General features: G+C 37.0%; 2 pseudogenes; one reads left to right on the top strand and one right to left on the bottom strand.

The window, feature by feature from the left end:
• Positions 1 to 26288: 26288 nt before the first annotated feature.
• Positions 26289 to 26962, bottom strand: LOC143672526 (peroxiredoxin-like 2A pseudogene; annotated as a pseudogene).
• Positions 26963 to 32388: 5426 nt separating this feature from the next.
• LOC143672525 (U2 small nuclear ribonucleoprotein auxiliary factor 35 kDa subunit-related protein 1-like) lies at positions 32389 to 48422 on the top strand (annotated as a pseudogene).
• The last annotated feature ends 22315 nt before the right edge of the window (positions 48423 to 70737 follow it).

The raw sequence follows: 70737 nt of genomic DNA, 5'->3' as shown, positions 1-70737 counted from the left end.
AACTCAGGTTACACTTCTGTTCACTTGACCTAGAACTCTTTTGTTCATACAGCTCAAGCAAGAATTTAGTAGACTGCCCTTCCATTGTATTTCTAGGTACTCCATGGTTTAGTAGCCAATGCCACAAATCCCTGTGAGCCATATAATTTTGATACCTGCTATGAGTTTGCTGTCTATTATAATAGCCATGTCTACCTTGTCTTTGGCAATTAAGTGCTGCCACCTGGCTTCTGCCAACTTGGGATCCCATCATCCCTACTGTGTTTCAGGATTCCAGCTCAGTGACAGCAGTTCCTACAGTACTATCTGGTCTATAGAGAAGTGCAAACACGGAGCTCTTCAGCGATGATGGTGTTAGTCTCACCAATTTATTTCTCACTGTCCTGGTAAAAGGTGCATCATCTGGACATTCCTGGGGTGTAAGAGTAGGCTTTGCATGATAAGTCCACTCTAAGATTCCAATCTCTCTAAGCCTCTGGATCCCTAATCTACATTATACCAGGGGAGTTCTGGCATTTCAACCTCAGGTAATGTCAGCCATCTTTTGATCCATGTTTCAACCAACCGTCCAAACAAACTGTTAATACATTGTCTAACTGCTCGAGCTATAACATTGAATGCAGAATCTCTGCTTAGTGGGCCCATATCAACATATTCAGCCTGACCCAGCCTTATATTCCTCCCACCATTATCCCACACCCTTAAAATCCATTGCCACATATATTCCCCTGAATTCGGTCTATATAAATTGGAAAACTCACACAGTTCTTTTGGAGTATAATGTACTTCCTGCCATGTGATATTTCATAGCTCACCTCTAGCAGCCTGTTGGGACTTTAGTCTAGTTATAGGTCTAGAAGAAATGAGGGGTGGTGGGGTGGGTCATGAAAAGTATTAGAAATCTCTTCCAAGCCATTTGCTTCAGGGCCTTCATTTGCAGTTTCATCTGGTGAAACAGAATTAATCACTCTAGGGCTAATCCCTTCAGGAGGAAGTCTCATGGCTCACTCCTCAAGGCAGGCTGGAGGTGGGGCGGTTATGTCCTCAGGACAAACTATTACAGGGTTATCTAGAGAAGACTCAGCATGACCTATGATTTCAACCTCACGCCCGACATCATTATCAATCCATGTGTCACCACCCCATTTTTCAGGGCCCCACTCCTTTCCAACCAATGCCCTCACTTTAATGGCAGACACCATGCAACATTGAGATTTCAGCTTACATTGTAAAATTGCTACTCTAACAATAAGGTTCTGAGTCTGATTTTTAGAGATCTCAAGTCTACCACTGTAAGAAATAAGATCTTCCTTCAGGGTACTCATATAAGCATCTACATGCGTCAGATGGCACTTAAACTTCTCGTTTGAAGGCTTAAGTCCATCTTTTTCAATCCATAATGTAGCCAGTGTATCTAACAACAACCAGCCAACATCACTGTACCTCTTATTTCCACAAAACTCTGTGAAGTCATCAAAACATTATCTGGCTTCATACAAGCGAAGCATTAGGAGAATTGAATGGTGATATTTTGACTATCTCTTTTGCCAACTCACTCCATGGATTGGGAAGTGTCATTCTTATTATGGGAATCAGAGTCCTTAGTACCTTTGCGTCCAGACACAGTAGAAAACTACTCATTAAAACCCATTTTTAAGATTCTGTTTCTTAAGAACCACTCCTGGTACCAAGATGTATTAGGGTTTTCTAGAGAAAAAGAATCATCAGGGAACACTCACAAATACAAAATTCATAAAAGTGTCTCTCATGACCACGGGAATGCAGAGTCCAAAATCCATAGGGCAGGCTGTGAAGCCAATGATTCCAATGGAGGTTCTGTATGGACTCCACAGGAGAGGCTCACCAGCCAAAGCCAGTAGAGAGACTGTTTCTTCTGAATCCCCCTTTAAAAGCTTCCAGTGATTAGATTAAGCATCACTCATTGTAGAAGACCCTCCTCTTTGGCTGATTACAAATGAAATGAGTTGTGGATGTAGCTGACATGATCATGATTTAATTCTATCAAATGTCCTCATTGCAACAGAGAGGCCAGCAATTACCCAACCAGACAAAAAGGTACCACCACCAGGCCAAGTTGACACATGAACCTGACCATGACAGTACACCAGCATTTTAGGGGGTTAATAGTTGCATGGTCTATTATTTTCCATCCATCCACTTTCCTTGTACTTGTGTTTTTGAATTTGAGTGATTCTGACTTATAGAACGATTATGCTTTTGAATTTATTTGCCGTTATCTGCCTTTCAAGTGGAGACTTCAATCTACTTACATTTTAAGTGATTACTGATTACTCAGGATATTCTTTTGTTATTTTGTAAAATTTCATTGTTTTGGCTCTTTAGTCTCCCTTAATGCCTATTTGTATATTTATTTACCCTTTTGTTTTGTATCAATTTGGAATACTTCACATTTCTTTAACATTACATTTTTCATTCATCTTCTTTGTAGTTAAATTGACTTTAAAATTCAACATCTTTAATCTATTAGAACAGAGTTTGCTTTGCTCACAACTTCTTTTGCAGTAATATGCACAGATAATGTTTCTATGGCCCCATCTCATCTTGTACGTGTAACAAACTATGTCTTGGCATATTCAAATCCTTCAATTTATTAAAAATTTTTATACGCTTGCATTTTAGCACCTATATTAAGCAAAAAGTGAAATAATACAACAAAAAATACAGCAATAATAATGGCCATGTATAATTATTCATTTGCTTACCATTATAGAGGTCTTTATTTCTTTATGCTGCTCTAATCCACTGCCTAGTGTTACCTTCTTTCAATTTCAAAAACTCCCTTTAGAATTGCTTGTGGGGCAGATCTAGTGTCAACAAATTGTCTCAAGTTTTTCTTATCTGAGAAAGACATAATTGCTCCCTCATTTTTTGATATAAATTTCTTTGTTGACAACAGTCTTCATTGTTCAGTACTTTATTTTATACCACTTCCCTCTTCATCCATTATTTCTGATGAGAACTGACACTCCATAGTATGTAATTCTTTCCCTTCCTCTTACACCTTTCAGAAATCTCTCCTTGTACATGGCATTGAACAATCTGTTTATTATCTGTCTGGACATTCCTCTTTTTTAGCTTCTACTGTTTGGGGTTCATTGGGTTTCTCAAATGTGCACATTCACGACTTTCATCAAATTTGGAAAGTTTTCTATCATTATTTTCTATCAATACTTTTTATATTCCTTCAGCCCCTTTCTCCCTTGCTTCTCCTTCTGGGACTACCATAATGTAGATATTGCCATGCTTGATGATATCATTTGTTCTCTTTCATTATGTTTTTCTTTTTTCTTTTTCATTCTTTCATCTTTCTACTCCTCTGCCTGGATCATTTCAGATATCATGTCTTTGAGTTCAATGGATCATTCTTTTGGCACCTCCAATTGGCTATTGAAACCATGTGGGGAATTCATTGTCATTGTTGAATTATTCCACTCCAGTATTTCCCCATGGATGTTCCCCATGTTGTTCATTCACTATTTTGTTCATATCCTTTTGTTCTTTCTCTATGCTTTTCTTGATCTCCATGAGCATACTGGTAAAAATCATGCTGGTAATTCTGTACCTGAAAAGTCCAAAATCGGGTCCTTTTTGTTGATGAATCATGGATTTTTATCTTGTCCTTTGGATGGGTCATCATTTGATTGTCTTATGAATTTTATTCTTTCTTTCTTTTTTTTTTTTTGCACACTAAGCATTTTAATATTTTAAAGTGTTACCCCTGAGATTCATTTCCAAGGCTGAATCATATGTTTACATCAGCCAGTGATATGACAGAGATTTCTTGACTCTTAAGAGCTAACAAAAACAAACAAAACAAGGCAAAAAGAAGGGAGCCAAGATCGTGGCTTAATGAGGTGTTGGATTTAGTTTGTCCTCCAGAGCACCTAATAATTAGCCAGAAACAGTAAAGAACAACTGCTGAGCCACATCAGTGACCAGACACACAGCTTACACCAGTCTGAAAAATCTGAACCAGCTGCAGTCCCATCCAGAATTGTGACTGCCCCAAGCCATGATGGCCAGTGCCCCTCTTCCATAGGCTGGCTTCCAGAGGGGAAAGGAAAGAGACTTAACTAACAGCAAGAGGCTGAGCTCCACCAGACTCCAATTGGTGGGATTAATTAACAAATACTTACTACTAAAAATCAGCCCCCACATCACTGCTGAAACTCAAATAAGAGCAGAGGTTACTGGGTTTTGCCCTGGTGCACAAGGCAGGGCTGATGGAAAAAGAAAAAAAAAAAGGTTTTTTTTTGTGGATTGGACAGCACAGAATACTTGAAATGGTCAGGGCCCTGAAAGAAAGGAGGGGGCACATAGGACTTGGAGATACACAGGACAATGTATAACTTAAGATCTTGATTGACAAACCCAAGGAAGGGGGATCCTGTTCAGAAAAGGATTTTTATATTCCTATCTTTTTTTTTGCGGCTATGTTTCTATAGTTTGACTGCCTTTTGCTAACAACTTCAAGGCTTCTCAGGCGCCAACTGCCCCAGAAAGGGTAGAATTAAGTTTCTCTGAGAGCTTCTCTGGAGGCTATGCCTTCCCCAGGAGAGGGGTTTGCCTCAGCTAAGGTGGAATCCCTCCATCAAGGAATTCAGATCCAAGGGTCTAGAAAACTGAAGTAATTAAGGTGAACATGCAACCTCTTTCCTGTATCAACCACATCCCCAGCAGGGAGAGTCTGCTGAAGTTACAGGTACCACATCCCCTTATGCTGGTGGGACCCACAGGCAGACAAGTGTCACATGCCAGGCAGAATAGGAAAAACACAGAGTCCAGAGGCTTCACAGGAAAGTCTTTCAATCTGCTGAGTCTTGCCCTCAAGAAAAACTGACACTGGTGACATTTTCTCCCTGAGAGGTGGCCATTTTGGTCTGGGAAAATATGGCTGGGTTCTATAATATCTAAGTAGACCTTACGAAGGGGAAAAAAGAGGAACCATATAGTTAGGGCAAGAAACAAGAAAACAAGAACTGAAAATTCTGGTCTGCTAAATAAAAGCTAAGATACAGATCTAGAATAAGCTGAACTGAATGTCAAAGGAAAGATAGACAACAAAGTCATCCAGCAAGGAAATCCTAGGTAAAAATACTGAAAACAGCATACAGAATAAACTAATTAAGGAATTAAATGCCTACAAAGCAGCAAAAAATAACAAATCTTTCTAGGAAAATTGAAGATATGGCCCAGTCAAAGGAATAAACCAACAATTCAAATGAGATGCAGGATTTGAATGAACTTATTCAGAATGTCTGAACAGACATGGAAAACAATGAATTGAGGGAGAATATAGAGAAGGCAAAGGACGAGCAAAAAGTGGAAACTGAATACCTCAAAAAACAAATCACAGTATTTATGGACATGAAAGGCACAGTAGAAGACAAGAAAAAAAAACAATGGAAGCTTACAATGTTAAATATGAAGAGGAAGAAGATAGGATTAGTGAACTGGAGGATGGGACATCTGAAATACAACAAGTGAAAGAAAATATAGGGAAAAGAATGGGAAAATATGAGAAGGGACTCAGGGAATTGAATGAGAACATGAAGACCATGAATACACATATTGTGAGTGTCCCAGAAGGAGAAGAGAAGTGAAAAGGAGGAGAAAATCTGACAGAGGAAATTATCACTGAAATCTCCCAATTCTTATGAAAGACTTAAAATTACAGATCCAAGAGGTGCAGCATACCCCAAACAAAATAGATCCAAATACACATAGTCCAAGATACTTACTAATCAGAATATCAGATGTCAAAGAGAAGGAGAAAATTTTGAGAGCAGCATGAGAACAACAATCTATCACATACAGGGAAGCATAGTAAAACTATGCACAGATTTCTCAGCAGAAGCCATAGAGGCGCAAAGACAGTGTTATGGTATATTTAAGATATTAAAAGAGGAAATCTGCCAACCAAGGATTATATATCCATTAAAACTGTGCTTCAAAAATGAAGGAGAAATTAAAACATTTTCAGACAAAAAAAGCCATTGAGGAAATTTGTAACCAAGAGACTGGCTCTGCAAGAAACACTAAAGGAAGCACTAGAGACAGATAGGAAAAGACAAGGGAGAGAGGTGTGGAGAAGAATGCAGAGATGAAGACTATCAGAAAGGTAAAAAGAAGAAAAATTAGATATGACAAATAAAATCCAAAAGGCAAAATGGTAGAAGAAAAGCACTGTTCTTACAGTAATAACACTAAATATTATACAGATTAAAATCCCCAATCAAAATGCATGGTCTGGCAGAATGGATGAAAACAATAGGACCCATCTATATGCTGTCTACAGGAGACACATTTTAGACCCAAAGATAAACATAGATTGAAAGCAAAAAGATGGTAAAACCTATTTACTGCAAACAATCAAATAGGAGTGGGAGTAGCTACACTAATATCCAACAATTTAGACTTCAAATATAAAACAATTAAAACAAAAAACAACACTATGTGTTAATAAAAAGAACAATTCAACAAGAAGAATTAGCAATCACAAATATTAATGCACAAAGCCACAGTGCCCCAAAATACATGAGGTACACACAGAAAACAATGAAAAGAGATATAGACACATCTACCATAATAGGTGGAGACTTTAATTCCCCCCTGTCATGGTTCGGTTCATGTGTCAACTTGGCCAAGTGGTGGTAACTGTTTGTCGGTTGGGCAACTGCTGGCCTGTCTGTTGCGATGAGGACATTTCATAGAATTAAATCATGATCATGTCAGGTACATCCACAGATGATTACATTTGTAATCAGCCAAAGGGGAGGGTTTTCTGTGATGAGTAATGCTTAATCTGATCACTGGAAGCCTTTTAAGGAGAACTCAGAAGAGACAGGCTCTTCCTGTTTTGGCTCGTAAGCCCCTCCTGTGAAGTTCATCCAGACCCTGCACCGGAATCGTTGGCTTCACAGCTTGCCCTGAGGATTTTGGGCTCTGCATTCCCATAGTCACATGAGACACTTTCATAAATTTTATATTTGTGGGAGTGTTCCCTGACGATTCTGTTTCCCTGAGAACCCTAACTAATATATCTTGGTACCAGGAGTGGTTCTTAAAAAACAGAATCTTAAAAATGGGGTTTATGAAGGTTTTCTACTCTGACTGGATTCAAAGACACTAAAGTCTCTGACTCCCATAATCAGAATGACACTCCCAATCCATGGAGTGAGCTGGCAAAAGAGACAGTCAAAATATCACCATTCAATTCTCCTAATGCTTCGCTTGTATGAAACTAGGCTCTGAGGGATAATGTTTTGACAACTTAACAGAGTTTTGTGGAAATAGGAGATATAGAGATGTTGGCTGGTTGTTGTTAGATGCACTGGCTACATTAAGGAGAGAAAAAGATGGGCTTAAGCCTTCAAACAAGATTAAGTGCCATCTGACAGATGTAGATGTTTCTACGAGTATGTTGAAGGAAAATGTTGTTTCTTGCAGCCGTAGACTTGAGATCTCTGAAAATCAGACTAGGGCCTTATTGTTAGAGTAGCAATTTTACAATGTAAACTGAAATCTCAATGTTGCTTGGTGTCTGCCATTGGGGTGAGGGCATTGGTTCGAAAGGAGTGGGACCCTGAAAAATGGGATGGTGACATAAAGATTGATAATGATGCTGGGGGTGAGGTTGAAACCCTAGCTCATACTGAGTCTTCTCTAGATAACCCTGAAATAGTTTGACCTAAGGACATAACTGCCCACCTCAACCCACCCATGAGGAGGCAGCCACAAAATCTCCTTCTGAAGGGATTAGCCCTAGAGTGATTAATCCTGTTTCACCAGATGAAACTGCAAATGAAGGCCCTGAAGCAAATGGCTGGGAAGATATTTCTAATTCTTTTCATGACCCACCCCCACCACCCCTCATTTCTTCTTGACCTATAACTAGACTAAAGTCCCAACTGGCTGCTAAAGGTGAGCCATGAAATATCACATGGAAGGAAGTACATTATACTCCAAAAGAACTGTGTGAGTTTTCCAATTTATATAGACCAAATTCAGGGGAATATATGTGGCAATGGATTTTAAGGGTGTGGGATGATGGTGGGAGGAATATAAGGCTGGATCAGGCTGAATATGTTGATATGGGCCCACTAGGCAGAGATTCTGCATTCAATGTTATAGCTCGAGCAGTTAGACAATGTATTAACAGTTTGTTTGGATGGTTGGTTGAAACATGGATCAAAATGACGGCTGACATTACCAGAGGCTTAGAGAGATTGGAATCTTAGAGTGGATTTATCATGCAAAGCCTACTCTCACACCCCAAGAAGTCCGGATGATGCACCTTTTACCAGGACAGTGAGAAATCAATTTGTGAGACTAGCACCATCATTGCTGAAGAGCTCCGTGTTTGCAGTTCTCTATAGGTCAGATATTACTGTAGAAACTACTGTCACTGAGCTGGAATCCTGAAACACAGTGGGGATGACAGGATCCCGAGTTGGCAGAAGCCATGTGGCAGCACTTAATCACCAAAGGCAGGGTAGACGTGTCTTTTGTAATAGACAGCAGATTCATAGCAGGTGTCAAAATTGTATGACTCACAGAGATTTGTGGCATTGGCTACTAAATCATGGAGTACCTAGAAATACAATAGAAGGGTAGTCTACTAAACTCTTGCTTGAGCTGTATGAACAAAAGAGTTCTAGGTCAAGTGAACAGAAGTGTAACCTGAATTACAAAAACACAGAGGCATGGCCCCTTACTCAATTTCAAGATTTGAGACAGTTTACAGACCCAGAGCCCCTTGAATGAAGGAGAGCAACCCGTTACACTGCCACAAATTGATGCTGTTATTCTTACTGCAAGCCATCACTTGAAGACCGATGACCTTTTTACCAGGGTAATGGTGCATTGGGGAAAAGGAAATGATCAGATATTTGGGGGATTGTTAGACACTGGTGCAGAAGTGACATTAATTCCAGGGGACCCAAAACATCACTCTGGTCCACCAGTCAGAGTGGGGGCTTATGGAGGTCAGATGATCAATGGAGTTAAGCTCAGATGCATCTCACAGTGGTTCCAGTGGGGCCTGAGGCCCATTCTATAGTTATTTCCTCAGTTTTAGAAGGTCTAATTGGTATAGAACTACTGAGCAACCACAAGAACCCCTACATTGGCTCTCTAATTCATGCAGGGAGGGCTATAATAGTGGGAAAGACCAAGTGGAAGCCACTAGAACTGCCCCTACCAAGAAAAATAGTAAATCAGAAGCAATACCGGATTCTTGGAGGGATTGCAGAGATTGCTGCCGCTCTTAAGGACTTGAAGGATGCAGGGGTGGTGGTTCCCACCACATTCCCATTCAACTCTCCTATTTGGCAGAAAACAGATGGGCCTTGGGTAGTGACAGTGGATTATTGCAAGCTCAACCAGGTGGTAACTCTAATTGCAGCTGCTATTCCAGATGTGGTATCGTTACTTGATACCACATCAATACATCCCCTGGTACCTGGTATGCAGCTATTGATCTGGTAAATGCTTTTTTCTCAATAGCTACTAGTAAGGTCCACCAGAAACAGTTTGCCTTCTGCTGGCAGGGTCAGCAATATACTTTCACCATCCTATCTCAGGGGTATATCAACTCTCCAGCCCTATGTCATAATTTGGTCTGCATTATTTCTTCCTCCCACAAGACATCACACTGGTCCATTATATTGATGATATCATGTTGATTAGACCTAGTGAGCAAGAAGTATCAACTACTCCAGACTTTCTGATAAGGCATTTGCATGTCAGAGGATGAGAGATAAATTCAACAAAAATACAGGAGTCTTCCACCTCAGTGAAATTTCTAGATGTCCAGTGGTGTGGGGTATGTAGAGATATCCCTTCTATGATGAAGGATAAATTGCTGCATCTGGCCTGTCCTATGACCATAAAAGAGGCAGAATGCCTAGTTGGCCTCTTTGGATTTTGGCAAAATATATTCCTCATTTGGGTGTGCTACTCCAGCCCATTTATTGAGTGACCAGAAAAGCTGCTAATTTTGAGAGGAGACCTGAAGAAGATAAGGCACTGTGACAGGTCAAAGCTGCAATACAAGATGCTCTGCCACTTGGACCATATGATTCAGCAGATCCAATAGTGCAGGAAGTGTCAGTGGCTAATAGTGATGCAGTTTGCAGCCTTTGGAAGGCCCCTATTGGAGAATCACAACTCAGACCCTTAGGATTTTGGAGCAAAGCCTTCCCGTCGCCTGTAGATAGCTACTCTCCTTTTGAGAAATAGCTCTTGGCCTGCTACTGGGCCTTAGTAGAGACTGAACACTTAACCATGGGCCACCATGTTACCATGGGATCTGAGTTGCCTATCATGAGCTGGGTGTTGTCTGACCCAACAAGCCATAAAGCTGGACATATGCAGCAGCATTCTATCAAAAAATAGAAATTGTATATACAAGGACAAGAGCAGGTCCTGAAGACAAAAGTAAGTTACATGAATAAAAGGCCTAAATGTCCATGGTCTCCACTCCTGCCACATTACCTTCTTTTTCCCAGACAAGAGCAATGGCCTCTTGGGGAGTTCCTTACAGTGAATTGACTGAAGAAGAGAAAACTCAGGCCTGGTTTACAGATGGTTCAGCATGATATGCAGGTACCTCCTGAAAGTGGACAACTGCAGCACTACAGCCCCTCTCTGGGGTGTCCTTGAAGGCTAGTGGTGAGGGGAAATCCTCCAAGAGGGTGGAACTTTGAGTAGTGCACCTGGTTGTTCATTTTGCTTGGAAGAAAAACTGGCTAGAGGTGTGTTTGTATACTGACTCATGGGCTGCTGCTAATGGTCAGGGACTTGGAAAGACCACAGTTGGAAAAACTGGTGACCAAGAGGTCTGGGGAAGTAGTATATGGATAGAGTTTTCTGAGTGGGCTAAAAACATGAACATATTTGTGTCCCATGTGAATGCACACCAGAGAGTGACTTCAGCAGAGGAAGGTTTTAATAATCAAGTGGATAAGATGACCCATTCTGTGGATACTAGTCGGCCTCTTTCTCCAGTAACTCCTGTCATTGCCTGATGCACTCATGAACAAAGTACTCATGGTGGTAGGGATGGAAATTATGCATGAGCTTACCAATATTGGCTCCCATTCACCAAGGCTAACTTGGCTACAGCTACTGTTGAGTGCGCAATCTGCCAGTAACAAAGACCCACACTCAGCCCCCATATGGCACCATTCCCTAAAGTGACCAGCCAGCTACATGGTGGTAGATTGATTACATTGGACCACTCCCTTCATGGAAGGGACAGTGCTTTGTTCTAACTGGAATAGACACATAGTCTGGATATGGGTTTTCTTTCCCTTCATGCCATGCTTCTGCCAAAACTACCATCCATGGGCTTACAGGACTCCTTATCCATCATCATGGTATTCCACATAGCACTACTTCTGGTCAAGGAACACACTGCATAGCAAATGAAGTGCAGAAATGGGCTTACGCTTATGGAATTGTCTTGTCTTACCATGTTCCCCATCATCCAGAAATTGCTGGATTGATAGAACGGGGGAATAGCTTTTTGAAAACTCAATTGCAGTGCCAACTTAGGTGGCAACGCCTTGAAAGGCTGGGGTAATGTTCTACAGCAAGCTGTATATGCTCTGAATCAGCATCCGCTGTATGGTGCTGTTTCTCCCATAGCCAGGACCCATGGGTTCAGGAACCAAGGGTGGAAATAGGAGTGGTACCACTCACTATTACCCCTAGTGATACACCAAGAAAATATTTCCTTCCTGTCCCTGCAACCCTGAGCTCTGCTGGTCTACAGGTTTTAGTTCTGAAGTGAATAGTGCTTCCTCCAGGAGAAAAAACAATGATTCCATTGAACTGGAAGTTAAGACTGCCACCTGGTCACTTTGGGCTACTTATGCCACTGGATCAACAAGTCAAGAAGGAGATTATATTGTTGTCTGGGGTCATTGTTCTTGAATATCAGGGGGAAGTAGGACTGCATTACATAATGGGGGTAAAGAAGAGTTTTCTTTGAATATAGGAGATCCCCTAGGGCGTCTTTTTGTACTAACCTGCCTTCTGACTAGAATCAATGGAAAACTGCAACAACCCAACTCAGGCAGGACTACTAATGGCTCTGAAACTTCAGGAATGAAGGCCTGGGTCACCCCACGGCCAGCTGTAGTGCTTGCTGAGGGTAAAGGGAACATGGAATGGGTAGCAGAAGAAGGTAGTGATACATATGAACTTTGACCACGTGATCAGTTCCAGAAACAAGGGCTGTAATGCTGTTTTGTTCATGTTATACTATTTCCGTTGTAGGATATCAAGTTTAAGAATGAATATTCCCAAAGGATTTGCACCCTATTCTGGAGAGATTTAATGTGCTTCCAGTTATATGCGGGATAGTTGAGTATTGTTAGGTGAAAGGAAAAATGTGTGTTTTATCTCTTTTTTATTTAGAAATCAAGTATGGTATCTTTTTTTCATTTAAAAATTAGGTATGGACTGTCATTGTTAGGTTCATGTATCAGCTTGGCCAACTGGTTGGTACCTCTTTGCCTGGTTGGGCAAGTGCTGGTCTGTCTGTTGTGATGAGGACATTACATAGAATTAAATCATGATCATGTCAACTACATTCACAGCTGGCTACATTTGTAATCAGTCAAATGGGAGTGTCCTCTGTGATGAGTAATGCCTAATCTCATCACTGGAAGCCTTTTAAGGAGGATTCAAAAGAGACAGGCTCTTACTGTTTCAGCTGGTGAGCCTTTCCTGTGGTGTTCATCCAGACCCTCTATTGGAACTGTCAGGTTCTCAGCCTGCCTTGTGGGTTTTGGACTCTGCATTCCCACGGTCACGTGAGACACTTTCATAATTTTTTATGTGTAAGTATTCCCTGTTGATTCTGTTTCTCTAGAGAACCCTAACTAATATACCTACTTTTGTCAATGGACTAAACATCTAGACAGAGGATCAATAAAGAAACTGAGAATTTGAACAATACAATAAATGAGCTAGACTTAACAGACATTTATAGATCATTGTACCCCATAACAACAGAACACACATTTTTCCCAAGTGCTCATGGAGCATCCTCAAAGATAGACTGTATGCTCAGTCACAAAACAAGTCTCAATAAATTTAAAAAGATTGAAATCATACACAACACTTTTTCTCAGATCATAAAGGAATGAAGTTGAAATCAGCAACAGGCAAGGGGCCAGAAAATTCATAAATATATGCAGCATCAACAGCACACTCTTAAACAACCAGTTTGTCAAGGAAGAAATGACAAGAGAAATCAGTAAATACCTTGAGGCAAATGAAATTGAATACACACCATATCAAAATTTATGGGATGCAGCAAAGGCAGTGCTAAGAAGGAAATTTATTGTCTTAAATGCCTATACCAAAAAAGAAGAAAGAGCAAAAATCAAGGAATTAACTGTTCACTTGGAAGAACTAAAGAAAGAACAACAAACTAACCCAAGACCAAGAAAAAGGAAATAAATAACAAAGATTAGAGGAGAAATAAATGAAATTGAGAACATGAAAACAAACAAGAAAATAAACAAACCAGAAATTGGTTCTATGAGAAAATCGATAAGGTTGATGGACCCTTAGGGAGGTTGACAAAAAGAAGAGAGAGGATGCAAATAAATAAAATCAGAAATGGAAGAGGAGACATAATCACTGACCCCACAGAAATAAAGAAGGTAATGAGAGGATACTATGAACAACTTCATGCTAATAAACTAGACAATGTAGATGAAATGGAGAACTTCCTAGAAAGGTATGAACAACCAATATCGACTTGAGAAGACACAGACAACCTCAACAAACCAATTACAGGTAAAGAAATTGAATTAGTCATTGAGAAGCTCCAAAAGAGTAAAGTCCAGGACCAGATGGCTTCATGTGTGAATTCTACCAAACATTCAAGAAAGAATTAGTACCAATCCTTCTCAAACTCTCCAAAAAAATTGAAGAGGAGGGAAGCCTTAACTCATTCTATGAAGCCAACATCACCCTAATACCAAAGCCAGACAAAGAAAAGAAAATTACAGAACAGTATCTAATCAATAGAGATGCAAAAATCCTCATTAAAATTCTTGCAAATCGAATCCAGCATCACATTAATAGAATTATACACCATGACCAAGGAGAACTCATCCCAGATATGCAAGGATAGTTCAACATTAGAAAATCAATTGCTGCAATACACCATATCAACAAATCAAAGCAGAAAACCTCATGATCATTTCGACTGAGGCAGAAAAGGTATTCGACAAAATTCAACAACACTTCTTGCTGAAAACACTTCAAAGAATAGGAATGGAAGGGAACTTTCACAACATTATAAAAGGAATATATGAAAAGTCCATGGCTAACATCATCCTCAATGTGGAATAACTGAAAATGTTCCTTCCAAGACCAGGAACAAGACAATGATGTCCACTATCACCATTGTTATTCAACCTTGTGTTGGAAGTTCTAGCCAGAGCAACTACACAAGAAAAAGAAATTCAAGGCATCAAAGATGGAAAGGAAGACATAAAACTCTCACCATTTGCAGATGATATGATTCTATATGTAGAAAACCCCTCCAAACCCACAGCAAAACTACTAGAGCTAATAAATGAGTACAGTAAAGTGACAGGTTACAAGATCAACACTCAAAAATCTGTAGTAATGAACAATCTGAGAGAGAAATCAAGAAAAAAATTCCATTTACAATTGCAATCAAAAGAGTAAAATATTTTGGAATAAATTTTCATAAGGATGCAAAAGGTCTATGCAAAGAAAACTGCAGGAAATTGCTAAAAGAAATCACAGAAGATCTAAATAAATGGGAGGGCACACCATGTTCATGTGTTGGAAGACTAAATGTAGTTTAGATGTGAATTCTACCTAAATTGATTTACAGATTCAATGCAATACCAATTAAAATCCCAAAAACTTACTTTTCAGAAAAAGAAAAACCAATAACCAAATTTATCTGAAAGACAAGGTGCCCTGAATACCTAAAAATATCCTGAGAGACAGAAATGAAGTTGGAGGTCTCACATGACCTGACTTTAAGGCATATTACAAAGCTGCAGTGGTCAAAACAGCATGGTACTGGCATAAAGATGGATACACTGACCAATGGAATGAAATAGAGCATTCAAATATAGACCCTCTCATCTATGGACAACTGATCTTTGATAAGGCAGTCCTGCTAGTGCACCGGGGACAGAACTGTCTCTTCCATAATTGATGCCTAGAGAACTGAATACCACATGCAAAGGAATGAAAGAGGGTCCATATCTCACACTCTAAACAAAAATTAACTCAAAATGGGTCAAACACCTAAACGTTAGATCTAAGGCCATAAAACTTTTAGAGGAAGATGTAGGGAAATATTTTACAAATCTTCCAATAGGAGCTGGTTTCCTGGCTCTTACACCAAAAGCATGAGCATTGAAGAAAGAAATATATAAATGGGAAATCCTCAAAATTAAACAATTTTGCACATCAACAAACTTTGTCAAGAATGTAAAAAGACTTTGTCAAGAATGTAAAAAGACAGTCTACACAATAGGAGATGATATTTGGAAACGATGCATCAGATAAACACCTATTATCTAGAATATATAAAGAAATTGTTTGACTCAACAACAAAAAGACAAACAATCAAATTTAAAAATGGGCAAAAGACATGAACAGACACTTCTCAGAACAGGAAGTACAAATAGCCAAAAGGCACATGAAAAGATGCTCAGCTTCCCTCACAATTAGGTAAATGCAAATCAAAACCACAATGAAGATATCATCTCACACCCACAAGAATGGCCACTATCAATAAAACAGAAAATGACAAGTGCTGGAGAGGATGTGAAGAAAGAGGCACACTAAACCACCGTGGGCAGGAATGTAAAATGGTACAACTTCTGTGGAACACATTTTGGTGGTTCCTCAGGAAACTAAATATCCAATTGCCATATTATCTGGCAATACCATTGGTAGGTATCTACTCAGAGGACATGAGGGCAAGGACACAGATGGATATTTGCACACCAACGTTTATAGCATCATTATTTTCACTTGCCAAGAAATGGAAATGGCACAATGTCCATCAACAGACATATGGCTAAACCATCTGTGGTGTATACAGATGATGGAATATTATGCAGTTGTAAGACAGAATAAGGTTATGAAGTATGTAACAACATGGATGGACCTTGAGGCCATTATGCTGAGTGAGATTAGTCAGAAACTAAAGGACAAATACTATATGGTCTCACTAATTTGAACTAACATTAGGGAATGAACTCGGAGAATTTCAGTTAAGAACAGAGACCATGAGGAGATAGAAATAGGGTAGGTGCTGGGCAATTGGAACTGAAGGGATACAGATTGTGCAAAAGGACTGACTGTAAAAATTCAGAAATGGATAGCACAATACTGCCTAACTGTGGTACGGTAATGTTAGTACACTGAATGAAGCTGAATGTGAGAATGATAGAGGGAGGAGGGCTGAGGGCACAAATGAAATCAGAAGGAAAAATAGACAATAAAGACTGAGATGGTGTAATCTGGGAATGTAGAGTGCACAATGACAGTGACTAAATGTACAAATCAAAAAAAATGTTTTTGCATGAGGAGGAATGAGGAAATGTCAATATTTCAGAGTTTTGGAAATAGATGGTAGTTAATATTTTAAAATTTTAATTAAGTGTGAGACTAAAGAAAAAATGTTCATTTGGTACAAAATGTATATTTGACTAGTGCATCTCCTAATATAACTCAACACCATAATTACATGGAACCTTGAATAGGGCATGATATTTTGTAGGTTTGTCTAGAGTAATGCCTTGATAAATCCCAAGGTAATTTGAACAGTGAATAAAAAGTATTTGCAAAGTCCCCTTGGGGGAAGGTGGAGAAAGAGGGAAAATTCAACTTCCCCATTTGGAGAAGGACTGATATTCTCACAAGCAGAGGAGACAACAAAATCTACAGGCCAAACCCTCAATATTGGCATTTGTTTTTATGCAACTTATCCCTACAAAGGATAGACTAAGCCTATGGAAAATTAGGCCTAAGGGTCACCCCCAGAGAACCTCTTTTGTTGTCCAGATGTGGCCTATCTCTCAGCCAACATGGCAAGCAAACACTGCCCTCTCCCTCTCTAATGGAACTTGACTCCCAGGGATGTAAACCTCCCTGCAGCATGGGACAGAAATCCTAGAATGAGCTGAGACTCAGCATCAAGGGATTGAGATAATGTTCTCAACTGAAAGGGGAAAGAAACTAATGAGACAAATGAAGCGTCAGTGGCTGAGAGATTTCAAATAGAGTTGAGAGGTTATCCTGAAGGTTATTCTTACACATTATTTAGATAACTGCTTTTTAGTTGAAGTTTCAAAATAAGGACCATATCATTTTTTGCCCTGCATTCTGATCTACCTTAGTCCTAACCAGATCAGTTTCGTTCATATCTCTGCTGAATGTCTGATCACTTTTCCAACTTTTTAAACAGTTCCTGTGTGGGGTACTGCTGACTTCCATAGTTTCAGAGATTTTACTCTAAGTCTCAGGTGTCGCATGAATACCCAAAATTTCTGGGAATGGCCAGGTTATAAACAATCAGCTCAGTATCTCAGAAGTTAGAAATAACTATTACAATTCCTGAATTTTGAGACTGTGGTAAGAGCATACAATTTAAACCATTTATAATAGTTCCCAACCTGATAATCCATGTTTTTTTACTTCAGTGCACCAAGTTTTTTATTATAGTTGGCCTGTATGATTGAGGCATGATAATATTTGTCTTTTTGTTTCTGACATTTCATTCAAAATGCAGTCCTTAAGGTTCATACACCTAGTTGCATGCGTCACAACTTCATTCCTCCTTGCTGCTGCTCAGTAGTCCATTGTACGTATACATCACAGTTCCCCCTTTCATTTTTCAGTCATTGCAGGCTTACTGTACAATACATCCATTGTGGATTGTGAACACTGCCTCCAGAAACACCAGTGTGCAAATGCCCATGATTCCCCACTTTCAGTTCCTCCAGGTAAATACTGAGCAATGGGTTTCATGATCGTAGGGCAACTCCAGCCCTAGCTTCCTATGGAACCACCACACTGCTGTCCAAGGGGTTGTACCTCTCAGTTGTCTTACCAACAAGTGAATATGTATAATGCTTTCTCCACATTATCTCCACCACCTTTTTACACCTCTTCAGTTTTTAACTTTTTCATTGCATAATATAACATACACACAAAGCAAAGAAAGAAAACAATAACAGTTTTCAAAAGTAGTTACAGGACAGATGGCAGAGTGTCATAGGCTACACAATGTTATCGCAGATATTTTTCTTCTAGCTACTCTAGAACACTGAAGTCTAGAAGGAGTAATTTTTTTATCATCACAATCAATTTTTCTTTTTTGTGAAAAAACATATATTCAAAAAAGCAATACATTTCAAAACACAACATAATAATTAGTTGTAGAACATATTTCTGAGTTTGGTATGGGTTACAATTGCACCATTTTAGTTTTTGCTTCTAGCTGCTCTAAGATATTGGAGACTAAAAGAAATATCAATTTAATGATTCAGCAACCATACTCATTGGTTGAACTCTATCTTCTCTGCATATGTCTACCATCACCTTTGATCTTTAAATCCCTCTCATTAGGGATATTTGGGCTATACCCCTTCTAACTTTTTCATCTTGGAAGGAGTTGTCAATAATATGGGGTAGGGAGATAGAACTATCTGATGTTTGGAAAAGCTGGCCCCTCTAGACTTCAGGAGTTATCTGGTCCAGGGACCCTTCTGGATGTTGTAGGTTTCTGGAAAGTTACTCTACTACATGGAACCCTGACGGAATCTTATATAATGCCCTAAGTGTTCTTTAGGATTGGCAGGGATGATTTTGACAAGTCTGGCAAGTTATGATAGGTAGCAATGTCTAATTGATCTCTCTGTTCATTTTTATACAGATATTTCCAATCTAAGTGTACAGACATAATATTGCACCATAATCTATATGACGACACTTCCTTTTCTTCCACAAAGAAACCATATCCCTCCCTCACGCCCCCTGCCTATTGACATTTAATTTTGGCATTGTGGCTTTGTTACACTCATTGGAAGTATATTACAATATTACCATTGACTATAGTTTGCCTGATTGTACCTTTTCCTGTATTCCATCTATCTTCAGCACACTGCAATGCTGACATTCATTTGTTAACCCTTTTGCAAAAATATTTTTATTTGTGCAGTTACTCACCATTAGTGGCCACTCTAGGCATTCCTAAATTATACTCACAGTCTTTATTCTCTATCTTTAATTCTGTTTTCATATGTGCCCCCAGACCCTCCCCTCAATTATACTCACATTTAGCTTCATTCAGTGTACTTACATTATTGTGTTATAATCAGTTTATATGTGCTATACATATCTGAATTTTTGCAATCAGTCTTGTTGCACAATCTGTATCCTTCAGCACCAATCTCTACCCTATTTCTATCTGCTGATAACTTATTTCCTTAACTTCAATTCTCAAAGTTCACTCATTATTTTAGTTCATAATGGTGAGACCATGCAGTATTTGTCATTTTGTTTCTGGCTAATTTCACCCAGCATAATGTCCTCAAGGTCCATCCACATTGTTCCATGCTTCATGACTTCTGTCTTACAGCTGCATAATATTCCATTGTGTGTGTGTGTGTGTGTGTACACACTACAGCTTGTTTAGCAACTTCTCTGCTGGTGGATATTTAGGCTGTTTCAATCACTTGGCAATAAAAAATAATGCTGTTATAAACATTCACGTGCAAATGCCCACTTGTGTCTTCTGAAAGTCATCTGAAATATAACAAGTAGGATGGAATTCCTCAAACACATGGCAATTCTATTAGTTTTACTGAGGAACCATCAAACTGCTTCTAAATACTAAACCCTAATCTGATATGTGGCTTCCAAATATTGTCTCCCATGTGTAGGCTGCCTTTTTACTTTCTTTACAAAATTCTTTGATGCACAAAAGCGTTTAATTTTGAGGAGCTCCCATTTATCTATTTCTTTCTTCAATGCTTTATGCTTTACTTATAAAGTTTAGGAAACTGCCTCCTACTTCAAGTTTTATAAGATATTTCCCTATATTTCCTTCTAAAAATGTTATGCTCTTAGTTCTATTACTTAAGTCTTTGACCAATTTTTTTGAGTTAATTTTTGTAAGTGTGTGAGATATGGATCCATTTCATTGCATATGGATATTCAGTTCTCCAGGAATCATTTACTGAAGAGGCTGCTCTTGTTATAGGTGGATTCACTTGACTGCTTTATCAAAGGCGAATTGTTCATAGATTAGAGGGACAATATCTGAACACTCTATTTGATCCCATTGGTCAATATACCTATCTTCATGCCAGTACCATGCTGGTTTGACCACTATAGCTTCATAATACGATTTAAAGTTAGGTAGTGTGAGACCTTTGCTTTATTTTTCTGTCTTAGGATATTTTTAGCAAGTCCCAGCACACTTCCCTTCCAAAAAGATTTGGTTATTAGTTTTTATATTTCTACTTATAAGTTCTTGGGATTTTAATTCGTATTGCATTGAATCTATACATCAATTTGCCATTGAATTGACATCTTAACTATATTCGGTCTTCCAAACAGTGAACACAGTCAATCCATCACTTTCCATTTATTTAGGTCTTCTGTGTTTTCTTTCAGCAATTTCTTGAAGTTCTCTGTGTATAGGTCTTTTGTATCCTTAGTTAAAATTATTCCAAAATATATTTTATTCTTTTCATTGCCATTGTAAATGAAATTTTACCTTCATTTCCTCCTGAGATTGCTCATTTTTAGTGCATAGAAGCACCATTGAGGTATTGATCTAGTACCTTGTCAATTTCCAGTATGCATTTATTAACTCTAATGGCTTTGCTGTAGTTTTTTTTTTTTTTTCAGATTTTCAATGTATAATATCATGTCACCTGCAAACTGTGAGAGTTTTACTTCTTCCTTTCCAATCTGGATGTCTTTTATTTCCTTTTTCCTTCAATTGCTATGGCTAGAACTTCCAGCACAATGTTGAATAACAATTAACGATAACAGTGGGCATCCTTGGGTTGTTCCTGATCTTAGAGGCAAAGTTTTCAGTCTTTCCCCATTGGGAATAATGTTAGCTATGGGTTTTTCATATACTACCTTCATCATGTTGAGGTAGTTCCCTTCAAAAGAGGAGAATCTTTTGAAGAGTTTTCATCAGGAAAGGATGTTGAATTTCATCAGATGCCTTTTCTGCATCAGTCAAGATGATCATGTGGTTTTTCTGCTTTGATTTGCTGAGATGGTGTTCTAGTTTGCTAGCTGCCAGAATGCAACACACCAGAGATGGACTGGCTTTTAATAAAAGGACATTTATTTTGTTAGTTCTTCAGAGGAAAGGCAGATAACTTTCAACTGAGGTTTTTTTCTTACATGGGAAGGCACGGGATAGTCTCTGCTGGCCTTGTCTCCAGGCCTCTGGGTTTCAAAAACTTTCCCCAGGGTGATTTCTTTCTGTGTCTCCAAAGGCCTGGGCTGAGCTGCAAGTGCTGAGATGAGGTATGCTGAGCTGCTTGGGCTGTGCTACGTTATGCTCTCTCATTTAAGCACAAGCCAATTAAGTCAAATATCATTCATTGCAGCAGACACACCTCCTAGCCAACTGCAGATGTAATCAGCAACAGATGAGGTTCACATACCATTGACTCATGTCCACAGTGACAGAACTAGGTGCCTTCACCTGGCCAAGTTGACAACTGAATCTAACTACCACAGAGGGTGTATTACATTAATTCATCTTGTTATGTTCACACTTGCATATCTGGAATAAATCCCACTTGGTCATGGTGTATAATTCTCTTAATGTGAAGGTGGATTTGATTTGCAAGTATCTTTGACGATTTTTAGATCTATATTCATTAGAGAGACTGGCCTATAATTTTCTTCTCTTGTAGTATCTTTGTCTGGCTTTGGTATTAGTGTGATGTTGGCTTCATAAAATAAGTTGGGTAGCTGCTCCTTCTCTTCAATTTCCTCAAAGAGTTTCAGTATGATGGAAACTAACTCTTTTTTGAATACTTTGTAGAATACACTACGACATCATCATGTCCTGGACTACTCATTTTTGAGCACTTTTTGATGACTGACTTAATCTCTTTATCTGTGGTTGATTTGTCGAGGTCATTGGTTTCTTCTCAAGCTAATGTTGGTTGTTCAATGGATGAAGTTGTCCATTTCATCTACATTGTCTATTTTATTAGCATATAATTGCTTATGGTATCCTCTAATCACCTCCTTTATTTCTGCAGGGTCAGTGGCTATGTCACTGTCATTTCTGATTTTATTTATTTGTATCATCTCTCTTTTCTATCAACCTAGCTAAAGGCCTATCAATTTCATTCATTTTCTCAAAGAACCAACTTCTGGATTTCTTGATTATTTTGATGTTCTCAATGTCATTTATTCATGTTCTAATTATTTCTTCTGTTTCGTTTGCTTTGGGGTTTGCTTGCTGTTCTTTCTCCAGTTCTTCCAAGCAAATATTAATTCTTCAAGTTATCTCATCTTCTTTTCTAATACAGGCATTAAAGGCAATAAATTTCTCTCTTAACACTGACTTAGCTGCATCCCATAAATTGTTATTTGTTAAGTTTTCATTTTCATTTGCCTCAACATACTTACTGATTTCTCTTATAATTTCTTCCTTGCACCAGTGATCATTTAAGAGTTGCTTAGACTGCATATATTTGAATTTTCTGGCCCTCTGCCTAGTATTGATTTCCAACTTCATTGCATTATGATCTGAGAAAGTGTCTTGTATGATTTCAAACTTTCTGAACTTACTGAGACTTGTTTTGCGATTTACTGAGACTTGTTTTGTGACCCAACGTATGTTCTATCCTTGGGAATGATCCATGAGTATTTGAAAAAAAAAGTGTATCCTACTGTTGTAGGGTGTAGTGTTCTGTAAATGCCTGTTAAGTCTAGTTCATTTATTGTTTATTCAGATTCTATGTTCTTTATAGATTCTCTGTCTAAATGTTCTATCCATTGTTGATGATGGGGAATAGAAGTCTCCAACTACTATTGTAGAGGCGTCTACTTCTCTATTCAGTGTTTTCAGTGTTTGCCTCATGTACTTTGGAGCATTCTGACTGAATGTATAAATATTCATGATTGTTATATCTTCCTTTTAGTTTATTCCTTTTATCAATATATAGCGTCTTTCTTTGTCTCTTTTAATTGTTTACATTTGAAATCTAATTTGTTAAATATTAGTATAGTTGCTCTTGCCCTTTTCTGATTATTATTTGCATGAAATATCTTTTCCCACACTTTCACTTTCAAACTATTTTTGTCCTTGGGTCTAAAATTAGTCTCTTGCAGACAGAATATTAATGAGCCCTCTTTTTAAATTTGTTCTGCCAGTTTATGTCTTTTGATTGGGGACTTTAACCCTTTGACATTTAAGTTATTACTGCAAAGACAGTACTTTCTTCCACCATTTTGTCTTTTGCATTTTATATTTTGTATCTAATTTTTTTTCTCCTTTTTACCGATAATGATAGACTTCATTTCTACACTCTTTTCCACACCTCTTTCTCCTGCTTTTCCTAGCTGCCTGTAGTGCTCCCTTTAGTATTTCTCATAGAGCCAATCTCTTAGTCAAAATTCTCTCCATAATTATTTTTCTGAAAATAATCTAATCTCCTACTCATTTTGAAAGACAATTTTGCTGGATATACAATTCTTGGTTGGCAGTTTTCTCTTTTAGGATCTTAAATATATCATACCAGTGCCTTCTTGCCTTCATGGTTTCTGCTGAGAAATCTACACCTAGTCTTATTGAGCTTCTCTTATATGTGATGGATTACTTTTCTATTGTTGTACGTGTCCTTTTTTTCCCGTCTCTTCCATTGTGCTTCTCATTCCCTTAAGTTCTGTGATCTGTTGTTCCAGACTTTTGGCTTCTTCCTTTCATTTGCCCAGCATCTTCTTTATGTCTTCCCACAACTCATTAACTTGCATTTTGATGAGATTTTCCATATATGTTCAGACATACTGAATTAGTTGTTTCAACTCTGCATCTCATTTGAAATGTCAGTTTCTTCCCTTGACTGGGCCATATTTTTTATTTTCCTAGTATTTTTGCTGGCATCTAGGCATTTAATTTCCTTAATTAGTTTATTCTGCAGTTACTTTTATTCCAATACATAGGATTTTCATGCTGGATGGCTTTGTTCTCTACCTGTTCTTTGACACTCAGACCTCTAGTATAGGTTTGGTTTAACTGATGTGATTATTTTAGTTCTTGTCTTTCTGTTTCTTGCCCTTGCATATGGAGCCTTTTTTTTTAAGGAGGAGGAGAAGGGGGATCTCTTCAGATATTATGGACCCCAGTCAGATTTTGCCTGACCAGACAGGTCCAAGTCTCAGAAGGAAATTGTGTATTCCTCGAGGGCAAGATCTAGCAGTTTGACAGACTTTCCTGTGAAGCCTCTAGAACTTGTGCTTTTCCAACCCTGCCAAGCAAGTGATGCTTAACTGCCTTTGGCTTCTCACCAGTGTTAAAATGACATGGGGCCTTTAATTTCAGCGTACTCCCCCTTGCTAGCGGCCTGGTTGCAATAGAATTCAGATAACAGGGAGGCTTTAATTGCTTCACTTTCCCAGTCTCTGGGGCCTGAAGGAGGGATTTAAATCCTTAAAGGAGGGATTCCACTTGAGCTAAGCCATGCTTTTCTCTTGGAGAAGGTATAGTCCTTAGGAAATTATCTTCTTTCACCTAACTTTTCACTTTGTTTCTCAGATAAATTTAATTTAGCCCTTGCCTGGGGCAGCGCTTGAGTCTGACAGGGCTTCTAGTTCTAGCCAATGGGCTGCTAAGAAGCAGCGAAAAGACAAAAAAAAAAGAGTCTTTTCCCCCCCAGACCCCTGTTCCTTGGGTTTGTCAACCAAGGGCTTAAGTTTGTCTGTGACTCTACATTTCTCCAGGCTTTATGCGTCCCCTTTTCTTGGGGTTCAGCCTTTTTTGCAGGATTTTGGGCTGTCCAACTCAACTCAAAAAGCTTCTCTGTCTTTGTTTCTTTGTTTGTTTTCCATCACCCCCACCCCTCTCTGCCAGGGAAAAATTTCCTAGTAACTTTAGAGCTTCTTCCAAGTTTATCTGTGCTGAGGGCCTATTTTCAGCAGTCAGAATTTGTTAGATATTGTGCAAAGGAGCTTGATTGATCTAAGTCCTTGCTGCAAAGTCTGCTTCCTTTCCCCTCAAGGAACCAGCCTGTTGTGCTTGTGAGATAGGGGTGCCAGCCTCCATAGCTTATGTGACTTACAGTGCTGTGCGGGATCTCAGCCATTCCACCTGGTCCAGTATGGTGTACACTGTGTGCCCAGTCATTGACATTCTCCCAGCAGTTGTTCTATACCATTTCTAGCTATTTACTAGCATTTCTGAAGGATGAACGAAATTCCACACTTCAGTATGCCATCTTGCCCTGCTTCCTCAGGTCTTTATCTTTATTTCTTTAGGCTACTTTGAACCACTGTCTAGTGTCCTTTATTTTTTGTCTGAAGCATACATTTTAACATTATTTGTAAGACAGATATGCTAGTTATGGAGCCCCTTGTCTTTTTTTCTTGTTGTTGTTAGGTTTATTAGAAAAACTTGTACATATACACAGTTTTAAAAGACAGGATGTTTCTGATGCGTAATTTGTTAGAGCCAGAGAGGTTTATTTCTTCTATAAGGACAAACCTCTGAGGTTAGACTGGAAGGCAATGGATAAAGAGATTCATTTAATAAGTTACCTTGGAATACGTCAATTTCATCATGTGAGTCATACTTTATATAAAAGTCATTAAGAGAAGACACACAATCAAAATCCTTGTATTCTCTAAACTTAAAGTCAAAAATCATTTGCTCTTGGTTTCTGAAGACATGCACACAAAAAGCATGGTAAATAATAGCACTGTTGTTGCAATGAGAGGCAATAGTCAAGTTTAAGCCAGATTTTAGTTGAAATAACCCTCCTCTTTTATTTAGAGTTTTAACAGGTTTATTTTGGAGCTATTTTGGCTTATTGGGTCTCAATTTTAATGTATTCTAATAATCCGTACTGAGAACAAGATACAAATGGATTCTAATTCCTTAGAGACACTAGTGAAACATTAATTCATCCATGAACACAGGTGAGTGACCCCAGTTATCCCTGAGTTGGGCAGTTTCAATGAGATAATTTTTCCTCTAAGGCTGAGGTTTGTGGTTTGATCTTTCTAGCCCCTTCCAAAACAGAAACTGGGTTTACTTTGTCTCCAAATTCTTTCTCTCAGTGCTCAAGAAGTATATGTCCTGCTTTCCTGATCCGAACACAAGAACTCCCCAGGATGAAGGCTTTGTCTTCCAGGTTCCCGGTGAAGCCTCCATTCCAAACCCAGAAAAAGTTGTACCAGACACCCAAATGGAAGAATCCCATTAACATCACTTTCTGTCTTTGGAGACCATAGAACTTCTTCTTTTCCTGTGGGAAGACTTCTTTAAAATATTGCTGAAGTTCTGCACTTCAGTCCTGATCTGCTCCTTCACCACTGCATACAGTGGGATATCCAGATCATCCAACTTGAGCTTAGGGAGTATAGGTCTTACACCTTCCTCTCAACATAGGAAACAGCCTGGCCTACTTAAGGCCATAATCACAGCTTCATTCTTTTCCTAGAGCACCTCTGCTTTGAAAGTCCTTAGCTCCTTCTCCAGTGATTTTAGGTCTACATCCTCCAGATACTCCAGCGTCGCTTTCTTGGGCTTGGACAGAAACACATCTGTGTTGGCCAGGAGCAGTGCCAAGGCAGCAGTGCCCAGGACTCTTTCGCCAATGGATCACATCTCCATGATGAAGAAACTTGGGTCCTACTTGCCTGTCTTCAATTCCTGGTTTTGATCTGTGGGCTTAGGGTCTGCATGACTCTGGCTCAGCCCTTCTCTCAGATGCCAGATTCAGAAAGTTTTGAACAGATGGTGAGCTGTGGGAGACCCAGCCCATGCTGACATCACAGGCCTCACAGAGCTCTGGGTGCACACGTATGGCTTGTGCTTCTGGCCTGGGTGCAGACAGACCAAGCCCTTTTGAGCCCTTGGGGTCCTAGGGATCCCATGGCTTTTATTTATCTGAGGATGTCTTAATATCTCCCTCAGTTTTGAAAGAGAGTTTCACTGGATATAAAATTCTTATCTGATAGTTGCTTTTCTTCAGCACTTCAAGTAACTCAGTCTACTGCCTTCTTACCCCCATGATGAAAAACCATCCTTTAATCTTACTGGGATTCACTTGTATATAACATGTCACTCTTCTCTTGAAGATTTCAGAACTCACTCCCTGTCTTTCAAATGTAATATTGTAATCAGTAGATGGAAAGACATATTTTTCTTCATCTTTATCCTGATTGGTGTTTTCTGAGTTCCTCAGCTGTGCCAATTTGTATCTGTTGCTAAGTTTGTGAAGTCCCTGTCATTATTTCTTTGACTATCCCTTCTGCCATTTTCCCCTTCCTTCTCATTCTGAGACTCCCATAACACATATAATTCTTTTTTTTTTTAATTTTTTTATTAATCAAAAAAAGAAAAGAAATTAACACAACATTTAGAAATCATTCCATTCTACAAATGCACTCAGTAATTCTTAGTATCATCACATAGATGTATGATCATCATTTCTTAGTACATTTGCATCGATTTAGGAAAAGAACTAGCAAAACAGCAGAAAAAGATATAGAATGTTAATATAGAGAAGAGAATTAAAATAATAATACTAACAATATATATATATATATAAAGGAAAAAGAAAAAAACAAAAACAAAAGATACAAACACACAAACAAACAAACAAAAAACCATATTTCAGGTGCAGCTTCATTCAGTGTTCCAACCTAGTTACATTACACTTAGGTATTATTGTGCTGTCCATTTTTGAGTTTTTGTATCTAGTCCTGTTGCACAGTCTGTATCCCTTCAGCTCCAATTACCCATTATCTTACCCTGTTTCTAACTCCTGCTGGTCTCTGTTACCAATGATATATTCCAAGCTGATTCTCGAATGTCAGTTCACATCAGTGGGACCTTACAGTATTTGTCCTTTAGTTTTGGGCTAGACTCACTCAGCATAATGTTCTCTAGGTCCATCCATGTTATTACATGCTTCATAAGTTTAGTCTGTCTTAAAGCTGCATAATATTCCATCGTAGGTATACGCCACAGTTTGTTTAGCCACTCGTCTGTTGATGAACATTTTGGCTGTTTCCATCTCTTTGCAATTGTAGATAATGCTGCTATAAACACTGGTGTGCAAATGTCCATCTGTGTCTTTGCCCTTAAGTCCCTTGAGTAGATACCTAGCAGTGGTATTGCTGGGTCGTAATCCATTCTGCCATTCTATGTCTTTTGATTGGGAAATTCAGTCCATTAACTTTTAGTATTATTACTGTTTGGATAATATTTTCCTCTACCATTTTGGCTTTTGTATTATATATATCATATCTGATTTTCCTTCTTTCTACACTTTACTCCATACCTCTCTCTTCTGTCTTTTCATATCTGACTCTAGTGCTCCCTTTAGTATTTCTTGCAGAGCTGGTCTCTTGGTCACAAATTCTCTCAGTGACTTTTTGTCTGAGAATGTTTTAATTTCTCCTTCGTTTTTGAAGGACAATTTTGCTGGATATAGGAGTCTTGGTTGGCAGTTTTTCTCTTTTAGTAATTTAAATATATCATCCCACTGTCTTCTAGCTTCCATGGTTTCTGCTGAGAAATCTACACATAGTCTTATTGGGTTTCCCTTGTATGTGACAGATTGTTTTTCTCTTGCTGCTTTCAAGATCCTCTCTTTCTCTTTGACCTCTGACATTCTAACTAGTAAGTGTCTTGGAGAACACCTATTTGGGTCTATTCTCTTTGGGGTGCGCTGCACTTCTTGGATCTGCAAATTTAGGTCTTTCATAAGAGTTGGGAAATTTTCAGTGATAATTTCTTCCATTAGTTTTTCTCCTCCTTTTCCCTTCTCTTCTCCTTCTGGGACACCCACAACACGTATATTTGTGCGCTTCATATTGTCATTCAGTTCCCTGATCCCCTGCTCAAGTTTTTCCATTCTTTTCCCTATAGTTTCTGTTTCTTTTTGGAATTCAGATGTTCCATCCTCCAGTTCACTAATTGTAGCTTCTGTCTCTTTAGATCTACCATTGTAGGTATCCATTGTTTTTTCCATTTTTTCTTCTTTGTCCTTCACTCCCATAAGTTCTGTGATTTGTTTTTTCAGATTTTCTATTTCTTCTTTTTGTTCAGCCCATGTCTTCTTCATGTCCTCCCTCAATTTATTGATTTGGTTTTTGAAGAGTTTTTCCATTTCTGTTCGTATATTCAGCATTAGTTGTCTCAGCTCCTGTATCTCATTTGAACTATTGGTTTGTTCCTTTGACTGGGCCATATCTTCAATTTTCCGAGCGACATCCATTATTTTCTGCTGGTGTCTGGGCATTTGATCAGATTTCCCTGGGTGTGGGACCCAGCTGGTTGAAAGGTTTTTCTGTGAAATCTCTGGGCTCTGTTTTTCTTTTCCTGCCCAGTAGGTGGCGCTCGTGGTGCTCGTCTGTCTGCACGGCAGTCGGCCCAGGAAACCGCGCGTGGAGGCGGGGGTCGCTGGCCGACGCGGCTTGGGAGAGTGCCGGTCCTAATTGCCCAGCTGGCCCGAAATGCCAAGCGTGACGGGAGGGCCCCGCTATCCAACGTTCCCAGTCAGACTGGGGAGCCACGTGCGTGGAGGGGACCCCAGTCGCCAGCCGCCCCGGCGGGGAAAACGTGCACCCCTCAGGTATCTCACCGCAGCAGATTCTCCCTGCCCGTTCAGCTGTTCCAGAATGGGGTACGCTGACTTTTTGGTCTCTGTCGTGACTCGGGGAGCTGTTTATCGTATTGTTTCTGTTTCTTTAGTTGCTTTTCTGGAGGAGGAACTAAGACCCGCGCGTCTTACTAAGCCGCCATCTTCTCCGGAAGTCAACACATATAATTCTTGTGTGTGTTTCTTTGACTGTCAGACCACGTTTGCTTTTTTATGTGTGGCGGGATCACAATTTTTTCTCTTCCATGTGAATATCCTGCTTTCACAGCACCATTTTTTGAATTTCATTTTCTTTCCTTCATATATGTATACAGTGTATGGGCCTGGAATAGAATCCAGGTCTCCTGCATGACAGGCTGAGAATTCTAGCACTGAATTACCCATGCATCCCTATGCTTGCTTTTAAATATTTCTTTATTACTTCATCTCAGCCTGATTCTTTTCAAGTGTATTTTCTTCAAGCTCACCAAAGTTTTTCTGCCATCACCATTCTGCTCCTGAAATTCTCCTGGGCTTTTTTCATTTCAGCCACTGCTGTCTTTATCTCCAATAGTTCTATTTGATTCCTTTTTAACATTTCTACTTCTTTACACACATCCTCATATTGTTCATTCATTGTTTTATTTATATAGGATCTTTGGTGCCTTTCCTTTGTTCTCTTTCACGTCTTTAAGCACTTTAAGGTAGTTTTTAAAGGCTTTTTCAGTATACCCATATTTTTTTCTTCTTTGTTGACATTTTCTGAATATTTGCTCTCTTCCTATGGCTAGTCCATTAGTTCCTGTTTCTTTGTTTTGTACTCTTCATTTCACACCATATATTTTAAAATGTTCACTCTGAGATTTACTCCATGGACTGTTTCTTCAGTTTGTAACCAGCTGGCTGATAGATTTTCTTAAGCTTCACCCCTCCTATACAAAACGTCTGACCAAGGTGAATTCAATTTGCAGGGTTTTCCCTGTCTTTCTGGGTCTCTGTTTTGTCCTGAGTTTTTTGCTTGTTCCTTGTTTTGAAGTTCCCCTGTTTATAGGAGTTTGGCTGTCTCCTCTGTTTCCTAGGTTATAGTTCTAAGGCAGAGAAAATGTTCCAGTGAAAGCAAGTTTATAAAAATGTCCAAATTAATGAGGTTACCTTCACTCAAGAAAGGCCGATAAAGTTCAAGGTTTCTTTCTCATCTGGAAATGCACATGGTAAACATGGCGAGGTCTGCTAGCTTTCTCTTCAGACTTCATGCTGCATGAAGCTCCCCTAGGGACTTGTTTCTCCCTCATCTCCAAAGGTCTCTGGTGGTGTGGGCTGTTTGCTTTGTGTCTCTTGTCATTCTGTCAACATTTTCTGCTCTGTCAGAATCTCCAACTTTTTCCAAAGTGCTTCCTCTTTTAAAGGGTATCAGTAAAGTAATCAATAAAGGAATCAGTAAAGAATCAATCTGAGTTACTTGAAGTGCTATCCGAGGGAAGCTAGGAGGGCAACAGGTTGCAGGATGGAGAAGATTCACCTTGGTCAGATGTTTGGCAAACATGGTCTGACAGCCAAAGAAACAAACACAAGAAATATATGTGTTATGGGAGTCTCAGAATGAGAAGGAAGGGGAAAATGGCAAAAGGGATAGTCAAAGAAATAATGACAGGATTTCACAAACTTAGCAGTGGATGCGTGGAGTCACATCTCTCTCTATTCGAAACTTCATAACCACAGTTGGGTGAGTCACATCTCTGTGGAGACAACCTAATCAGGTTTTCAACCTACACTACTGAATAGCAATTAAGACAAATAGTAGCTCCCACAAGATTAATCAGCTTTAAAACATGGCTGTTCTATGTTTTGGAAAGGGTACATAAACCTTTCCAAACCAGTGCCTAGGGGATAAACCGCTGGCCTGCCTCCATCCCATTCCGTCCACCCTAAAAGTTTTTCAAATTCCTTTCCTTGATAATCGTCAATTACATTCTAAATTTGATTGTCAAATTCCAGCTTTTCCTGCAGATTCGCTTCCTGGTTCCTTTGTTTATGTTGATCTGCCTGAGACTTCGTCCTTAACCTTCTTTACTGGGGAAAGTGCATCTTCCTCCAGAACAGACATATGACACCTCTCCCTGAATCCTCAATTGGGCTATGCCATGCAAACTGCATCTTTGCATGCATCTTTATATTATCTACACATTGATATGACTGTAAACTCATTGAGAGCAGTAATTGCACATTTGTGACACCAGCAGTTAGGCTCTCTTATTAACCTGGCAGGCGTGAGTGTAGAGGGTGGAGTCTGGAGTTGTGTGTAAGGCACTGAAAGAGCTGCAAAGAAGGTGGCACAGCCGGAGGAGCCCTTAAGGTCAGACAGTTGTGTGTGAAGTGGGAGGGCAGTTGTGCAGCTGTGGGCAGGCTGAAGCTTCGTGGGTGGATGAGGAGAAAAGAAGGAGACGTGTGATGTGAACCGCCTATGACATGGGAAGATAGAGATAAAGCACTCGCGATGTACAGTAGAATTGCTTTAGGGAAGCAACACTAGAGCATTTTCGGGTAGGGGACGGTTATTTCATAAAAGTTTCGGAGAGCAAAGAGCCAACTTAAACCTTCCGCCTGCTGGTCTGACCGCTACTCATCTGAGCCTGGGTCTTGCAGCCGCGCAACACTGCGCTTGCTCGCGCAGCAGCGCCATCCTCCCCACCCTGCCCGTAGGTTCTTCTTTACAAATTGAGTAGGTAAACGCAATCTAGATCCTGACCACCTGATTTGTAAAATAAACCTTTGAAATATAATCCATCTTTAAGTTAAAAACTAGTAATATGAATGTCTGAGGCACTACATTTAAGATAGCATCACTCGTTATAATTGGTTAGTTTTAAAATGAAACATCTTCTGATTTATTTATTTATTTTTACTTTTCTCCTTTCTTATAACCTATAGCATTCTTTTATTTTTTTTTTTAAATACAGGTCACATTGTAGTTTTATTTTCCTCCTTTCAACAGTTTAGGTGTTTGGGGACAAATCATGAGAATCTCTTAAGAGCATAGAGAAAAAAAAGTCTGAGGTTTATGGCAGAAGAAGCCAGGCTTCATTGTGGTGCCATCATGAAATCACTACCCTTAAAGCGAGTAAACTGGAAGAGCAGTACTTTCTGAACGTAAAAAGCTAGATGTTGCTTTTAAATTTGTTTATAATCTTTTATGGCACCAAAAACCACTAATAGGAAAGGCTTAATGTCAGTTCTTTAATGGAAATGCCATAGATACACATACATGAAACATGGAAATAGTAGTTTAAACTATTACCTGTGGGAAGAGGGTTGCTGGAACGTAGTTCTTTTCCAAGATTTCTACTCATATCTTCTGGCTCTCTTATTTCTCTTATCTCTCTTAAGTGCTTTACAGAAAATGGTTTTTATGATATTTTAATCTTTTCCAAAACATCATTTTGCCATCATGTGTATGTATGTTATGCATGTGTGTCTTTGTAGATTTCCTTTGACTTATCTGTTTTATTATTTTGATTTTTATCATTAAATTGATAGACGAAAATTACATGAGGATTGGTTACTAAGGGAGCGAAAGGCACAAGAAGAATTCAGGACAAAGAAGGAAAAGGAAGAGGCAGATGAAAAATTGCAGGAAGAACAATTGGTCCGGTATTCTTCAAATTAATAACTAATAAGGTAATAAAAATAACGGTTACTTAAAATTCACAATGACCTTAAACTTAAAAACTGATACTGCCCTAAAACAACTAAAATTGCTTCATCAATTTATTTAATTTTTAAATTAATTTCTTCATTTATTTTCCTCATATTTAAAATGTTTTTAGAAAATGAATATGGAAAAAATGACCTTTCTTTCTGTTTTCCTTTAAAGAGAAAGCTGAAGAAAATATGGGAAGAACAGAAGAGAAAAGAAAAAGAACAAGAGGAGCAGAAACTACAGGAGAAAAGAGAAAGAGAGGTAATTATTGACACAGAAAGATAAATACATATCCTCTTAGAGCGTAGATATGAGAGTGATGAATTTGACAAGTAAACTGTCAAATTTACTTGACACTTTCATACTTCCTATGAAATGAGCTATTTGAAATGATCTTTTTTGTTTTCATCTAGAAAACTAAGTCAGTGAGAACATGCACTGTGTCTTTTTCATTGCTCCATATCCACACACTAGAGAAATATCTAGCATACAGCAGAAACACATATTATATGTTCCTTAAAATATGCTTAGAATATACTTCATTTTTCTCATTTCTAGTCTCACTAGACTTCCTTTACAAGGAGATTAAGCTTTAAACTGATCCTGGAAAGACATCTATTGGAGATTATACTATTAAAACTGAAACTGATTCCTCTCTATAAAAATTGAGTGCTAAAATCTAGTGTGATTTTGTCTCACCTGAAAAGTATTGCTCAAACTAGAGTTCTAAAATTCCCAATGGAATTATTTGATGATCTGTCATCTGGGACACAATAAAAAAGGTTGTGCAGAGTATTTCTAGCCCATCATGATTAAGATGAAAATAAATACATTATTTCCATTTTATAAGATAGTTAACTATCCAATATTATGTTTCAAGTAGCATTATCATCGAAAAGGCATATGCTGATGGGTAAGTCAAGGAAAGATGAACTGTAATCTCTTTTAAGATATTAAGAGAGAGAAGCAAGATACCATTTAAATGACAGTACCAGAAAATATGTATTTGTATATAAAACTATATAGTTTTTTAAAAAATATGCAGTTTCTAGTTAAGTGCTAGAAAGAAATAACATGGAATTATTTCTGTGTTACTATTCTGTGTTGCTATCCATGTTACAGTGATAGGTATAGGGAGTTATTTCTTTAGATTGCATGGTCAAGGAAGATGTGCGAGGTGCTAATGTTTGAGCTGAAACTGAGCGCAGTGATCTCAGGGAGAAAAGTTTGAGGCAGAAAGAAGAGGGCTGAACATGGAACTGAAAGAGGGCCAGGATGCCTGAAACCTGGAGACCAAAGGATAGAGCAGAAGGGGATGAGGTCCAGAGACGGCTGCGTCAGATGATGTAAGGATTTTTGGGCCATGGGGAGGAATTTGGCTTTTATGCTCAGTGTAATAGAAAGTCACTTGAAAAGTTTTTAAGCAAGATATAGCTTCATTTAATTCATAGTTTTACCCTTTAATGGATCATTCTAATTTTTGCATGAACAATGGGGAGTGAGGAACTGTGAGAACAGAGGCACGAGTGGAAATACACTGTCCCGTTTGAGGGTTAGTCTTCTAGTTAGGAGATTATAATGGTTTGGATTATAGTCTAAAGATAAATACACAGATTTCTTAATGTTGAGGCATAGTCTACGAACTCTAGACAATACATTGATTGGGAGGAGGGAAGGGAAAGGGAGAAAGATTCAAATCATACTCATAGGAGTTTAGTGTGTGCACCATATACTGAGATAGAGCATTTCGAGATGGTGCAGGGAGAAATAGAGAAAAATGTTGTTTTGTGCAAGTTGAATTAAACTTGACTAGACAGAGTTATCGAGTAACTCTGTTGAACATAATTAAAACTTATCTATAAATGGCAGTTAAGTAGAAATTTACTAGCATATTGCAGAACTTCCTTTTTAAAAAGCTTTTTCTCATAAATCCTGATTTCAATTTTTCTTGTTACCTGTGTAGCTAGCATTGTATTTTATAAGATTCACAAATACTTCTTAAAAACTAGAATGTGGTGTATATGATAAAATATACTAAATATTGCATATTGAAGCTATTATAAGAAAATACTTGATTGTTTTCAATATGATATTTTAAATTGCATATTTGAATAATAATTCTCAGCTGTATGTCCTTTGAAAGCTTTTAAAAGATTGGTATTGTAGATCCTGATAACTTCTGTATGTTTGTGTTTAAAAAAATATTATATATATAATTCTTAAACAGAACAACCTGATGCGACTTACTTGCAGGTTTCATTAGTTTTATGTTTACATCATTTGTAGGAAGCTGCGTGGAAGATTTTCAATCAGGCTGAAAAGGTATTTCAAAACCTTTCACAGTGAATTTGAAACTGTAACCATTTCTTTGAAAACAATACTTCCACCAGTCTTAGTTTTTCAGGTCACTCCTAGGTATCTGAAATCACTTATGGTTATGATATTCATACAATAAGAACAAAAATATATTGATGAACAGAAACTTGGTATTGAATCACCCCTGTGACTATTTATAGACTCTAGAGAATTTATGCATTGCTATCACCCCCCAAGTCGATTGTTTTACTTGATTTAGAGTAACATATTTCTATCAGTGGTGGTTCTTAATAAGTACTTACATCCTTTTCAGGGTGGATAGACAGAAGATATCTTTTTTCACTGCTCTTAGTAGCAGTAATCATGCCTAATAAGGAGAAATATCAAGAACCCAAAAGACAACTATAGTTCACTTATCAGAATAATTGTATTATCTCGATTGTATTTTGTAACTTACATAGACATACTGGTAAATGAATCCACTTTTATTTTTGACAAAATCTTTCAGTGTATTTTTAGATATTTAAAATTTCATGATTTTTTGCTCTACCAATAAGTCTTTGTTATTTTTAATAGTTAGAAAATAAGGCTTTGTGGCAAAACCCACAACTACCCATGGATTTAAGAATAATGGAGAAAGATCGAGTTAATTGTCCATTCTACAATAAAACAGGGTCTTGCAGATTTGGAGCTAGGTAACTAACTTTGTTTTTATTATGTCAAAATTAAGGGAGTCAAGAACGCTGAAATTTTTGAAGTTTTATTTGGGTGAAAGGCACTCTGGATTCAGTATAAAGTGTTCATAATTAAGTATCTGTTGAATTGTTACTGTTTTTCCAGATCCTCAAGAGGTTGTTTTCAGCTTCTCCCCTACCTGTGCTGTGGGTGGGTTTAGTCTGCTTCTCTGATGTACACTTCCGTTGCATTCCATGCTTTTTGAAGACCTTTTGCTTTTTTGTCTTCTTCTTGTACTTGTGTTGTGAATGAATATTGGGAAACTTAGATGGGAAAATCATTTATTTTTGCTATTTCGAGAGATTAGTGCAACTTGAATCTTGCTTTTTGATTAGCAAACATTTCGTACAAAAGTAAGCTGTAAAAAAATGCCATGCCCAAAGGAATTTCACGAAGGACAGAATCAGAGCACATTGAAGAGAAGTGTTTTAATTCACCACTTTTAGTTACTGTGTTCAGACTCAAGAAAAGACCTCTGGCTTCAGAAACTGGCCTGCACAGATATCACTTTGGATTTAAAATTCCTCCCCATGGCCCTTAGTTCCCTCATCTGCAAAACAGATTTAAAAAATATATATATTGTCACCTTTATAAGGAGTTTGTGAGGATGAAATGCATGAATGCATGGATGCAGAGAAAGCATGTAGATCAGTGCCTGGCACCCTGTACTCTACATGTATTGATGGTAGATTCATTACTTTATTGTTTCTGTTTTTTTTTTTTCTGAGAGACTCGTCTTGTTCTCTTTTTTAATCAGTGTTTTTGAAATGAAGTAATTATTTTGAAAAACAGTGTTGATATCTTCATGCACTCGGCAAATATTTGGGCACTTATGCTGGGCACTTGTAATTTTTATAACTTGGCTCATTTATGATTAAACTCAATAGGTAAATAATTCATAATGTTTAAATGAATCCAGCTGTGATGAAATCTACAGAACAGACATTCTAACCATAATCTGAACTGTTTTATTAATCCTAAAAAGGGATATGATTAGACAAGTTCATATGGATTTCATAAAAATTGTCATCTCTCATGTTTTATTCAAAAATTATCTGTGCCATGAGGATTTTTCCTTCTTTAAAAGCCTCTCTTTTCCTTTTCACTTTAAGTTCTCAGAACTTTTTACATTTCATCAAAACAGTATTCAGTCTTGGATGTACATTAGGATCACCTGGAAAGCTTTAAAAAGCTATGTCCAGACTCTACATCAAATTAAATCATAATCTCTAGGACTAGACATCTGTATTTTTGAAATATCTCCAAGGGTTTTAAAGTGCCTCCAGGATTAGCAGGCTAGTAATGTAAAATATATGTCTTTTCATATTTTATAGTGGGGACTGTATGAGAATAAACTTTCTCTGAAATAATTCACATGGTTTGGTTAATGGTAAAAGCCTCCTCTTGAGGTTCTGGGAACTAAAGAAAGGAGAGAAGATATTTTTTTCCTTTTGAATTGTTTCCTTGACATATGTCTAATCTCATTAAAAATGAGTGTTGGGCGGGCCACAGTCGTTCAGTAGGGTGAGTTCTCACCTGCCATGCTGGAGTCCTGGGTTTGATTCCCAGCGCTTGCCCATGCAAAAAAAAAAAAAAAATCAGATTGATTGATGGTAAAAAATCACCCACAAAAGAAAAAAAAATGTACAGTGGTTTGTTTTGGAAAGAAAACTGCAACAAGACTTCACATTTGTGTAAGTAATTGAACTAAATTACATTTAAGCTTCTCCACCTGCATAATTCATTATTTATGGTATGTCTCTAATATTTCCTTCACTTTTAAAACTTGTGGTAGTCTGATTATGGAATTTCCTTCTGTTACATAAGTAAATGAAGAGGAGATGACCTAACTATTTCAGAAAATCAGTTGATTATTATGGAAAGAGAAGTAGTCTGTTTTGCTTTCAGAGTCATTTCAAGTAAATAGTGCAGTGGTGAGGTGGCCAAATCAGTTTGTGAACATTTCTTAGTATTTTCATAGGCATACAAAATCTCAGCATTAAAAGGTTAATATTTTCATAAGCATATGAAATTTCAGCATTAATAGGTTAAAGAGGAATGAAAATGATACAAGTATTTTCATTCTTCTAGTGATGAATTATGAGATTAAATTCAATGAATTAAAAGTTATAAGTTAGCATCATCCCTTCAGATAAATTTATACTTCTTCTGTTATAAACAGCCTTAGAGGCTTCTTCTGGATTATCCCTTATTAAGTTTGTCACATGACCAGAAAAACATTTGTATAACCTAAACATCTCTTTTACTGCTTGTTTTTGTAATGAGGACAGAGTTTGATTTTCAAACCCTTGTGGGATTTTTGTTGCTGTTGCTTTTTATATGTTTCTTGAGTGGCAGCTTTAAAGAGCGTGTTTCTTTTACCCTTAAAAGAACATAATCACTGATTAACAGTGAACTTCATTTATTGAAAACTTATATCTCACCTTACTTACAGAAGTAAATTATAGAAGCTCACTAAATTTTATTTATGGAGTACTTATACATACCTAACCTAGTTCCAGAAGAGATTTATAGAAGCCCATTATCAACTCCACTGTAAAACACAGAAAATTGAGAGCAAAGAGAGAAAGAGAAAGCAAGCATTTTGAGAATGTGCAATAATAATTCTTACAAAAAAGGAAAAACAAGTGTTGTTTTGGAAGATGCAGATTTTCCTGCCACCCAATTCTAAATGGAATTTTACATATAAAAGATATTGAGCAGGAGTCAAGAATAACATTGACAGATTTTTACAACAGATGCGTATATAATTTTCATGAGAATGTTTCTAACAAAGATCTTCAGTAAATGATTGAAGCCTAATTTAGTGCGGAACTTGGTGGTTCTATGAGGGACAAACCTGGGGCCAAGAAATAGTCTTCATCTTGAACAACTCCTTTTTTGTAATACCCATTGGTTATCTGAACATGCCCTTGATAAGAGAAAAAGAGGGGGAGTCAGGGTACACTCAGATATCCACAACATTTATCAGCCATCGTTTCTCTACAGTAATGTCTAACTTGTTTTCCTGGCAGCCTGACTCAATTCAAGTATTTAGGTATTGAATATGTATAGCATATTCTAATCCAGTGGTTCCCAGATTATGGCTAATTTTTAGAACAAGGTAGGGGTTAATATGAAAATATGAGTTCCAAGTCCCCATCTGTTGAGTCTGATTTTAGCTTGAGGACAGCACCTGAGAAATCTTAGTACTTCTGATAACTGCACATATGTGACACCACTGCTTTAGACAGCCTTTCCACAGATAAATTCTCTTACTTAACTATAGGAAGGAACTATAGGGCTGTCCTTAAAATATACTCACATTGTATCGACTACCGCCGGGTCAAGATGGGATTTTCCCTAGATGGGGATCTTGCCTGTGTTCTGAAGGTGATAAATGCTTATTTGACACTCTAGGAACTAGGCCAAGTTCATTTAGGTATGTAAAACATAAATAGAATTTTGGTTCCTTGATGTGCCGCATACTTAAAAACTTTCAATACACTGCTAACCCTGCCATACAGAGTAAATGATCACTCTTTCTTCTCTGGATAGTTATACTTAGAAAGAATGATCTCATAAAATGTTGAGTAATCTAGCAGGTCATTTGGAAAATATAAAATTTCACCTTAATGAGCACTGAATGTTTCTGGTCACTTTGAGCATTCTATGCTTTATCATAGTAGTGATATAGATATATATTATGGTCATGGAAAATGGGAACAATTTAAACATTAAGTAATTTCATGGCCATTTTTTTTTCTAACCCTTGCCCTGTGTGTCTTCAGCTTTTTGTCTTCCAAAATTCTTTGGTTCTTTTTTGTAAAAATTTTGTTATATTTTTACAATTGGAAATCTAACTAGAACATTTTTTATTAATTGGAACCTAGAGTTAACCTTTTTTCATTTAATTTTAGAAAGAAGTAAAATAGAAATTAGAGTAATATCAGGGATTTTTTTTATTTACTCAGGTACAGCATAATTTAGCTCAGTTTTAATAAAAATTCAATAATATTTTACAATATAATGAACAGGCAACAGGTTAATTCTGATCTGTTGGATCCTTTTCTTACCAGCTAGAGAAGTCACAGTATGCCTCACTAGACCTTAGTTTCCTTATTTATAAACTGTCCTACAGGATTGTAAGTATCAGAGGGAAAAAATGTAAAAATGCTAAGCAACTATCAAGTGCTTGACATCTGTGAAACTGAAATATTCCTGTAACTTAGATTACTCTCATTTCTAAGTGTTTGAGTAAAAGAAGATTGCACAGAACCTGGTTGTATTATCAGTCTCACCTTTCTCTGAAAAACTGTATGATAGTTTTTGTTCACTGTTATTGCCAGTGAGCCTTATTTTTCCCTAGGGTTCAACATTATGAGACTTCCTTAATCTTATTAAAAGGTAGCTCAGTAGCATAAGGCTAATAAAATTTCCAACTTTACATTTTAAGAAGAAACAATGTTTTGATCAGTCTTAAAACCGTTTTCTTGAAGGTTGAAATTTGATATCTGAGTCTAAAAATTAAGTCAAAATAGCCAAGTTACTTGAGTCTTTACCTCAAAGTTTAAAGCAAGCTTTTAATGTTTTATTTTTAACTAGTATACTGGTGAATTTAAGGGGTATTTTCCCTTGGCAGATGTTCATGTGAACATAATTTCTCATCCTCGAGTCCTACCCTTCTTATCAAAAACATGTTAATGACATTTGGAATGGAGCAGTGCAGACGAGATGACTATGACCCTGATGCTAGCCTGGAGTACAGTGAGGAGGAAACCTACCAGCAGTTCGTCGAGTTCTTTGAAGATGTGCTGCCTGAATTCAAGAATGTGGGGAAAGTGATTCAATTCAAGGTCGGCAATATGTGTGGCGAAGGTGGTGAATTTGCTTTGCACTAAAGTCTTCAGTGGGGTGAGAGAACAAGGGAGTATAATATGTACCTAAATGGAGAGGTACAGTTCTGGTCCAGTGTCTGGCCCTTGGCAATCAGTAAATGTCCTTTATCTCTCCTTTTCCAGCCCTCCTCATTACCAGTACAATGTAGATCCTAGACAAAATCACAACATGTACTAGCATGATATTTTTGAATCATAAGGTCTAGATTGGAAAGATTAACTCTTTTCTAATGTTTGAATTATTTATAGAAAATCCTCTGAAAATAATCATCTGTTCTTTTGAAAATTAGACACTACAATCTGATAACAAACGCATTACGTTCCCTTCTTTGTAGTTGATTTTCTAGGTATAGTGTAACACAACTTCATTTACTAATTTTTTGGTGGCATTGTGTCAAAATGCCTAGTTGCACCTTGCACCCATTGGGCTCTGTCTTTCTTCTGGAGCTACTCAAGAACCTAAATCTTGATTCACTTTTTGTAGTGTTTTTACTAATTAAATACTTGTAATATAGAACATCATGTCTCCAAACTGATAGTTATATGATGTTGATAGTAGGTGAAGGAGTGATATGTAAATTATCCATAATTATTTTTAAATATTCTTTATGGCAAAAGTAAAGGCAGATGTAATACTTGATGTTTTCAACCATCCATTAGTTGAATCCTACTTTGTTTGTAATTTCATCAGCTCCTAACCTGAATGATTTTGTTGTGTTATGTCAGGCAAAATGTCACACAATTTGGAAAACAATAGGATTCAAACTATGGATATTTTCTGCTAGTCTGAGGAATTACACAGGAATTGAAACAGCCAACAAGTAGAACACCTGCTAATCAGTAACATTCATGAAAGTCAAGCTGATTTCAATCAGGATTTTTCAAGGATTCTTTCAAAACTTCTTTCCCTGCTAGTCTTTGTTTTGTCTTAGGCACCTTTCTGTCCTTGCACAACTAATACAGACTTAAGCAGAAGTGCCTGGTCATACACTAACATGTACAAAAGCACACACACATAAACCTGTTACCATGTTACAGCACTGGCCATGACATATGGTTTGACTCTTGTATATGCAGCTTGACCTCTACGTGCATTTCCTCACCCACAAAGGGATAGGATTGGATTTAAATAGTGCTTTCCTTCTTAGGGACTCTAGGTTTATACTGCTTCTGACAATCACAATTACATTTACAGAGGAGCCATTTTCAAAATCACAGACTAGTTGATAGAAATTGGACAGTGTGAGTCTTTACTATAAAAATATGAATTCATCATGGAAAATTGTTTAATGGCTCTTTTGGCAACATCGAGCTAAATGTTTCCTGCAGCCCCTTGCACACAACTAAAACTGAAACATGAGGCTTTGCACACATCGTTTTTAGTATGGTGTTATTAATTGCCATTGAGTACTGCTCTTGCCTCTCTTTAGAAGATATAATAAAAATGTTCAGGAACAACTTTGTAAAATTACAGGCTTGAATATAAAAGCAGAACTTGAGTATGGATGTTTGATCATCCATTTATATATATGGTTATATAAAATAAAATAAATCAGATTGTATTTTTGAAGGTAAAAATGGTAAAAGTTCAGCCTCAGTAATAGGAGTAGTGCATGTTAAAATAGATATTTCACACCTCGGAGGCAAAAGTTCATAAAATCTGTCAATACCAAGAGTGAGTGAGGATATGAAAATAATGAAACGATTTTGTGAGCAATCTATTATAACTTTGCGAAGATAAAGGTGCCTGAACCTCTAAATCAGCACTGAGAGTGCTACCTTTGCACACACAATGTGTGTCACATGCAGAGAGAATACTACTACAGCACTACAGTGGATTAGAGGAATGGATGAATTTGATAATTTGATATGTCCAGCTTACAGTAGTTAAAATGGGTCATTACATTAAGTAGGGATTAGAATCTAAAATAGGACATGGAATAAATACTACTTTAAAGTTGAAAACATGCAAAGCAATATGCATGTTATTTATCTACCTACCTACCTATCTGTCTATCTATATGTGTAGCTTTGTACATATCTAGATATGTAACTATCCATATATAAAAATGTATATGTAAGTATAAATAAAATATATCTGTTTATGGAATACATAAATATATGCTTGTGTGTACATTTGTATATTTGTGCATATGTAGATGTAAGTGTATGTTATGTCTGTTTGTGCTTGGAACATAAAGGAAACACCCAACCTCAAGACAGTACTTATTTATGTTTTAGAGAATAGGATGGAAGGGCTATATTTTTACCATTTTACATATGTAAAAATTAACATTTTTGCTTATTTTGAAATTCTCAGTCCAAAATGGAAAATGTTAATGTTAAATTTCAGTAGAGTGTGCATGGGCTGATTTATTTTATACATGAGTGGAGCATTTCATGTTTATGAACAATTGGATCTGGATCAACAGAAATCAAATATTTGGTACCTGCAAAACTGCTGTTTCTGAGTTATGCCTTTAATAGAAGATTGTATGTTTTCTGTTTTGAAATCTTTTATTGATCATTGTTTTTGTTAATGTTATCCTGGGAAAACTGCATTATTGATTACATGATTTTTTTCTTAGTTTTTAAAAGTAGAATGCTTTATCGCCCTTAGGTCAGCTGCAACTTTGAATCACATCTAAGGGGCAATGTGTACGTTCAATATCAATCGTAAATACCCTCAACACAGACATATTGACATTTGTCACAGTTATGGGGTTTGTTTATTTTGACTTCTGGGATTCTTTCACTTAATATATAGCTTTCATGAACATTATACTTTAAAAACTTTAAATATTAAAAGCTGATATAGAGCTGTAGAAGGGATTTGAAAAGAATGCATTTTTATTTCATTCTTTGTATAATTATGGTTTTATATTTTTGTAATATTTTATTTATATAAATTTAATATTTAAAATACAAAGCTGAAAATGCACAAGTGGAATAAAAAATATAATATAAAAATATAAACATGAAGCTCAAAATAATCTCATAAAGTGCATTTGACCACCTAAGACAGTAGTATTTCTTAGTAATAGAAATACTTTGATGTACTTCTGCTTGTCTTGCTGTTTGCCTCTGTTGCTCCATGGCTAATGGGTTAAATTAGCCATTGTATAAGAACAGCAATCCTTGCCAAGGGGTGACTGGCACCAACAGTGGAATAATGCTTTTGCATTTTTAATGGTCAGTGGAAGCCTAGTATTCAGAAATTTGAGTACTTTAGTGAGGACTCCCTAGGTAGTATAATAAAGGCAAAACTGGCCTACGATAAATTAATAAAAGGGTTAATTAATAATAGAGTTAACCTGAATATTAGAATGTGGCTGAAAAGCACATCTCTGAATTTTTTTATCTAAAGGGAAGAAGAATGCCAAGCAGCCTTTTCTGTATTCAATGGACAATGGTATGCAGGACAACAGCTTCAGTGTGAATTCTGCCCAGTGACGTGATGGAAAATGGCAATTTGCAGTAAAATACACCCTGATGGTTTTCCCGTAATTGTTACACTGTTGGGTTAAAGGACATTGGAAAAAAACATATCCTTCAGAGGGATTATAAAATGAAAAACACTAGGCATAGCTTTTGCTGCAAATAATAGGTGATCAGAGATAATTACACAAAGGACATCATCTTTTAAATCTTGTGGGTTACACTATAGTAGAGATAGAGGTGGGGTGAGCATACTAGTCTCCTAATCCTCAACCCGGGCTCTGTACTCAGGAAGCCCAAGAATTCATGTCTGTAGAAGCTGTGAGTTTCCCTTACAACAGTTTCCAAGATGCTTTCTTTTCATTGGCATTCATCATTTAGCTGTGTTTTTTTTATCATTCCTAATGACACTTCTGTCATTGTTGCCACCCAAAGCATTACATGCCGTGGCCCCCATTTTACGTGAGAGCCTCCTTTAGAACATAGATACTGATATACTTGAGGATATATTTGGTTAAAGTGGCATGCTGCACAGTGACAGTCCAAGCTGGTCGTTTGTGCTCAGTCTTATCTGAAGCATAGCCTACGGTTTTAAGGGCCACATTATTTTTTATTGGTTTGTTTGTTTGTTATTTTGTGGGGTGCATGGACCAGTAATCCATTCTGGGTCTCCCACACACAAGGTGAGCCTTCTACCACTGAACCACTCATGCACCCAGGGCCACGTTATTTTTTAATTTCTCTCACAAGAGTTTAGCCTAACTACAAATGAAAAGAGATACAGCCTTAAAGGAATGTTTATCTTACCTTTTACTTTGTTTGTTTGCTTTACACTTGTCTGCTTATATTTCTATATTACAAATATAAAATATTAATCACACTAGAGTTTTAGTAACCTTGACTTAATGTCTTAATTTTAAAACCACTTACTATAGAAAAACCAAAAGATTACTTATTGAGAAAAAAAATTTCAATTTAAGTTTAAAAGCATGTGAGATAAAAGAGCTAGAATTCTCTTAATGAAGCCAGCTACTTTTGTCAATCCTGAAATTCAGTATAATCTCAGTGAATTGCTTCTGGTTATGGTTTTATTTATTTTATTTTTTCTGCATGGGCAAGCACCAGGAATTGAACCTGGGTCTTCAGCATAGCAGGCGAGAAATCTGCCTGCTGAGCCACCGTGGCCCGCCCCTGGTTATGGTTTTGATTGCCCCAACACAGGAGCATTTCAGTGTTTGAAATGCCAGATAATGTTGAGATTTAATTCACTTACCACAAAATCTGCTCTTTTAAGAATGTACAATGCAGTGGTTAATAAATTCAGAATTGTACAACCATCTTTTTATCTGGTTTTAGAATGTTTTCATCACCTCAAAAAAATGCATTATACCCATTGCAGTAACTCCTCATTCCCCACTCTCCTCATCCCTTGACAACCACTAATCTATTTTCTATCTTTGTGGATTTGTCTATTCTGGATATTTCATGATTGAAATCATATAGTATTTATCATTTTGTGCTTGGCTTTATTCACTTAGGATATCATAGTCAAGATTCATCAGTGTTGTGTAATGTGTTAGTACTTCATTCATTCTTCAAAATACTTTTCCATTGTTTGTACATAACATTTTATTTTGCCAGTCATTGATTGATGTACCCTTGGGCTGTTTCTACCTTTGGCTGTTAAATCTAATCCTACTGTGAAGATTTTTGTACAGATTTTTGCATGACTGTATAGATGTAGGAGTGGAATTGCATATAGTAGTTGTTTAACTTTACGGAAAATTTTAATTTTCTCCTACCAATTTCAATGAGTATCAGTTTCTCTACATCCTTGCCAATACTTGTTTTTCTTTTCTTTTCTTTTTTTTTTTTAAATAATAGCTATGCTTTGGGGAGTTCCCTAATGGCCAATTATTTTGAACATCTTTTCATGTGCTTTTCCACCATCTGTGTATCTTTATTCAAGAAATGTCTATTCATATCCTTTTCCCATTTTTTTAATTGGATTGTCTTATTATTGAGTTCTTCATATACTATCGATACTCCCTCATCACAGAAAGGATTTGCAAATATTTCCTTCCATTATGTGAGTTATCTTTTCACTTTCTTGATGGTATACTGTGAAGCAGTTTAACTTTGATGAAATCTAATTTATATGTTTCTTTTATTATTTGTTCTTTGAGTGTCACATATATATTTAGGAAATCATCACTAATTCATTTTCACAGAGATTTATTTATAGGATTTCTTCAGAGTTTTTATAGTTTCATCTCTTACAATTTTTTGTTTATAGTGTGAGTAGGGAGATATTTTTTTAAATTGTTTACATGCCTGTGAAATTTACTGTTTAAAAAAAAGTTTTTTGGAAACCCCTAAATCTTCTTGTTCAAATAGAAATAGATTTCATTTTTTATACGAATATTCCATTTTAAAGCCCTTGGTAGATTTAAAACTTAGGCCAGTGTTTATCATTATCATCTTAAAATGTTAGCGGAAATAAAGCACCCCCCACCTATATTTAGAACTCTCTTTGGCCAGTAGTAGTTTTCTTTCACAACCAGTATACCCGCAAAGGCTACCACCCTTGACTTGAAAAACTGATTCTTCACTGTTGATATCAGATCTAAATTGTACAATCAGTGAAATAATGAAACCCTTTAAAAGAAAATATGGTAATTGTTTTGTTCAGTTCTGAACCATAGTCTACTTGGGAAGTATTCTGGTTGATTAAAACTTCTAACTGGCTTTCACTCAGCGTCCCATTTGTTAGAGGATTTGAATATTTTTATATTTCTGAGAACCAAAACTAGAAAAAATAAACTTATGCTGGCCCTTTAAAAATAATAAGCAGTAAAAAAAAAATCTTGAACACATTTAAACATCAGAGGATAAAAAGGATAAATCCATCTACAGAATCCATAGTAGTAACTATTTTATAACTATTCCATTACAGGCTTATTTGAAATACAACAATGTCCAAGAGGAAAACACTGCAACTTTCTCCATGTGTTCAGAAATCCCAACAATGAATTTGGGGGAGTTAATAGAGATATATACCTGTCTCCAGATCAGACTAGCTCTCATCTTAGTAAGAACTCAGATAGGAGAGAGAGGATGGGCCACCCTGAGAAATACTATAGTAGGCCAAGAGGAAGAAGTCGTAGTTTGGATTATTCCTACAGAAAAAATGGGATATCTGAAAGGAAAAGGAAAAGTAGTTACAAAGGTAAGAAACCTCACAAACACATGTCAAAAAGTCATAGTTCACAAAACGGAGAAAGAGAAGGGGACTGTAAGCACTGTCAGAGCCAGAGAAGCCGGAGCCAGAGTTCTTCAACATCCAGGGCCTATGCCAGGAGTCAGGCAGGTAGTAGAGAGAGAAACATTTAGAATCCCAAATCCAAATAAATCTGCTTTCTTCCTAATGGAATGTGTATCTTATTGTGGCTGCTTAATGCTTGTCTATCTCAGATATATTAGTAAGACTCAATAAATCACATGAACTAGAATTCTTTCTAGAAATATTTTTATAATAGTCAAAGAATGGAAGAAAAAACATTGAGAAGTAGATCCATATACTATCATTATCAAAGATCAAGGCTACTGGATTACAGCTCAGCAATCAGGTATATCCTTCTGGTTGTACTAAAATACTAGATTCTAAAAAGAAATATCTATATCATGAATCAGTAGTCAATCATTTGTTAAATCCTCATTTCTCAGTTATACCTCCTTCCCCTTATTTGATCTTTCTCTTAATCTTAAGGGATATCTAGGCCGTAACAATTTTAACTTCTTTATGCTGGAAAGGGGTGCTGACTTTTAGGAGTAGAGGAATGAACCTGGTTGTAGTTTTGGAAGAGACTGGTGGCTCTGGGCTTCAGTATTTACCTGGCCTAGGACCGGTTTGGAGGCCTAAAATATCTGAAAAAAAAAAGTTACTAAGAAAAAATTTTATAGAGACTTACTTATAAGGGTATACCCTAGGGTTCTTAGTAATACCGTTTGTTAGGGCATACTAACGTACTGTCCCATCTCTGGTAGTCAGGTCCCACGTTGTCAGGGAGATTTACACCCCTCTGTCATGTCTCACATGGGGGGAAGTTTGTGAGTTTATCTATGGAGGTTGCTTAAGGAGAGGCCACATCTGAGCAGCCTAAGAGACTCTGAAGGCAACTTGGGCATAATTACATGCAGGCTTAGCTTTACAATTGCAGAAATAAGTTTCATAAGGCAAACTCCAAGATCGAGGGTGTGGCTCACTTAATTGGGAGTACCTGATATGTGAGAGAATTTTTTTAATTCTCCAGGTGGAGAAGTTTAGTGACTTTTTTCCCCAGCCCTCCAGGTGACTTTGCAAATACATTTTTATTTTCTGCCCAAAATACTGTGAAATATATCCAAATATTGCATTAACTTGTACAGAATAATTACATCTTGTTCCCCATTCTAGCTTTCATGTAATTAAGTTGTTTAAATGAACTGACAAATCAGGTTAAATTACATGGTGTGCCACAAATAATTCATATTTTGGCCCAAATAAAGATCTCTTCTTTTGGTCTCACATAGAGGTTGAAGTTTAAAAATACACACAATATAATCCTTTTCCCTGTATTCTGATTTACCTTAATCTTAACCATGTCTATTTCTTTCATATCTATAATTTTAGTCTGATTTGTTTTTTGTAATATACAAAGAGCATAGCACCTCAGACTTTAGAAATAAGTTTCATAAGAGAATTTAGGAAGACTCAGGAATAGATGTGACAATCTAGGATCCATTATAGTGAGCCTTAGGCTATTCTTTACTCCTTAATCATCAATTGCCCAATCTCTGCCCAGTTTTTATCCCCTGATAACTTATTCACTCAAATTCAATTTTCAAAATTTGCTATTAAAGTTTATTCCTATTAACTTTAAATTAAAGTTAAATAAACTTTAACATTGTCAAGTTAATTTCTATTAGTGAGACTATATGTTGTCTTTTTTTTACCCCTGGCCTTTTTCCTTCAGCTTAATGTCCTCAAGGTTCATTCTCAAGATTGCATGCCACATTATTTCTTCCTCCAGCTGCTCATTATTCCATGGTATATATACATATATATATATATATATATATATATATATATATATATATATATATATATCTTTACCACATGTTACCCTTCATTCATCTTCAGTCAGTGTACCCTTAGAATATCTCCGTCAATTGCACATCATGAAAAATGCCACCATAAACCACAGTGTGCAAATGTCTATTCATGTCCTTGCTTTCAGTTCTTCCAAGACCTTGCTACTGTTGGGGTTGCAGGATCATATGTCAACTGTATACCTAGTCTCTTTGGAATCACCTCAGTGCCCTCCACAGGGGCTGTACCATTCTACTTCCCTCAAATTATCACACAATTTTCCCACCTAAATTTCAAATAATCACATAATTTTCCCACCTAAATTTCAAATAATCATATAATTTTCCCACATAAATTTCACCACCATAGTCTATGTGAAACATTTTCATTACTTCCACGAAGACAAGAGAAGTAGAAAAGAAAAAGAGAAACGAGAAAAAGAATCCCATAGCCCTCCATCATATCCCTGCATTAGTGACAGATATAATTAAAGAACACTCCAATGTTACAATGTTTGGTTACCCATAGACCCTAGTTTGCATTAACTGTTTTCTCCATTTTCTTAGTACATTAAGCTGCCAGAAGGAAATACACCAGAAACAGAATAGCTTTTACAAAGGGAATTTATTAAGTTGCAAGTTTACAGTTCTAATGCAGTGAAAATGTCCCCATTAAGGCTCAAACAAAAGGTTACCTTCACTCAAGGAAGACTAACGCTGTCAAGAACATTTCTGTCAGCTAGGAAGGCACACGACAACATCTCCTAATTTTCTCTCCAAGACTTCTGTTTCATAAAGCTTTCTCAGGGGCATTTTCCTTCTGCATTTTTAAAGTCTTTGTCTGTATGGGCTCTGAAGCTTTTTCCAAAATGTTTTCCCCTTTAAAGGACTCCAGAAAATTAATTAAGACTTACCTGTAATAGGCAGTCACATCTCCATCTGATCAAAAGGCTTTACACACAATTGGGCATATCACATCTTCATGGAGATAATCTCATCAAAGTTGCAGACTCATGCAAAGTTGCAACTGGGAGAGTTATACCTCCATGGAGATAATCTAGTCAAAGGAGTTCCACCCTACAATATTGAATTGGGTTCAAGAACAAGGCTTTTCTGGGCTACACAAAATTTCTAACTGGCAGATCCGTATACCATCCCATTTTTAAGTACTTCAATTGTTCTTTCTCAAGTGAAATTTTTCTTATATTTGTACATATAATCACTATCATTGTCCACTGTAGGTTTCACTGTTATACAGTCCTAGTTTTTATTCTCTGTTGTTCCTTCTGGTGTTGTATATGCCCCAAGCCTTCCTCTTTCAGTCTTCAGTTTTGTTCAATGTACTTAAAATACTTTGCTATCATCACATAGTTTTGTGCTATCATCACATAGTATTGTGCTATCCTTTTCAGATCTTTACAATCAACCCCATTAAACATTCTGTACACCTACAACATGAAATGCCCGAATTTTGCCCTCTTTCTGTCTCTTGATAATCTGTGTCTTCATCTTTACCTCACAGAATTCCTCATTATAGTTAGTTCATATTAGTGGGACCATACGGTATTTGTCCTTTTGTTTCTGGCTTAAATTGCTCAACATAATGTCTTCAAGTTTCATCCACATTGCTGCATGCTTTGTGAGCAGATACAGTGTTATAGATGTAATATTCCATAATATGTAAACATCAAAGTTTGTTCATCCACTCTTCTACTAACAGACTTGTGAGCTGTTTCCATCTCTTGGCAGTTGTGAAAAATGCAGCTATAAACATCCGTGTGCAAATGTCTGTTCATGTCCCTACGTTCAGTTCCTCCGAATATATATCCAGTAATGGCATTACTGGATCACATGGCAATTCTATATTTACCATCCTGAGGAACCTCAAACTGCTTTCCAGATTGGTTACACAATTCTATGTTCCCATAAACATAGAAATAGATAAAAATAAATGAATGTACCTCTTTCTCCACATCCTCCACTTGTTTTTCTTTTTTTTTTTCTTTTTAATAATGGACATTCTAGTAGTTGTGAGGTGATATCTCCTTGGGTTTTATTTTGCATTTTTCTAATCACCAGCATCTTTTAATGTTTTGGAGCATTTGTATTTCCTCTTTGAAAAAGTGGCCATGTCTCTTGCCAATTTTAATTGGATAATTTGTCTTTATATTGTGATTGTATACTCTGGGTATTATCTGATATGTGGTTTCCAAATACTGTCTCCCATTGCATAGACTGTCTTTTCCCTTTTTTACAAAATCCCTTGCTGGAAAAATATGCTCAATTTTGAGGAGATCTCATTTATCATTTTCTTCTTTCGATGCTCGTGCTTTGAGTGTAAGGTCTAGAAACCACCTCCTATCACAAGATCCTTAAAATATCCTACATTTTATTCTAAATATATTATGGTCTTGGTTCTAATGTTTAGATCTGCGATAAACTTTTAAAAGTTCATTTTTAATAAGGTTTTTGAAGTAGGGGTCATCTTTCATTCTTTTCAGATATGGGTATACAGTTATTAAAACTGGATATTTTGAAAAGGTTGCTCTTTGTGAACCTTAGGCTTAGTGACTTGAACTAAGCCTAATCAAAGATAAATTGCCCATAGATGATAGGGCACCTCTGAACACTCATTTTAATTCCTCTAGCCAGTACATCTCTCTTTATGCCAGTTCAATGCTATTTTTACTGCTATAGCTTTGTAATGTACCTTAAAGTTAGGTAATGTTGATCTGCTGCTTCATTTTTCTTTCTCAAGTATTTTTGGCTCTTCATGGAACCCTGCCCTTCCAAATAAATTTGGTGATTGGTTTTTCTGTTTCTGCAAAGTAGGTTTTTGGGACTCTAAATCAATTTGCATAGAATTGACATTTTAACTCTTTTTAGTGTTCCACTCCCTAAACAGAAAAAGTCCTTTCATCGACTTAGGTCTTCTTTCATTTCCTCTAGCAATATTTCATAGTTTTTGGTGTATGGGATTTTTATGTTGTTTTAAAATTTATTTCTGAATATTTGGCTCTTGGTTGTTAACAAGAGCCAAATTGGGAATTTTTTTTATTTCCTCCTCAGGTTGCTTATTGCTGGCATATAAAAACAGTATCAGAATATAAGGTAAAGGATGATATTGTCTGTATTTTAGAGCTTCACCTACAGAGTGTTATTTTGTCCAAAACCTAAATTTTATGTAGCACATAATCTAACTTAGCCTGTCTTGCCAGTTTAGTTAAACAGCATAAACAAATGGAGCCTAGAATTGGGAATGAGGTTTTGGAATTCTGCAAAGTTTAATGTAATCCTAGATACATTCCAGAATATGTTGAGTAGATAATTAAAAGTATTGGTGAAATTCTGAACATTTAGGAAGGTGGTAGAGTGGAACAGATTGAATTCATTCCTGCTCCATAGGACAAGATAGGGGAGGGGCAGAGAATGACTAGGAGTGCAGTCCTGGGGAAGGGCGGGTTAGAGTGGTTCTGATCAGAGAATCTGCAGCGTTTCTTGGGGAGGAGGGGGTTTCTGGAGCAGGAGAGGAGGGTGGGTCAGATTGCCCATGACCCTTTCAGCACATGGGGAACAGATCTGATGGCATGGACGGACCTTCCACTACAGCCTGTCCAGTTGCTGGCTTGTGAAAACTCAGCAAACAGCTTTGCAGAGCAGAGGACCTGCAGGGAGAATAGAAGGTAGGTCTGGCCACCCACTGTGAAAAGCCATGCCCCTGGGTGCTGAGAGCAGTTGTACTGACTGGGCTTCACAAGTGGTTGTTGGCTCTCCATTCTGTGAATTGGGAGCAGCCTCACAGCCATCCATGCCATCTTCTCAGCCAGCTGCTGCAGACTGCCAGATGCAGGCCTGAGGGAAGAAGGTGCCTGAGAGCACCACTAGCTGGGAAGACGTGGTAAGCACAGTCAGGGAAACTCCTCATCTGCTTCATCTTTTTTTAACGTGTTTTTCAATATTTTTATTAGTATCATTTTTTATTTCCTAATTTTATTTCTATATACTTTAATGTATAAATGTATAAACTTTAATTCATAAATTTATCAGGTACATATTTTAATGACCCCTTATTTTTATTTATTTTTTACAATTTACCTGCAATAGGCATCAGTCTGAGTTCATTCCCAATATATCTTGGGTGGTCTCCTTCTGAGTATGGGTCCTACTACTATTGAGGTGTATTCTGTTTTTTTTTTATATTTTGTTTTTATTACTTATTTTTTTTCAAGGAAGGCATAAGCTGGAAATCAACCCTGAGTCTTAAGCATAGTGGTCAGGTATTCTGCCACTAAACTACCTGTGCATCCCCACCTAGCTTTAAATAGACACACAGGTAGAATTTATGACTTACATGGGATCCAAGCCTTGGTTTGGTGGAGGATTACTGACAAGCCATGTGCAAAAGGGAACCTTCAATGCAAAGCCAAATAAACAAACTTTAGAAGAGTGAAGGAAACCAACTTGCAAAATACCTTATCAAGATCACCAAATGCACTGAACACAATAGAAAAATCACAAAGCATGTGAAGATCCAAGTAGAAATGTCCAAGCCAAATAACCAAATCAAAACACCAGACGGAGCAGGAATGCAGAACAATTACTCCAGGATATTTGAATAAAGGAACAAAGGATATTGGGAAGATAACAGAAGCAAAAATAGAATGCAAAATATTTAACAGCTAAATGGAAGATCTTAGACATAAAAAAATACAGAAGACCAAATTAGAAACATACCAGAGGCACATATTAGAAGATTTGAACAAGCAGAAGGAAGAATAAGTGAGCCTGAAGACAGAACAATTAAACAAATGGCAAGAAAGATGGGAAAAATGGAACTGGATCTTTGGGAAATGATGACCAACATGGCATGGAAATAGAAGTATCATTATTGCCACCAAAGAATAAAAGAAAGTAAGGAGCCAGGAAAGTAATTGAATATAAAATTAGGGAAAACTTACCAACCCTTATAGAAAATAAACATAAATATACAAATCCAAAAGGCCCACTGAACACCAAATGGAATAGATCCAAATAGGCCCATACACTAGTCAAACTGTCAGATGTTGAAGAAAAGCAGTAAGTCCTGAAAGCAGCACAAGAATCACAATCGACATGTAAGGGCAAACACATAAGACTGGGTTCAGATAACTCAACGGGCACCATGGCGACAAAATCAGTAATATGTTATATTTAAGATACTGAGATGCTTCTAGGCAAGGATCCTTTATCCAGTCTTCAAAACTGAGGGAGAAAAAGCATCAAGTAGTTCCACCCCCCATCCGATATTATTATTGACAGCCTCTTCTAACATGAAAAAGTTGGAATGGGCATGACCCAAATACCCCTAAAGAGTGGGAGAAAGATCAAAGTTGGTGGTAGAGTTATACAAAGAAGGCAGTGTTTAACAAATGAGTATGAGTGCTGAATCATTATACTGATATTTCTTTTAGTCTCCAGTACCTTAGAGCAGCTACAAATAAAAAACTCAAATCATGGAATTGTAACCTTTACCAACCTCTGGAATCTGTTCTACAATTAACTATTGTGATGTACTTTGAAATGTATTGTTTTTGTGTATACATGTTATTTAAAGAGGAGAAGTATAACAGAGGAGATAAGATTTAATAAATGAGTATGACTGCTAAATCATTATATTGATAGTTGATCTCCAGAGTCTTGGAGAAGCCAGAAGAAAATACAAAAAAGTAGAACTGGAACCCACACCAAACTTTAAAATTTGTTGTATAACTACCTGTTAAAATGTACTTGGAACTTTACTGCTTTTATGTATATATGTTGTATTTTACAATAAAAGAAAAAAAAAAACTGCTGGTGCAGTGCAATGGTGGCTCAGTGGCAGAATTCTTGCCTGTCAAGCCAGAGACCCAGGTTCAATTCCAAGAACTTGCCTATGCAAAAAAGAAAACATATGCTCATTGGAAAAAAAAAACTGATGAAACTGATCTGGTTAAAACTAAGATAAATCAATATACAAAGTAAAGAAAGTATTGTCTGTATTTTAAAGCTTTAACATTTTTGTGAGAAGAAAAGAAAAATGTTTATTATGTCCAAATGTACACTTTCTAATTTAATCTGTCTAGTCAAACAACCAAATTCAGCTTTACTTGATAGAGAATTTGGAATAAGAAACAGAATCTTAATGTTCTATACAAGCTACTATTATGTAATGATGCATTTCAGAGTATTTTGGGCAGAAAATGAAAGCGCATAGGCAAAGTCCCTTGAGGGACTGAGAAAAATAGAACTATAAAGCTTCTCTATCTGGGGAGTTCTGACATTTTCTTAAGCTAGGGGGCTCCCAATTTAATAAGCCAAGGCCTCAGTTTGAGGCTTGCCTTTATGAGACTTATTTCTGTAATAGTAAACTGAACTTGCTTAGGATTAGTGCCTAAGAGCCACCTCCAAAAAAACTCTGTTGTGACTCAAATATGATCTCTCTTGAAACCAAACTCTGAGATTCCCCCCATGTGGGAAATAATTTCCATGCATGTAAGCCTGGCACTGGCAGCATGAAACATGACTGGCCCTAGCATCATGGGACATAACTGGCTCTGGCATGAGTCTTAAGTTCCAAGTATGAGCAGGGCCTTGGCTCATGGGATAATTCTAAGGATGTAAATTCTAAGGATGAGCCTGGCCCTGGCATTGTGCATTAATTGACCAAAAGAGGATGAAGAAATAGAATTTGAATGGCTAAGAGATTTCAAATTGAGTCAAGAGGTCATATGAAAGTTACTCTTATGCAAATTCAGCCAGATATTGCAAACTGTCATGATATGGCAAACTCTAATCATCAGGGTTTCTGGAAACCCTGAAAGTTATCCTGTGCTCTATAAAATTTTACTTACGTATGTTTTTCAGAACCTTGAAACCTTCAGGTTGTTCCAATACCAGAGAAGACTGGAAACCAAGAGACATTGGACTCTCCAAGAATAACAACTGGCATCATTGTTTCATCCATTTGCCCCTTAATAACAATGCCCCTTTACAGCCTTGAAGCATTGCCCATATATCCGTCATAATTGAGAGACAATTATCAAATGAGAGGAAGGAATTGCAACAAAGAAATTAGGATTTAAGGGATGATTTTGATTACTGAATCATATTCTTATCTGGTTGGAGTAGACAGGGAAATACCTGAAATACCTAAATTATAATTCAGCTGCCGTGATATCTGAAATGAGTATAAAAGTCCTTATCTTGTGTCTTTGTGTCTGCAAGAGCTATTACACCTTTATCTGGTTCTTTTCTTGTAAGAGAAAGGTCCTAATGCTAATGAAGTCTGCCATTAATTAGCCTTAGCTCCAGACATTTGTAAATCATATCAACTATATTCTGCTATTGATAAATAACTTGTCTCCCTTCCTTTTGGCTTACACCTGTAATACTAAAGTGATAGCTCTGCTCCCCTCCTTTCTTTTTTTTTTTTTAAAGGAAAGACAGAGAGAAGGAAGGAAGGATAGAAGGAAGGAAAGGAGGAAGAAAGGGAAACATCTTTTAAACATTTTCTTGTTTTATTGTATTTTGTTTCTCCGTTTTTGTTACATGGGCTGGGGCCGGGAATCGAACCGAGGTCCTCCGGCATAGCAGGCAAGCACTTTGCCCGCTGAGCCACCGCGGCCCGCCCCTGCTCCCCTCCTTTCAACTTATGATCTCCTATTGAAATTATAACGATAACGTGGTCTCCTTTACGGCTTTAAACTTGCTATTCAAAGTGACCTCATCTCCCCTTACTAAACTCCTTAAAAACCCTGAGTCCCCTAAACTCAGGGAGACAGATTTTTGGGCCATTAAGCCATCTGTTCTCATGCCTAGTAATAAACTTTTTCTCTTTAAAAAAATAAAATTGAGGGAGAGATTGAAATCTTCAAAGAAAAACAAAGACTGAGAAGAAATCAATAAGAAACCTAACCTATAAGAAAAACTGAAAGGAGCCCTAAGAGCTGGGGGAAAAAAAAGAGGGAGAGAAGTCTGGAGGAGGGCACAGAATTAAAGAGAACCACTATAGGCAATTTAAAGGATGAAAAGAGAAAGAGGGAAAAGAATATACTGGTCCAACAAATAAAAATGAAATAATAAGATCATAGATTCAGAAACTGCTTTTACATTAATAACTTTGTATACTAGCAGACTAAACTCAGCAATTGAAAGAATGGATATTGAAAAATATGATCATTTATATGCTGCTTACAAGAGATACATCTTAGCTCAAAATAGAGAAAGTGAAAAGATGGAAAATGATGTTCCATGCATGCTGGAACCAAAAGAAAGTGGGAATAGCTATGCCAATATCAGATGAAACAGACTTTAAACTTAAAGAAGTCATAAGGAAGCAAAGAAGGACACTACATTTTAGTGAAACGGATACTTCACTAAGAGGAAATATCATACATAAATGTGTATACTCCCAATCAAGGAGCTCCAAAGTACATAAGGCAAACATTGGCAAAACTGATGGGAGTTAGAGATGTTTCAATAATAACGGTGGGAGATTTAAATACACCAATCTTGACTATAGATAGAACAACCTAACAGTGGATCAACAAGAAAAGACAGAACCTAAAAGTGATAATCCAGTTAGACCTAACAGGCATATATAAATCACTGTATCTCAGAATACCAGGATTTGTCATATATCCCACTGATTAACTCTACAATTATGAATCAGTTCTCAAAGGAACTATCTCAGTGTTTGATATTGATCAAAAAATAATAAAAAGGTATAGAGGAAAAACTAAAATTGCATGCTATGGCCAGTAGCTAACAGGAAAACATCAGCAGTACCAGTGGGTGAATAGTGCATGGAAAAGCAGAAAATTTCATACGAGACCTGTATAAAAGAAACTGCTGCCCATCTGTAATACAGAGACAGAAAAGAGACAAATTGAAGGGAAAATTACTTCAAAGTCAGAACCATGGAAGGTAATGTCAGGAGCTGAAAAATCTCAGGCCAGGTGCAGCAGATGGACCCATGAAGTTGGAAAGGGTGAGTTTGCCCCTAAAGCAGAGGATAGACCTTCAGCCTAGATGTTCAGGAAGAGTTTTGGTGCCCAAGGCCTCTGAGAGGGTGGAGCCCATTCCTTTTGCATTGGGGAGAGCCTGCCTCATTGTTCTGAGGTGGCTGCATAAGTTTGTCCAGAGATGGCAGAGAGCCCAGGCGCTGGCCCAATGCTTGAGATGATGGAGCCAAGGAAAAAGTGGTTTCTCCAAAGTTCCCCAAGGTTGCAACATGCATCCCAGTGTTTTCAGAGAGCAGGGCTGCTGCAAAGGCCTTTGGAAATGGTGGATCTTCTACTTTCTAAAGTCCTGAGGATGACTGACTCTCACGCTTTCCAATCTAATGGAGTTTTCTCCGCAGAGTTTTGGCACTGTTTGGGTCTGGTGATCCATTTACCTTCCAATCTCCACGTATCACAGTGGAATAATTTATCCTATGATCGTTCTTCCTTTTTGTACTGGTGGGAGATAGCATGTTCTGAATTTTACAGGGCCAGAGTCCAAGGAGAATTTTGCCATACCTGTAACTGGCCTTCGTGAGATTTTTGTGTTGATTTTGACTTTGTGTTGTATCTGTATTATTACTGAAATGGTTTAAGGCTTTGTGATATTGTAATGCAATGTATTTTGTAAATGGAAAGAATATGTCTTTGGGGGTCTAGAAGGTGGAATGTGCCAGTACGAAATGTGTACCCCAGAAAAGCCATGTTCTTTAATCATGATTTAATTTTTTTTTTTTTGTATGCTGTATGGCGGGGTCACATGTCATTATTTTTCCATGTGAGTATCCTATTGTGGCAGCACCATTTGTTGAGTTTTTTGTTTCTGTTTTTTTATTTGGTTGTTTGTTTGTTTAGTTTGTTTGTTTTGGGGGGGAGTGCATGAACCGGGAATTGAACCTGGACCTCCTGCATGGCAGGCGAGAATTCTACCACTGAATTACCCTTGCTGGGTGGAATATTTTTTATTAATTTGCTTCCATGGAGGTAAAAACCACCAAATTATGAGTGGGTCCCTTTGATTAGGTGGTTTCCATGGAGATGTATCTCCACCCATTCAAGGTGGGTCACCTACTAGAGTCATTTAAGAGGGAACCATTTTGGGAAAAAGTTCAAAGTCAGCAAAGATGCAGACATTAGGAGATGGCTTTGAGTGCCAACAGGGAGAGCAGTTGCCTGGACATGGACATTTGGAGATACAAAGCCTAGCAGACATCATACACCTTCCCATGAGAAACTAAGCAAGCCAGAACCCAGAGTTGTACCCCAGAGAAGCTAAGTGAAAACCTACAAACACTTAAAGAGGAAACCTCTGATATCAAAAGCTGCAAAAAATGGAACCAGATCAGCAGACACCAGCCATGTGCCTTCACATTTGACAACATTGGCCGTTCTTGAGTAAAGGTATCTTTCTCTGGATGGCTTAGATTGGATATTATTATGGCTTTAGAACTGTGAACTTGTAACAATAAACTCCTTTTTTGAAAACTGTTCCATTTCTGGTATAATGGATTCCACCAGCATTTAACACATTAAAACACCCTCCTCTTTAAGCTTTTGTGAAGAGTTTGAGAGGACTGGACTAATTCTTGGGACATTTGATACAACTGCCTATGAAGTCATCCAGCCTTGGGCTTTTGTTGGTAAATTTTTGGTGACATATTCAATCTCTGTACTTGTGAGCTTCCTAAAGTCTTCTGTTTCTTCTCAAATCATTGTTGGTTGTTCATGCTTTTCCAGGCAGTTGCCCACTTTGTTAAGTTATCTAGTTTATCAACATATAGTTGTTCATATCATTTCAGTATCTCCTTTATCTGCAGTGTCAGTAGTAATGTCCCCTTCATATATACTACTGATTTTATTTACATTCATGCTCTGCTTCTTTTCCTTTGTCAACCTAGCTAAAAGTCTATCAATTTTATTGATTTTCTCAAAAAGCAAGTTTCTGGTTTTATTGATTCTATTGTTTTCATGTTCTAAATTTCATTTATTTCTGATCTTTATTTTTTTTCCTTCTGTTTGCTGTGGGGTTAGTTTGTTGTTCTCTAGTTCCTCCAGGTGAGGTTGTTAATACCTCAGTTTCTGCTTTCTCATCTTTTTAAATAAAGTTTTTCAGGCAATAAATTTCTCAGCACTACCTTTGCCTCATCTGATAAGCTTTGCTATGTTGTGTTCTCATTTTCATTTGCCTTGAGATATTCAGTGATTTCTTTGGGAATTTCTTCCTTGACCCACAAGTTAAGATAGTATATTGTTTAGCCGCTGTATATTTGTGATTTCCAGGTCTCCATTGGTTCTTGGTTTCCACCTTCATTCCATTATGATTGGAGGAAGTAATTTGTATAATTTTGATCCTTTTAAATTTAATTTTAATCTATCTAAGATTTCTCAAGACCTACCTTGTGCCCCAAATATGGTCTTTCCTGAGAATGATCCATAAGCACTTGAGAAAAATCTATGTCCAAAAATGTATTACAGTTCTGTAATATCTGTAAGACTAGCTTGTTTGTCATATAATTCAAAATCTGTTTCCTTATTGATCCTCTGTGTAGATATTCTGTCCATTGACAAAAGTGGTGTACTGAAGTCTCTAACTATTTACAAGTGTCTCTTTCTCCCATCAGTATTGTCAGTGTTTGCCTCAGGTATTCTGGGGGACTCTGGATTGGTGCATGGGTATTTATGATTATTTTATCTCCTTGAGGGATTGTCCCTTTCATCAATAAATAGTGACCATCTTTGTCTCTTTTAAATGTTTCACACTTGAAATTTAATTTGTCTGATGTTAGCACAGTTACTGCCGCTCATTTCTGGTTGTTGTTCACATGAAATATCTCTTTCCAAACTTTTACTTTCAACCATGTTGCTCCTTGGGACCAAAACAAGTTTTTATTGTATTATTTATTAAATCCATTCTTCCATTGTATGTGTTCTGATGGGCAGTTTAATTCACTAATATTTAATATGAATATTGCAATGGAAATACTTTCTTCAACCATTGCTTCTTTTTTATTTTGTTTGCCATATCTTATTTTTTCTCTCTCCTTTTACCCTATCAGTTATGCTTGCTCCTCAACTTCATTTCTTCACTCATCTCCGGAAATTTTCTTTCCTTTCATTTCCTATATTTCTGTACTGCTCCCTTTGGTATTACTTATAGAGCAAGTCTCTTGTTCACAAATTCTCTTGGCGTTTGTTTGTAAGTATTTTAAATTCTTCCTCATTTTTGAAGGGCAGTTTTACTACTGGACACAGAATACTTGGTGGACATTTTTTCTTTCAGTATCTTATATGAATCATCTTGTTGTGTTCTCACTTCCATGGTTTCTTCTGAGAGACCCTCACTTAGTTTTTTTCAAGCTTCCCTGTACATAATGAATCACTTTTCTCTTGTTGCTTTCACAATTCTTTCTATCTTTGGCATTTGACAATATGATGACTAAGTGTTTTGGAGTAGGTCTATTCAGGTCTATTCTGTTTTGGGTATACTGTGCTTCTTGGATCTATAATTTTATGTCTTTCAAAGGAGATGGGGAATTTTCAGTGACTATTTCCTCTATGATCCTTTCTGCTCCTTTTCCGTTCTCTTCTCCTTCTGGAACACTGATAGCACATCAATTCATGAGCATCATGTTGTCATTCAGTTCCCTGACAGGCTGCTTATATTTTTCAACTCCTTATATGCTCTTTTGTGTGCAAAATTTCAGCTGTCCTATTCTTTAGTTCACTAATTATTTCTTCTGCCTCTTAAAATCTGCTGCTGCATGTCTCCACTGTATTTTTCATTTGTTTTGTGCCTTTTATTCACATAAGTTCTGCTTGTGTTTTCAAATTTTTGAGTTCTTCTGTATGGTCACCCAGTATCTTTTCTTATTTCCTTATCTCTTTCGCCATATATTCTTTCACTTGATTGATATGATTTTTGACTTTAGAAGATTTATTTGAACATTTTTATTTATTTGTTCCATCTCTTGTATCTAAATTGAGGTGTTAATGTTTTCCTTTGGTTGACCTGTGTCTTTATGCTTCCTCATAGGAGTTGTGAGTTTTTTTTCCCTGGTATCTTGGAATTTGGTTTTCTTGATTATTCTGTAGACTGTTTTCTCTATTTTACAAAGGTTCTTTGCTGCTGTTGTTGTTGCCTGGCTTTGTTCTTTGCTAGTTTCTTTCTCTGGTCAGTTGTCAGATTGTCTCTGCTCCCCAGTCTCCCTCCAAAACCAAGCACCTACATCCATCTACCACAGGGATGAGGGTAGGCACAGGGCATCACAGCAAAGTCTCTGTGGGTAAAGCAAGTCTGATACTCCCAATAGTGCTCTGTTTCTCATCAGCTGTTAGGTTGTTTAGGGCAATGCTTTAGCTAGTGGGTCTTCCATTTTTCTCAGCCAGAACTGGAGTGGGTTCCTATTGAGGGGGTAGGTCTAGATTAGCTTCTGTAAGGCCTGAGATATGTTATGGAAAATCTCTGCAAAGCCCTTTAATTCCCTTGCACTTTTTGATCTGCCCAGCAGATCATACTATTTGGTGTCTTCATTAACATCAGAAGCTGTCTGCCCCCAAGCCCAGGCCGCATCTGACCAGGCAGGGCTGGAGCTACACAGTTCCTGCACTCTCACGCTGCCAGCCAAAATCTAGCTCAATGTAGAGTTGTGTCCCCCACTTTACTTGTGGCAGGGTACTCCTGCAGTTGTCCTAATTTTCAGTTGTCCCCCAGGCCAGAGAACCCACCCTTCCCCAACAGGGAACCGCCAGCTGCTGGTTCTCTCGAGGGTGGGGAAAGGACTTTTGGTACCAGGTCTGGAAACATCTCTGTCCACATATTCTCAGATTCTTTGCCTATCACCAACCAAGGCCTATAAATGCCATTCCCTTTCATCCAGGTTTCTAAACAGTGGGGCTGTCTCACTGCTATGGAAGAATTTACATTCTGTAAACCCAAAAGAAAGGACCCACACCTCTGTTTCTAAGAACAAATGGCAGTGTGAAGGAGAGGACCAGCAGGTCTGGGATGGAAGCTTCCTACCTGGTATTTTTTCTTGTTCTTCAATTCAGCATTGATAGGGTCCTTCTCTTGTCTCCATCTTCCTTCAAAGTCCTGAACAATTCAGAATTGTCCTTTACTTAATACTGAATTTCTAGGGAGAGATTATAAACAGATGTTTATGTCACATATTGATGTCACCTTCCTTGTTTTGCTTTTTTAATGAACTTGAGTGTCATGTATTTTCCTAAAGCTTCCTTTTATCTTGTGGGTGCTTACAATATAACTATATTCAAATACCAGTGAACAATGAACAGTTTACTGAAAAAGAAAACCACATTTGACTAACTTTTAGATAAAGAGCTAAAAAATAATCTACAGTGGTGTATGCTGAACATTATTACGACTAATAATGTTACGATGTTATGATGTGATCAGAGAGATCACATGACCAATGCTAGTCACAATCACAGCAAAAATAATAAGTAAAAGAGTAAACTGTGAACACATAAATACATCCAGGAATTCCTTATTTTATTGTACTTCACATTATTGCACTCTGCAGTTACCTCATTTTACAATTTGAAGTTTGGGGTGACCCTGCATCAAGCAATTCTATTGGCACCATTTTTCCAACAGTATGTACTCCTTTTATGTGTGTCATATTTCAGTAATTATCACAGTATTAGAAACCTGTTTCATTACTTTATCTACTATGGTGATTTGATGATTACTACTGTAATTGTTTTGGACCCTATGAAGCACGCACAAGATGGTGAACATAACATTAGTGTGTGTGTCTGGCTACTGATTTGCTGCACCATGACTTGCTTATTTATGACATCTGTTCTAGTTTGCAAGCTGCTGGAATGCAATATACCAGAAATGAAATGACTTTTAAAAGGGAGAATGTATTAAATTGCAGGCTTACAGTTCTAAAGCCATGAAAACGTCCCAGTTAAGGCATCAAGGGAAAGGTACCTTAATTGCAAAGAAAGGGCTGATGACATTTGGGGCTTCCGTCTCAGCTGGAAAGGCACATGGCGACATCTGCTAGCTTTTTCTCTTCATTTCATAAAGCTTCCACAGGTACGTTTTCATTCTGCTCCAAAGATCTCTGGCTGTGTGGGCTCAAGTTGTTTCTGGTGGCTCTCCAGCTCTTTCTAAAACAGTTTCCTCTTAAAGGGCTCCAGTAAGCAACCCCACCTTGAAAAGGTGGAGGCACAATCTCCATGGAAACCATCTAATGAAAAATTACCACCTACAATTGGATGGACCACATCTCCATGGAAAAAAATCATAAAGATACCACCCAGCAATATTGAATGAGGATTAAGAACTTAGCTTTTTTGGGGTATACAGCAGATTCAAACCAGCACAACGTCTAACTTAATCAATATATGTTGCATATGTTCTGACTTGCACTGGCCAGCCATCCTACCATCTCTTTTTCTCAGATCTCTCTACTCCCTGGCACAATATTGAAATTAGGCCAATGATGATCCCTATATGGCCTCTAAGTTTTCAACGGGGAGAAAGAGTCTAACACTCTCAGTTTGAGTCAAAAACTAGAAATGATTAAGCTTAATAAAGGAAGGCATATTGAAAGCTGAGATAAACTGAAAGGCTTCCTAAGCCAAATAGCCAAGTTTAAAATTCAAAGGAAAAGTTCTTGATGGAAGTTAAAAGTCCTACTCTCATAAGCCCACGAATATTAAGGAATTGAAACACAATTAATACTAATAAAGCTTTAGTGGGTTGGACAGAAGAGCAAATCAGCTTCAACAATCCTTTAAGCCAAAGACTAATCCAGAGCAAGGCCTTAACTCACTTCAGTTCTATGAAGTCTGAGAGAAGTGAGTAAGATGGTGAAGAAAAATAGGAAGGTAGCAGAGGTTGTTTCATGGTATTTAATGAAAGAATCCAACTCCATAAAACTGCAAAGTGAAATAACATGTGCTGATGTAGATGCTGCAGCAAGTTGTCCAGAAGATTTAGCCAAGATAATGATGAAAGTGCCTTCACTAAACCTTTTCTACATTCACCTACATTTTCAGTGTAGCCAAAAAGCTCCTACTGGAAGAAGATACCATTTAAGACCTTCGTAACTAATGAGGACAACTCAGTACCTGGCTTCCAAACCTCAAAAGACAGGCTGCCTTTTTTCTTAGAGGTTAATGAAGCCAAAGACATTAAGTTGAAGCCAGTGCTCATTCAACATTTTTGAAAATCCAAGTGCCCTTAAGAATTATACTTAATCTACTCTGCCTCTGCTCTATAAATGGAGTAATACAGCCTGGATTTCAGCACATTTTCAATAGCACGGCTTTCTGAATATTTTAAACCCACTGTTGAGACCTACTGCTCTGAAAAAGAAAAAAAAAAAGATTCCTTTCAAAAGAATACTGCTCAAAGACAATGGTATCCAGTCACCCAAGAGATATAATGAACATTAGATGCAATGATCTAATGCACTTTAATACAATGAGATTAATATTGTCATAACTGATAACACAACATGCATTCTGAAGTCCTTGCATCAATAGTTAATTTAACTCTCAAGTTTTATTCTTTAAGAGAAACAAGTTTTATTCTTTGAAGAAATGCATTTCATAAGGCTGTAAATGCCTTAATGATCCCCTGATGGACCAGGGCAAAGTAAATTAAAAATCTTCTGGAAAGGATTCACATTGTAGATTTCATTAAAAGCATTTGTGATCTTAAAGGAGGAAGTCAAAGCATCAACATAAATAAGAATTTGGAAGAAGTTGATTCTAATCAACTTCATGAATGACTTTGATGGTTCAAGAGTTTAGTAACTGCAGATGTGGTAGAGATAGTAAAAGTACTAGAATTATAAGTGGAGCCTGCAGATATGACTTAATGGCTACAATTACATGATAAGACATAAACATGAGCATTGCTTTTTATGGGTGAATAAAACAATTAGTTTCTTGAAATGGAACATTCTCCTGGTGAACACTATTGAAATGACAACAAAGGACCTGGAATATTACATCAACTCTCAACTTAGCTAATAATGCAACAAAATTATGAAAGAATAAATCTGTTTCTCATCTTAGGTTCAATGCCTATGAAATAAATTTTAGTGTAAAATAGCATCGTTCCAATTAAGGCACTTCAAATAATCTATAGTTCCACTGTCCAATATCATTCTCTGGTATAAATTGTTTTTCTTTTTTAAGGTTTTAACATTGAGTTAAATTTTAAATCATTTGATATGAATTTCCATTTATTCCCTTATTTGCCAAAATGCTGCACTAATCTCTGGTTTCACAAAGTCAATTTCACTTAACAGTCCCCTTTGTCAAATGCAGTAATGTAATAAATACATATTGCCTGACTTTTTTTATTTTACATGAATGTATCAGTTTCTGATATAAAGTTATTAATTATATCATTATATAATATGTAATCTAATTAAAAGAAACTGCCATTCAACATTTCAGATACCCAGAAAAGGCATGTTTCTTTTGTGCATCATTGTAGTTCATAGTTACATCCCTTCTGTTATCCTTGTTAACCATAATTCCCTTTAAATATTTATATATATGTTTTGCGCAGCCCTATAAGAAACAATTTAGCAAACAGTAATAGGGACTAAACATCATCTTACATCATTAACTAAAACAGACATAAAGGCAGAGAACAGCCATAGTGTGTGAAATGCCACAAGAAGTCATCAGCAAGGGAGGAGTGTTATGTCAGCCCAATTTCTTCAAGTACTTTGCTTGGAGTTTCAGCTTCCCATGGAGGATAAATCCAAGAGTATCCTAAGAATGCAAAAAACTTATATTGAAGGATATACTTGTATTTAGGGAATAAAAGAAAGGAAAAATAGTTTTTAAAGTTTATTGCTTTTTAAGCATTTAACTGGTAACCTCAAGTGGTTATTGAGGGGTTTAGGAACAATATCTGAGACTAACAAAGGATATTTTCAGAATTGATTAATTTCTTCTTAAAATTTACCAATGTGCCTCACAGAAACAGAAAAATCAAACTCATACAAACCCAACGGCAAATTAAAAGATCTACTACTGAATTATGTACAAGATATATAGTTATCAAAGTGTTAAAATTCAAACCCTCACCACAAAATAGCAGTCCAACAAGAGGCTTACTCAGTCACATGTTAAGAGTGAGCACCAGCAGGCCCCAAACTCACTGCCACAGATACCAGTTTCAGGATTCTGTCCCTGCTTAACACACATGTAGCTGTTTCAGGTTCTTGGTGGCTTTTTCCATGAATGAATTTAAAGTATTATACAGAAATAATTTATTCACAACAACTTCATCCTAAGGATCCAAGTCCCAGAAAATCCCTAGTGGTACAGGCTTTAAGAAGGTGCCACCTCCCAGCCTCAGGGCTGAGAGTGCCATCTTAGCAGCACAGGCAGATTCTTCAGGAGACCTCTCCTATTTCTGAGCTATTTTATGTCAATTCTATAAAACTGGTACAACTTCAAAAATATTTTTAAAAGACATAGTTTTGTATATATTTAATATCCTGCTCATTTGATTTTGAATCTAAATGTCAAGTATTCTGTTTTTAGTGTTTTTATGTTTTATTTTACTTTGTTTAAAAAAATTGTACATTTTTAGAATGTATTTATACATAAATTTAATCACTGAAAATAAAAATTAAAAAAGGAAAAAATAGCAGGAAAAAATAGTAGGAAAAAACTTCCCATTCCCACAATTCTTCACATAATTTTATTTCCCAAGTGATTCCACTTTAAGGTTTCACTCAGTTTTATTAAATTAATCACAAGTCATCATAAAGAGTAATATTCCCCTGCTTACTGAAAGCAACCAGTGGCACTGGTGGAAGCAGTAGTTCAGGACAGAAACACAAAGGAAAAAAAAAATTACTTTTAAACTTCCAAGAAAGACAAAAGGAAAAAATTTACTTAAAAATTTTACAAAGTCATCAGTTTTGCATATTACAAGATAAACAGTACCAATTAGGTCAAATTTCAGGTATTGTTAGCAATAGCTACTAGCAGGAAATGCTATTAATTAAAGGGAAAACTATGTAATTTTAGATTCCAGTGTTAAATAAATGTACTTTTCCAGCCTAATCAGGATAGAGCGTAAAGTAAGGAAAAGACAAACATTATACTAAGCCATAAATCTTTAAAACAATAAACTTAATTGTATGTAAGTCACTACATGGAATATGCAATATCTTAGATCATTATACCCTATAGTTTGTTTCCCTCTAAGGAAAGCAAAGATAATCTCTTATGTATCTTCATACGTAACATGTATCTGCACATGTTAAGATTATTAAATTGGGTAAACCTCATTAGTGGGTTTTAGAAAGTGCTCAAAAACTATAGGCTGTTGAATAATTGAAGCTAAAAATAGAATTGCTTTACTCCTGGCAATCCTGCTTGCTTGGGATATATCTAAGAGATCTGAAAGCAAGGATGTGAACAGACATTTGCATACCAATGTTCACAGCAGCTTTCTTCACACCTGCCAAACAATGGACAAAACCCAAGTGTCCATCAACATATGAATAAACAAAATGCGGTTTATACAAATGATGGAATATTATTCACCAGTAAGAAGGGATGAAGTCCTGAAACATGGCAAAATGAATGAACCTTGAGGACATTAAATGAAATAAGTCGGACACAAAATGACAAATATTTTATTTTCTCATTGATATGATCTAATTGGTGTATGTAAACTACATTCATAAAATATAGAATATAGGTTACTAGGATATATAACAAGGATAAAGGATGGGGAGTGGTAAATATGTGCAGAATATTTAACCAGGAGAATCTGAAAGCATTTGGTAGTGGACAGAGGTGACAGTAGCATGCTATTGTAAGAATAATTAACAGTGCTCAATGGTGTGAGAATGGGTAGAAAGGGGAGGTTCACCCATCTGTGTAAACCAGAAGGAAAGCTAGAGGTTAAAACATGGAAATGTAAAACCCAGTGACTCTTACATGGTGGACAAGGCCTGTGATTAACTGTACAAATAAAAAAAGTTCCTTCAAGACCTAGAGCAGGTCTTTAACTATAAGGAGTTAATAGTGAAGAGATATATGGGAAAAATGTACCTGCTACAAACTATGGACTGTAGTTAACAATAGTTAACTCTCATTAAAAGTAATGAATGTACCACACTGATACTAATGGGTCAATAAATATGGGGGAATAAGAAGTCTGGGAGAATTAATGTGTTCTTTCTTATTTTTGCTTCTTTTCTGGAATAATAAAATGTCCTATATGTGATTATGACACTGAGAAATAGTGATTGTATACTTAGAGAGGTTTCTATGCTGTGTAAATAAATCTCAAAATTGCATTTATGAGGGGTTAATAACTGCATCTTATTAACTCTGTTCCAGTTCTCTTTAGTAAGAAAATACTCAGGACAAATTACTTTCTCAGTTAGTCAATCTTATCTGTAGATTTAAAAACAGAATTAAGTTACCAACTGTAATTTGAGAATGATGGGAAGTCATTTTAAACATATCCTAGCACAAATACATCACATTTACCTTGGTCTTCCATTTGGGTCTTATAAGGAACAGACGTAACTTGAAATAAACTG

This window comes from Tamandua tetradactyla, chromosome Y (genome assembly GCF_023851605.1).
Source record: "Tamandua tetradactyla isolate mTamTet1 chromosome Y, mTamTet1.pri, whole genome shotgun sequence".
Lineage (NCBI taxonomy): Eukaryota > Metazoa > Chordata > Mammalia > Pilosa > Myrmecophagidae > Tamandua > Tamandua tetradactyla.
The sequence above is the reverse complement of the archived record's forward strand: the minus strand, read 5'-3'. Positions and strand labels throughout refer to the sequence as shown.